This window comes from Hypomesus nipponensis, chromosome 10 (assembly GCF_054491055.1).
Source record: "Hypomesus nipponensis isolate SF chromosome 10, ASM5449105v1, whole genome shotgun sequence".
In the NCBI taxonomy this organism is placed as follows: Eukaryota; Metazoa; Chordata; class Actinopteri; order Osmeriformes; family Osmeridae; genus Hypomesus; species Hypomesus nipponensis.
In genome coordinates, this window is record NC_140370.1 from 1510041 (window position 1) to 1582129 (window position 72089).

Genomic DNA, 72089 nt, shown 5'->3' on the forward strand with positions numbered 1-72089 from the left:
CACCCCCACAGCAGTACGGACAAGCACAGTCCAATCCCCAGCAGTATGGACAAGGCCCACCCCCACAGCAGTATGGACTAGCACAGTCCAACCCCAATCAGTACGGACATGCGCAGTCCAACCCCAATCAGAACGAACAAGCGCAGTCCTACCCCAATCGCATTGACAATCAACAAGCTAATGTGTGCTGGGGATGTAAACAACCAGGACATATCAAAAGAGACTGTCCATCACAGTCTTGGGGGCCAGCAGCAGACTGGCAATAGAGGTGCCCGGAGAAGCCTGAGGGGGAAACAATAATCTCGCCAGTTATCTCACTACAACCACGTGAAGAACCCACCATACCAGTTACAGTGCAAGGACGAGAACATGCCTTCATGGTAGACACAGGAGCGACGTATTCATGCATTGGAAAAAACGGCTTCAATCTCCCCCTCTCCAGTTCATCCATCCGAACTGTAGGCTTTTCTGGGAAAACACAAGTAATACCACTTACGGAGCCACTCACAATGCAAATTGAAGGAAAAACTATTGTAGCGCCTCTACTGTACTCCGCACACACTCCCATCAATCTATTAGGAAGAGACATTCTCTGCATACTAAAAGCCAACATTGTGTGTACTCAATGTGGCCTGCAAATAGAGTTCCATGAAGGTCCCTCAGTAAACCAGATGATGCCAGTGATGGTTGGAAAGGAACTCCAAAATGGTTTAAGTCCATAAATGAATGTAACAGCAAAAGATCACAGCCGGACTCCACCGCTAGCGTACTGGCTACAATTGGCCCCACAAGAATCTTCACTAATCCAATTATGGGAAGAATGGGAACCGTGGGTCCAAGCATTAGTAGGGAAACCAAGAACACAACAGATAACGCTCCACTGCACTCTTCTATATGACGAACATCAAAACTACACAGACTATGCCGACTGCTGGATGGAGCTGATCAATAAAAAACAATACTCCATCATCAGCCAGGATATCTTTGTAGGCCCTGAAGGAGCAGCCGCAGCCATAACACTCCCACCAGAATTACGAGAATGGCATCATGTACAGGACTCTGCCCCCCATGTCCCATTGATGACAAACGAAGGACATCGATCTAGTGAGTTAGGACCAATGATAAAAGCAGCTTTACAAGTGTTAGACTGGAGGCCCACCAATAATAAGTACTTACACATATCACCTGATGCCCGGTTCCATAGAATTTCAGCAAGAAATTACAACGTAGGGACAGCTGAGATGGTGGTTGTGAATGTAAAGACAACATCACATCAATGCCCATTGTCGGAACATGAAGATGTGTTAGGACAGGTGCCCACATCCCTGTGGTCAAAACATAAGACGGATGTGGGTTTTATATAGGCAGCAGACCCCATACACATAAAAGTGAAGAAGGGAGCAAGATTACCATACCAGAGACAGTACTCACTCCGACAACACGCCATAGACGGGATTAGACCCACGATAAGGGGTTTAGTGGATGCGGGAGTCTTAATAGAGACAAAAAGTTCCTGTAATACACCCATCTTTCCAATAAAGAAGCCACATTCTAATGATTATTGGTTAGTACATGATCTGCGGGCTATTAACTCCATTGTGGACGTTCCAAAGGCTATTGTTCCCGATCCACATACACTACTTTCTAACATACCCCCAGGTACCAAATGGTACACTGTCATCGATCTGTGCTCTGCCTTTTTCTCAGTCCCCCTACACGCTGATTCACAGTACCTGTTCGCTTTCACCTTTGAAGGCAAACAAATGACTTATACTCGGTTACCCCAGGGATTCCTGGACAGCCCAGCTGTGTTTAATCGAGTGTTGGCCCAGGACCTGCAGAACCTGCACGTCACTAGTACCGTCTTGCAATATGTAGATGATATCCTTATTTGCAGTAGTTCAAAAGAGCAGTGTGAGAGAGACTCTGTCACGGTGTTAGAACAGCTGGCAGAAGGAGGTCATAAGGTCAGTAAAGATAAGTTGCAGTTCTGTCAGACGACAGTTGATTATCTGGGGAGACGGCTTAGTGGGGATAAGAGGCAGATAGCTCTGTCACAGATAGAAGCCATAGCCAAAGCTCCGAAACCTCAGACGGTAGGGCAAATGCTCACCTTGTTGGGAATGGCGGGATACAGTAGACCATGGATTTGCGACTATGCCCTCAAATCAGCGCCTCTGAGGGCTCTTATTAGGGCTGCGGGGCAGACCAGTAATGCTGCGGCTCTGCAGTGGACCGAAGAGGCGGAGGGCGCTTTCTTGGCCCTAAAAAGTGACATGCAATCCGCCCCCGCCCTTGGCAATCCGGATTACTCGAAACCATTTCACCTATATGTTGCAGAACGGTCTGGATATGCAACTGCTGTGTTGTTGCAGGACACGCCCATTGGGAAACAACCGTTAGCCTATTACAGTACAAAACTGGATAATGTGGAGGCAGGACTTCCACCCTGCTATCAGGGACTGGCAGCTGCTGTCTTTGCTTTCAAGAAGGCATCATCACTAACTATGGGACACCCAGTCACATTATATACGTCCCATCAACTGTATGCCTTACTCACAAGTCCCCGGTTTGTGTTAACACAGGCCAGACGGACTGGCTACGAGGTGATACTGTCTGCCCCAGAGCTTACCATTCAAAGGTGCGGTATAGTAAACCCAGCGACTAAGATGGTATTACCTGTAGATGGGACACCACACGATTGTGTTCATGTAACTGATGTATTCATGCGTGCACGCGACGACTTGCACAATGAGCCCATCGTAGCAGACCTCACGTTGTTTGTGGATGGATCTTGCTTTAGGGATGCTGTAGGTAATCATGCAGGTTACAGTGTGGTGCAGCTTAAGGATGACACCACGTTTGAGATACTCCAATCTGTAAAGGTGGACCAAACATGTTCAGCCCAATTGGCTGAGATCAAGGCTCTTACAGCTGCATGTCAGTTGGCGTCGGGTAAGAGTCTCAATGTTTATCCTGACTCTGCTTATGCATATGGTGTGTGTCACGTGTATGGTAACATATGGAAACAGAGAGGTTTCTGCCGAGCGGATGGAACGACCATCAGCCACGGAAGCTCTATTTCGCACCTATTAGAAGCTATGCACAATCCGACAGCCTTGGCCATTATTAAGTGCCCGGCCCACCAAAAGACGGATACTCTCATTGCCAAGGGTAACAATATGGCCGATGAGGCGGCCAGACAGGCAGCGACACGGACAGGGGCAGTAATGGGACCCGTACAAGTAGCTGAGGACCCTGCCCCACTTACCACGTTGTCTTCCCTAGTGTTAGCACAGGACAGAGTCAGTCCTCAGGAAAAGGACATGTGGGTGAGACGGGGGGCAATACAAACCACTCAAGACGGACCGAACAAAGGTCTCTGAAGGAGCTGTCAGGGACATTTTGTCCTACCTAGTTCGTTGTTACGCTTTGCTATTAGGAATGCGCATGGCGGCGACCATGGCGCAAGGGGGGAGACTATACGGCGTCTTCAGGCTGTATGGTGGTCCCCATATTTAGCAGCCACAGTTGATAGAGTGTTACACGAATGTGAGGTATGTGCACATTATAATGTTAGGAAAACACTTCCTGCCCCCATATCACACATCCCAACACCTGACGGACCATTTCGACATTTGATGATCGATTATGTTGACATGACGCAACGCATAGGAAGGCTGAGATACATCTTGGTAGTAATATGTCGATTCAGCAGATGGGTAGAGGCGGTACCAACTGCAGGTCCAGACTCCCGATCAGTAGCAAAATTTCTGTGTAGAGAGGTCTTTCCGAGATTCGGAATCCCGGATAGCATAAGTTCAGACAATGGACCGCATTTTGTGGCTGAAACATTTAAATTGGCATTGAAAATGCTAGGTATTAGACAAAGGTTTGGCTGTGTTTACCATCCCCAGTCACAAGGGACAGTCGAGAGAGCCAACGGTATCTTGAAAGCTAAGTTAGCAAAGATCATGGCCGATGGTAAGTTAAACTGGGTACAGGCTTTACCGCTGGCACTAATGGCAATGCGCTCAAGTACTAACCGCATGACATTTCTAACACCGCATGAAATGGCAACTGGAAGACCGCTTCCAGTTCCTTATTTGAGAGGACCCATTGCGGGTCCTCCCCTAGAAAAATTGGAAAGGGAGCTGCAAAGCTACCTACTACATTTAACACAAATACATAAGGAAGTGTTCTCACAGGTAAAAGGTGCCACGGAGCAAAGGGAAGCAGAAATCCCAGAGAACCTGCAGAAAGTTGAGCCTGGAGACTGGGTCTACGTGAAGGTATTCAAACGAAAGTGGAACGAGCCCAGACGGGAAGGTCCTTTCAGAGTCCGTCTAACAACCCACACAGCACTAAAAGTCGACGGTAAGAAGTTTTGGTACCACTTAAATCACTGCTGCAGAGCAGAAGATCCAGAACAGACTGAGGCGTTTAGGAGTGAAGCAGCTCGACCGGAGACAACAGGGGCAGGTGTCACCGCCCCGCAGGGACTCCAGGATGGGGATGGACACTCCTCCCCGCAGGGACTCAGACGATCTCACAGACTGGTCCAGCAGAGAGTCACAAACAACAGCAACACTGTCAGCAGCTGCTCGCCAGTTAAGGGAGTACCAAAGCGAGGGTCAACAGGCAGTAAGGAATGTATCAAGGCATGAAATCACCTTGAGACATGAGGAAAGAAACCCAGATTGTGCAGCCATGATAAAACTAGGGATAGGGATGATGCTAATAGGGACAGCCATAGTGTTGGCAGGTAGTTTGATGTGGATACAAGCACGCCCAAAACCCACCTTGTATCCCCAACCTAACTCAACTCAACAGGTTTTACACATCACACATCACCAATACAACCCAACGCCACAACAGGAAGTGCCCCTCAATGAGTCAAAAACATCTATGGATGATATACAGATGGCGAAATGTGCATTAGCTGTAGGAGTTATGGCAGCTTACCTAGGGTATATACCATTAGCAGAGGAAGTTAACTTAACATACACCAACCCACCCAACCGACACGTGATAACAACAACCATCCCCAGTAATGTAATAATCTACAGCTATTCCTCGAACAAAAGGTGCAGGAACAAAGGAATGACAAAAATAACAATAAAATGCTTGAAAACTCAATGTATTGATGTAAACACCAAACGAACAATGAATAACCAAAGAGCCATTAATATGATCAAAATATACTCCTTCACCCGTCGAGTCAGACGTAGCCAGGACATTAAGTCAATAAGAACGGGGCAACTCCAATCTAACATGTTCTACAAATGGCTGAAGTACTCAGCTCGGCAAGTGAGTCAGGAAACCTGTGTAGCATGTTACAATGCAAAAAAGATTCCACAGGTCAGGCCCATCCCAGGCAGCGCACTAGGGTCCTGTACGGACCCAGACCAGTGCTTTGCTTATTGTACTCTGTACATGGCGAATGGTAATTACCAAAGTATGAGTATGGATGAGACGGTTTGTCCGCGCAAACTAGATGAAACGCAAAACGAGGGCGATTATAGTGCGCCACCCCTGGTTCTGATCCCGCCGACTCTCATTTTTCCATTTTGTATAGTAAGGGGGACAGAAATAGAGGATGTGATTAAACGCTACGCTGTAACTGACTCCAAAGGATTAGTGAGTTGTAGACAGGAAGTATTTGGCAGATGGTGCACGACGGTAAACACGGCCACAATAAAGTGCGAACAGCTGGTATTAGACGGTGAATACCTTACCCACAAAATAGAATCCACAAATGCTGAACAATATCGCATACCTAGTTTTGCAGAAGGAACAGTACCATTGGGAGATATATTTTGGTTATGCGAAGGAGATGAAAGTCTTAAAATAAAGTTAGAACCGAAATGGGAGGGTATCTGCACTCCAGTTATGCTAACTGGAAAAGTAACAGTGTTAGTGCCGCAAAGCCAAGTAGGCCTACAAAACAAACAAAAAAGAGACACACAAACTCAGTGGAAGACAGGTGACAGGGTATACATCTCTTATGACCAAATTCCGGTCGGAACGGCCACTGAACATTTGGCCATAAGTAATGACTGGATAATCTCAGGACGTATAGCAGGCTCATTGCCCTTGTACGGTCAGATAATAAATGCTCAATACATAGCACGTAACAGCAGATGGATAAATTACTTATGGTACAACCAACAACGATTCATAAACTACACAATAACTGCCCTAGAAGGAATAAAAGAACAACTACACGCCACCTCGCTGATGGCTCTTCAAAATAGGTTTATCATTGAAACCATACTAGCAGAAAATCAGGGAGTTTGCGATCTCATTGGCGAAGAATGTTGTGCCGTCATTCCCATGCACACCGGGGAAGGGGGGAATCTTACTAAAGCTTTAATAAATCTAAAAGAACTAAGACAGGAGCATGTAATACATTCCAATTGGAAAACGGGAACAAATGCGTTATGGAGCTGGTTAACTAGTTTGACTTGGCCTAAATTACTGAGGGGGATAGCGATGGCATTGGCAACGGTTGTGATAATAGTGGTAGTAGCTGCCTGCTGTATATTGCCATTGGTAGCGCGACTGATAAAAAAGATGGCAGGAGTAATAACAGGACAGTTTCCAGTACAAGTATATCCTAAAGGAGAAGAAAGTGATGAATCACTGTATATGGTTCCCCCTAACAACCAACTCGATTTAGAGATTTACACAGAAATGAAGGACTTAGGGGAGTCACCAAAATTCAAGTATAAATCTAACCTGTATGAGCTAAACCATGAGGAACTTGGCAAATTCTAATCTTGTGTTATGTCACTAGATGAACACGGCAGACGACCCCAACCAGAAGAATGACCAAGGCAACCCAACCCCCCTGCAGACGCCAACTTCATCCATGCCATCCCCAACAAGTCAGAAACCCCCAACTCCAGGTCTAGATTTACGTCAGTTAACATCCCCGGTTTCATCTGTACCAGACACCCCAGAGAGTCCACCCCCATTGACCCCTAGAGATGTAGACATGCGTCCCCCAATCCCTATACCAGTGTGTAGAATTATCGCGGTAGGAGAAGAAAGTCAGGTTCCCAGCGACCCCCGACAAAGGAAGTGGCAGATCCAGCCCATAGACCTGCCCCCTCTCAGGTAGACGAGTTAGAGCTGCTGCAGGATCTTCCACTCGTTGACCTTGGTCCTCTGATCGCACTGGGCCAAGGCGTGGGGTGGCCAATCGATTTCAGTCTATCAGGACCATCATCCAGTGACCACCCACCATCATCCAGAGACCAACCACCATCATCCAGCGGCCAACCACCACCTCCAGGAGACCAGACCAGACAAGGTGGAGCAGAGGGCCCAACGGCGAGGGAATCCACGGACAACGCGGATGAGGGCCCTGATGACGAGACGGATGACGATGCAGACGACGAAATGATGATCACCGGTTCCTGGACCACTGAGGCCATACAACGGATCGGAGACATGTCACTGGCCAAGTTTAGGAGCCTCCAGCAACGTGTGTCCCGAAGGATTAGACAACGTCTCGCTACTGCTAGAAAGCGAGGGCAATCACTTCAGCGGTGGAGACTTCGCCGCCAGGAAGACACTCGCTGACGAGTGTCTGGCAGTTCAGCACCAGAATCGGGTGCTGATTCGCGAGAATGAGGAGCTCAGAGAGACGTTGGACAGATTGCAGCGGGTGTGGGGAACCTCTCAACGCGGTTATCCGCCAAACCCGCCACCACGTGGATAGTACCGACAAAGGGTAATTGGACTCAAGTCACAAGTCACAATTGATTCAGTGTTATGGACACCATACAACCTTACCTCACGATCTACCTCAGTGTTATGGACACCATACAACCTTACCTCACAATCTACCTCAGTGTTATGGATACCATACAACATTACCTCACAGTCAACCTCACTGCATGTCTTCAAACAGATTTTTGTTTCATTGTTTTGTTCAAAGTATTGTGTGTTTTTGTTTTGCTGACCCTGCAGTAATGTTGTGTTGATGTCATTGTTTTGGTTGTTAGCCTAACATACTGCATGGGGACATTTTAAATGTAGCATGACCACGTTGCTCACTAGCCCATCATATAACCACTATTCCTTGGGTCGGAAATAGTAGCAAATCTTCATGTGGCAACGAACACCTATATCGCATATGTCACGACCACTGGCTGGGGTGATATGTATAATCAACATACATTCATACACTATGTATTTTATAATCTTCCTTTCTCACCATTTTTATCTTACACGTACGAGACGGACCAATTTGTATAAGTAATCAGGACCTCAGTGCCAAGCTTACGAAGTGTGGAGGGTGGATGAGCGGGAAAGTACAGTATGACAACTAGCGATGACTCAGTTTGTCTCATATACTTAGGTAGAGGCTGGAACAGATACTCATGTCGCATTATGAGCATAGTTGCCCTGATGACCTGCGCCATGTGCATCATTGGGGCTACGGGGAGTTTCCATCACCCATACCCCTTTTACTTCACTCCGCTGCTATGTGTTGCAATAAGCTGATAGCTTATGCGAGTATTGGGCGATAGGAAGACCACCAGGCCACCAAGGTAAAGCTTCGCACATGATGACATTTATGTACAAGATGAAAATTGACAATGCATAGGTCGGTATTACTGTTTATTACCTCAACTGTGTTTTACAAGCTGACAGCTTTCTTACATTTACCTTTCCATATTATCATTATGTAACTACTACTGTTTTATTGGATAGTTGTAATCTCATTCCATAATTAGTAAAGATGGGACTTTGCATCTTGCAAAGTCCCATTTATTGGATAGTTGTAATCTCATTCCATAATTAGTAAAGATGGGACTTTGCAAGTCCCAAAGGGGGGAATTGATGAAGAAAATTACGTCACCCTGCTGAAAATGATGGAGATGGGTTACATTTATGGAACAATCCGATTGAAAAGTGAATGTCTCAGTTATTCCTTATATTATACTCTAAGTTGTATTATGGGAAATTTGATGCTAAGCTGTGACTGAGTAAAACCAAATAGAAGTGTGAAACGTTGGTTTTAGCAAAGGAGGGTAGGGAAGTACCACTCCATGGAATGCAGAGGCCTAGCCGTAAATTAGAACGTACACATATGGCCAAGCTGCAGGAAAACTACCAACCAAGTCTGAAGCTGTCACCCAGGTCAGGCCTAGGTCTGTGTCTAGGGGTTTCCTATGTTTATAAAGCACGAGCATCCCATACCAACTAGAAAACAGCCTAAGATGTGTGTGCACCCAACACGAGCCTGGACATGGTCAGATTTATGTAAGGACAGAGATGCCAACGTGACCCAGCTTCTGTAATCAGAAACCCTAGTATAGGGGCCAATTGGGTGACAAAGCGTAGAAATGGTCATCAACAGAAAGGTACCAATAATGTGAGGATGCATAATGTATCTGTGACCAACAGTATTGCACCAATAGCAAAAAATGACACAAATAATAGGCAGAAAATACAGTATATAAGAGGATGTTTGGAGAGAACTTGCCAGTCTGCTCTTCGGAGCTTACTCACTAGGATACCTTTTTTACCCTGTGTTGGAATAAACTTTTGCATCAATACTCTGAGTTTCAGTGCATCTGTTTGGACTTAACCTGATTTTTGACTGGTTTGGACTTAGAATAATTTTCAACGTTGGGACTTAGCCTGATTTTTGACTGGTTTGGACTTAGAATAATTTTCAACGTTGGGACTTAGCCTGATTTTTGACGGGTCAACACTTAGAATAATTTTCATCGTTTGGACTTAGTTTATTTTCCACTTGTCAACACTTAGAATCATTTTCAACCTTTGGACTTAGTTTATTTTTGACTTGTACGGACTTAGGATTTTCTTCACTTCGACACTCTGATTTATTTTCACTATACACGGTGATGAAGAAAGTGTTTTGTCCGTCTCTTCATAAACGGAGTGACTAAGTTCAGTTGAGTTCTGGATTTTAATAAGTATTATCAATCTGCAGATTGGGAGAGAAAATCGGACCTCTGACCATAAATGACAACACAACACCAGGCTTAGGTCTCAATCATGTCTCTCTCAGCCCTGAAGGCTGGAGGACCATCTTTTATAGGGCACAAGAATGTAAACATAGATAGTGACAGTCAGGCAGTAATGACGTTACAACAGTCTCAGAGGAAAAGATTCACAGCTCCCAACACATGACCACTCAGCCTAGAGAGGTCATAGTTGGAGCTCTCCTTGTAGCCATAACAAGGAACATTTAGCCAGCACTTTCTCCTGACCCCGAACATCTATTAACCCTGACACATAGACACAATCTACTCTTATTAATAGCAAGCTTACATGAGAACATACTAACTAGTATCCAATGACTAGTTCTATTGATTAGTGAATAATGTAAGCACACAGGAAATCGCAATTTCTTCCACAGTCCCCCCCTTTTGACGTTTAACGTCAACACAACAACTGTTTATCTGGGGCCTGCTATGGTGCCTTACATTTCATAAGTTTTATAACATTTCAAAACCTTAACAATCAAACAATACCGTATCTGTTACTACCCAACGCAGCATACATGATTATAGGATTTAAAAGTATTACGTAGTACCCAATCATAGGTAAAACAAAATCAATGAAGTGAACAGCATAATGACAGTTCATCAATGATTCTAGAAACATAGGCATATTTCTCTGCTGGACATACCCCCTGGTCATGCTCTCGTGAGCTCAACACAGCAGGGTATCGATCAAACACTGTTCATTAAATTCAGAGTATTTCAAACAGTATTAAAGTAATAAAGTAACCACCTTTAATTATTGTTAACTAATCTGTGGTCAAGGACAGATCTATTCACATTGCATACAGCATTGTATATCAGTTGGAACATAGAAAGGAGCCAAATGGCCATCTTTATTACAATGGCAAAGTAGACACTTGGTACTTGAGATTAAATATCAGACATTTCAATCATTCCCAGGGCAATAAAGTAATCATCAGTCTTGCTTGCTTTCGTCTGTGGCTTGATTTGGGCTACCATAATCTTACTGGCAGCCTTCCGAGAGCCCACTGCACAGCACTGTACACAGCAGGCAGTACACATCTTCCAAGCACAAACCACAATCAGCACAACAACGATTAACATGCCCAATCCAGTGATTCCCATTTGAATGATAGTCGAAAAGAAACCCCCCACAGAGGAGGTCAGCCAATCAGCAAAATTCCAAGGTTCAGGTTCCCCCAAATCGGAAATGATCTCTTTAATGTGCGCAGCCATATTTGTGATATTAGCAGATTCATCTGGGATAAAAGTACAACAGTCATGACCTATCACAGCACATGTACCTCCCTGAGCTGACAACAGATAATCCAGTGCCATCCGGTTCTGCAGCACTACTTGTCTCATAGCCTTCATCTCATAAGCAACCGCAGTTAAGGCGTCGGCTGTCTCATTACCAATGGACTCCAACCCTACTGCTAAGCTCCTAATATCTCTAAAGGCAGTGATAATACCATACGCAGGGAGAATGGCAGCGGGGAAAGTGGTTGTGCACTATTGATTCCAAGTGATGTGATCCCAGCTTCTTAGCATCTGCATTAACAATACTTCTCTTGTGGCGGTGCCACCAATGTTTTGGCAAGGGGTGCAGGGGCAACCCATCTACAGGTCTGAGGGCTCCTACAATAAACCCAAGGTAACATGTTCCTGACCAGTTGGCTGGCAGAAAATAATAAGCCCTGTTACCACATACCCACATGGTGCCATTGTTAGCTGCATGAGGAACCCCAAATGGATCTGTTGTAATACTTATCGGTCCACCTTTAACAGGCAAATCAGACAACTTTGTATAAGCATATGTCGACACAGTATGATTACACGTGCTGTTCCCCAATGCCCTCCCTGTCCCGTTATGAGTCACACATAACCACGCCTGTGGAGCATAGGCTAACCACAATGGGGGCGAATAGGTAACTCCTTTAGGAATGTGTCGCTTGTGTACAGTAACATTTTTCACATTCAACCCGATACACTGCCAACTCCAGATCTCACACATATCTGCCTTAGAGAGTGGGACCGCTATCCAAGGATAGGTTCCTGCATGTTGGGGAATCATACCACACACCCAACAAGACCCATTTCCTCTCATTTTCCGTGCAGTCATTTTGGCGGTTCTTAGGAAGGTGTTGGCGAAGTATTCAGTCTTCATGTGTACTCCAAGGTGATGGGTGTCAATGTTCAAATCAGTTTCTTTGGGAGCATGTAATATTGACTCTGGTAGTGGCTCATGTCTGCGATATCTGTGGACTCGTGCGTCCGTTATCAGTAAATGTCTGTCAGGTGTGTGCGTCAGTTTATCTGTGGATATCATCTCTCGTCGTAGCTCAGGCAGCGGGCTCGGTTTCCTTGAAACAACCGAGGTCCTCTGCCTCAGTATCCTCTCGTTCCCGTTCTGGGTGCTGTCACCTGCTTCATGTAGAGGCCGGAGGAAGACTGAAAGTGTCTTCCCCTCTCCAGGCTCCTCTCTCTGGTTTCCTGTCTGGGTGCTCTCATCTGCTTCATGAATCACACATGGGGGAGAGAGGCATGGTAGCAACAGCAGCCCCTCTCTGGCTTTCACCACATGTGACTCACCTTTTGACGTCTTCAACACCTCCGGGTGGGTGCTCTTTGGGACCTCCGTCTCGGCGCCCCTGGATTGGAGTGCTGGACGGCAGGGTCCTGGTTCTGGCTCAAATCGGTCCGCTGGACTGGAACCTGCTCCCGAATCAGCCGCTGCGACCGGGTCTCCATCCCCCTTGGTGTACTCCCGAAGGAGCAGCCCAGTGGGGATGAGACAAATGGCAAGTTGGAGCAGGCACCATTTGGAGGTGCACCTGCTCCTCCACCGGCCCCTTGCTCTCCGTTGGGACCCTCCAACGTGTTGTTCGGTGGAGGGGCCGTTTTGCAGTGTGTCGCATGGATCCATGTCGGACGACCCTCCACTTTCACCGCTGTGTGAGTCACCAAGAGAACCAAGTATGGACCGGTCCATCTCGGTGAGAGGGCAGTCCTCCGTTTGTGCACTTTCACATACACGTAGTCTCCCGGTTGATAGGGATGACATGGCTCCCCAGCAGGTTCAGGCAGGGCAGCTTTCACCTGTGAATGCACAACCCTGGCTGCTCTAGTTAGGGCGTAACAAAAGTTTAACATTGTATCATCCATCTGGTGGATATTCATCTGTTTCAATGATAGTGGGGGAGAGACAGGCAATCTCATGGGTCTCCCTAAAACTATCTCGTGTGGAGAAAGTCCATTCCTCCTTTGGGGAGTGGACCTCATGGCCATAAGAGCTAGTGGGAGTGCATCAGGCCATTTTAGGCCAGTCTCTTCACATATCTTGGCTAGTTTGTTTTTCAAAGTTCCATTTTGCCTCTCCACTGCCCCCGCAGACTGTGGGTGGTAGGGACAGTGGAAATGCTGGTTGATCTGGAGCGCTTTACAAAGTTCCTGAACAATCTGACCTGTGAAATGGGAACCTCTATCACTGGACAGTCTTGTGGGGATCCCATATCTACAGATCACATCTCTCATGAGAATCTTGGCTACCGTGGTAGCATCCGCTTTCCGACATGGGTAGGCTTCTACCCATTTCGAAAACATGTCAACAATTACAAGTACATACTCAAAATTACAACACTTGTTCATCTGAATAAAATCAATTTGTAAATGCATAAAAGGACCACTTGGAGGTGGGTGGGCTGCGTCTCTTCTCTTTGGTCCCTTTCCGGGATTATGCTGCTGGCAGGTATGACACTGAGCACAATGTTGCTCAGCCTTTGTGGAAAAACCAGGTGCAAACCAATCAGTATTTACTATTGAGACCATACCCCCCTTGCTCGTATGGGCACAGCCGTGCGCCATGCGAGCCAACCAAGGGAACAATGCACGTGGCGCCACCACGCGGCCGTCGGGGTGGCTCCACACTGCTGAAGTAGGATCTTTCACACAGCCTACGGATAACCAACCATCCCTCTCAGTGTTATCAGCAGCGGCTTGAAGGTCCGCCACATCATGAAAAGAGGGAGTGTGTGTTTCCGGTTGCTGAGACACAGAAAAAATAGAGACCTGGGACACATCAGAGGATTTGGCCGCAGCCTTTGCTGCTAAATCAGCTTTAGCATTTCCTCTTGAAACATCATCTGTATTGTTAGTATGAGCCTCACACTTAACAATAGCTAGCTTTCTCGGTAGTAGTATTGCAGATAACAAATTATCAATCATCTTTCCATTCTTGATTGCTCCACCTGAGGAGTTAATGAAACCCCTTTCTCGCCATATGGCACCAAAATCGTGAGTAACTCCAAATCCATATCTTGAGTCGGTGTAAATATTTACGATCCTTCCTTCTGATAAACAACATGCCCTTGTCAGAGCAAACAACTCGGCTTGCTGTGCAGTGCATTGTGGAGACAGTTTACCAGATTCGAATGTCTCACTGTCCGTGCAGACCGCATATCCAGAGTTTAGAGAGCCATCCCATGCTCGGGACGAAGATCCATCTACGTACAACACAAGTTCAGCATTTTCCATAGGTTTGTCAAACAAATCAGGTCTGGGTGTTAGCACTTTATCGACAACCATCTCACAGTCATGTGGTTCACCATCATCAGGGGTGGGCAACAATGAAGCTGGATTTAACGGGGAGCATCTATGGATTGTAATGTTACTTTGAGTCAACAAAATCAGTTCATACTTTGTAGCTCTGGTGGCTGACAGGTGTTGAGTTTTGGTGCGTAACAGAAGAGCACTTACTGCGTGAGGAACCATCACTGCCAAGGGCGACCCCAGCACTATATCTGAAGTTGCTTCCACACATGTTGCCGCAGCACAGACTGCTCGTAAGCACGGGGGAAAACCTGCTGCCACAGTATCTAAAGACGAACTCACATAGGCGATAGGCCTCCTAAGATTACCATGCTGCTGGGTCAGTACACCCTGGGCAAACCCTTTGGCCTCGTGGCAGTACAGTGTGAATGGCTTGGTGTAGTCCGGCAGACCGAGGGCTGGCGCCTGGGCCAAGGCCTGTTTGAGAGATACAAATGATTTATCAGCTTCAGTGTTCCACAACAAATGAGTATCAACCTGGCCCTTCATTAAATCAAGGAGAGGTCTAGCCAACAAAGCATAATCAAGGATCCATTGACGACAATACCCCGCTGAACCTAGAAAAGACTTTAGTTGTTTTGCTGTTCTAGGCTTCGGTATCAACCGGATGGCCTCCACTCTATCAGGAGTCAATAGCCGCTCTGTACCTTTGAGTGTATGGCCCAGATACTTGACCTCCTCGGACCATAACTGCAGTTTTGCCTTTGAGGCCTTGTGGCCCTTCTCAGCCAGTGCCTGTAGCACAGCAATAGTGTCCTGTTGGCAGGAGGCAAGGTTCTTAGAACATATCAAAAGGTCATCAATATACTGCACCAGAGTAGAGCCGGCTGCTAAGGTGACATCCTGGAGGTCCTCTCGTAAGGCTTGACTAAACAACGTAGGTGATTCGGTGTACCCCTGTGGCAGAACTGCAAACTTATACTGGACCTGGCGAAACGTGAATGCAAACAGATACTGGCTCTCTTCTGCAATGGGAACAGAGAAAAAGGCACAACATAAGTCAATTACTGAGTAATGAGTTGTGTCAACTGGAATGCAGCTGAGTATTGTAACAGGGTTAGGCACGACAGGATGTGTTGGGATAACACATGCGTTGACTGCTCGCAAATCCATAATAAACCTCCAAGTGTTTTTACTGGCCTTCTTCAAAGGGTAAATTGGGGTATTACATTTGCTCTTACAACATACAATGATTCCTTGTGCTAACAATGATGCAATTACTGGCTCAATTCCCTTTTCTGCGTCCTTACTGATAGGATACTGTGGTTTGTTCGGCAAAGGTTTTCTGGGATCTACAGTGATAACTACTGGGATAGCGTTCTTAATGCGTCCTACATCATTTGCATGCTCAGCCCATAACTGCTCGGGCACTGCTGCTAATAAGGCTGCATCCGTGGTGGAACGCTCTGAACAATCTCTGCAGTCCACCAATGGATCTGTGTGGGAATACAGAATGTGATAGGCCAAGTGTTCCTTTTCCTGAGGAATAGATAAGAACACTCCATCAGTAGTGCATTTAATGTCACAATTCAGTTTGCACAACAAATCCCTTCCCAAAAGATTTACTTCACACCCCGTAGTTAAAAGAAACGCATGCTCATCACTCAATGGACCAATATCAACTCTTAACGGCTTGCTAACCACTGTTTGAACAGGAATCCCAGATACCCCCACTGCATTGACTGTGTGTCTTGATTTTGGAAAATTTGGATAGTTTTGTGCTGCAATAACAGATCTAGTTGCTCCTGTGTCTATCAGAAAAAGGAAGGTCTCTGCCTTCCACCTTCAACGTAATCATAGGTTCATTATCACTAGACACAGTTACTACCGGCATACATGTTGATGTTTCGAGTCCTAGGCCTCCCTATTGTTGTTGCTGTCTCTGACCTTGCGGCGGCTCGAACGGCTCAGTATCAGGCCAAGTCAACTGTCTCTGTTGGGGGTGGTGATTCTGGGGCTGTGAAAACCCATTGTACTCAAGGCGATACTGTTGGTTAGGAGGGGACTGGATCCCATACGAATGCTGGGTCTTTTTACCAAACTGCGCATACATCTCAGGGCACTGGTGGGCCCAGTGACCTTTCTTCCCGCAGCATCGACAAACATCCTTGCCCATTTCATCTGTCTGTCTCCCCCCCTTCGAGTTTCTCCCTTTTCCTTTACCTTTACCTTTACCCTTGAATCCTTTTTCCTGTTGTTCTAAAGAGCTTATTTGCAAAGCCATTAGTTTCTCAACTTTCTTTCCTGCATTTGCCTGCATTAATGTAAAATTATGCTTTGCATAATCCATAATCATATCAACTGTTTTGTTCTCCCAATGCAGAACTTGTTTCTTAACTTCTACCTGGAGTTCAGGGAGCAAACCACACATGAACACATGACAAAGTGGCACAGGGGAAGCGGCCGCAGTAAACCCAGAGTGTTTGTCAAATATCTTAGTAAGCCTTTCTAGGTAGTCTGTAGGTTCCTCGTCTTTCCTCTGTTTACAATCATACACTTTATTCCAGTCCAGAACACCAACTCCCATTTTTGGTATTACAGCTATCAAACGGCGTTTAAGTGCTTCATATGGTGCATTTTCAAGTTCAGCGTTTGGTGCAGGCCAAACTAGTTCTGCGTTATCCTCATCAGGAATCAATGCTTTCAGTTTTCTCAACACTCCAGGCTGGAGTGCTACCTCTAACAATTGATTCAAATCTAGAAAAGTAGGTCTGTGTGCATTGATAGTTATTTGCAGCTCTCTAATACATTTTGCTGGGTCTTCTCTTATGTCAGGGAAACCCTTACCTAACTCCCTCAGCTCAGTCACTGACCACGGGCGATAAAGGTACACAGGCTGTAATGCATCAGGACCTGGATAAGCTCGCATAGGGTACATGGGCACTGGAGGGTCTAACTGGTCAGTGTTACATGTCTTGCGTGTTTGATATGTATGGGGCTCTCTTTCTTTGCTTGAGTTACGTGAACCCCGAGCTGATTGAAAACCCCGACCTCTAGAGATTGCCCTCTCTATTTCTCGCCGTGGGTCGCTGCTCAACTGTCTCAATTTCGTCAGCAGGGCTAGTTCATCTTTAGTTAGGCCTACCGGATCAATCACATCTGTGGTGCTTGTAGCACCAAGTAACCCTTCGACCTTTTCTGGTAGTTTCTGTGCTGGCTGCTCCTGACCCGATGCTTCACCTAACAATGCATTTTCCCTGTCTCTGGCTCTCCTTTGCATAGCCACAGTCATAGCAACAACATCATCTTCATCTTCGGTAAATAAGCTACAAATCTTAGGTAGTGGTTTTCCTAGGGAATTTGCGCTACCTTCAGCCTTTTTCACGACTACTGACTTCTCACAATTTGTTTTCGCACTAGTCTGTTCACGCAACTCCATGTTAGCATGTTCAAGCAATGTCTCGAGTTCCCTCACTCTCCGAAATTGTTCAGTCTGATCACGTTTTAACAATGACTCCCGCATCTTCTGTTTCTCAAAGTGCTCTAGCTCGATTCTAGCAGTCTCTTGTTTGTCTCGCTCGAAACGTTCCAACTCTTTCCTAGCTTCTCTATCAGAATCAGTTTTAGCTTGTTCGGACCGTATTTTCTCAAGATAGCCAACTCCACGTCGTCTCGTAGCTTCAGTTAACCATATCATAAACATTGGCCAGTTGACAAAATGTTTAGTCATCCGACTTGTTTCCTTGTCTTGCAAAACCACTTTTAAGCTCTCCAATACTTTTACGTCAAATGTTCCCTCCAACGGAAAACAATGTGTCGGGTCATGATTAGTCCATGCATGCCATTTCTCAACGCTTGACACTGCTTGAATTCCATGTAAATCAAACATATACCGCGCTGGACTATTCTCAGGTAACAACGTCTCTATTGCTTTCGTATTGGACGCTAGATTACCCATACTGAATTACAATGTAGGCTATCTGTAACGAATCTCATAACGGTATGAAACCAACTTAATTGATTTACTGCAGCAATAATCAGACAGCACTTTAGAACAGTCACACAAACTCTTAAGAATAAACTACAAGAAGTGTGGTGGTGGTGAACTACAAATATGGCCTTTTCAAGCCAAAGTATCCTCGCCTTCCGGCGCTCGATCATGGGACGCGCATACAAAGACCCGACTCTTTGGGAACGCGCATACACTCATTTCCAAAACTCCGTTACCTCATGAGTAACAAAATAACCACAATTTTGTGCTTTAAAAAACCGAGTTAAATCATATAGGCTAACTGCCAGTCTATATTTCCCTTAGTGTTTGATTGTGTCCCTCGCTGATCATTAAGTGCCAAGATTGTCAGTTAACCTCCTAACTGTCCCTTTTACATTGACAAAGTATCCCTAACTTGTTTAAAACCCACTTTACCATTAAAAGTCGGTCTCTCGCATAAAGCCTTTGACCCTAACACATTATGACCGCCCACCTACTGTGCTTGGTCTAAAGGAAGAAAAACCCAAACAACACTTAATACAGTTACAATTCAAACGAAATAAAATCCCAATAAGATCTCTGTTCAAAAGAGAAAATTTTTAACATGCATTGAAAATAACATTTCCTTGTTTGGTTCACCCCTGGTCTGTATCTGTAAAACCATAACTCTCTGTTAACAGATCCTTTACCTCAGATCAAGAGTATATGGTCCGTATTCTCTGTTAACAGATCCTTTGCCTCAGATCAAGAATACAGATATGTTACATACTTTTTCAATACTTCCCGCGACCAGGGTTCTTGTACGCTATCAGAGTTTGCCAACTCTGACCAAGACAAAGTAAAAATAGCAAGTCAAACAATGACCCAAATTTACTAAACCAAACTCTACCTAAACTAAAACCTTCTATTATCTTCCTCCTGTTGAGGCCTAGCAGACTCTGCTCTGCTAAGACCAGGCTCCCAACTGAACGTCACAATAAAAAAGGGTTCTTAAATTGTTTACGTTACCAGTATCGCAGAGGGACAGCAGGCGCACCAAGCACAAAGCAGTCCGTGAATGGGGTTTTTTAGAAAAAAAGGATCCCCTTACCTTTTTGGTTTTGCGCGTCACGGGTTCTGCTTCATACTGGTGCCGCCGTGGGTCTCTCCTGGATCTGGTTCTGCAATCCTGCTGCTCGACAACGCCAATTGATGAAGAAAGCGTTTTGTCCGTCTCTTCATAAACGGAGTGACTAAGTTCAGTTGAGTTCTGGATTTCAATAAGTATTATCAATCTGCAGATTGGGAGAGAAAATCGGACCTCTGACCATAAATGACAACACAACACCAGGCTTAGGTCTCAATCATGTCTCTCTCAGCCCTGAAGGCTGGAGGACCATCTTTTATAGGGCACAAGAATGTAAACATAGATAGTGACAGTCAGGCAGTAATGACGTTACAACAGTCTCAGAGGAAAAGATTCACAGCTCCCAACACATGACCACTCAGCCTAGAGAGTTCATAGTTGGAGCTCTCCTTGTAGCCATAACAAGGAACATTTAGCCAGCACTTTCTCCTGACCCCGAACATCTATTAACCCTGACACATAGACACAATCTACTCTTATTAATAGCAAGCTTACATGAGAACATACTAACTAGTATCCAATGACTAGTTCTATTGATTAGTGAATAATGTAAGCACACAGGAAATCGCAATTTCTTCCACAACGGGAACTTGCAAAAATCATTTACGACACCTACATGACAGTGTCCCACATGTTGCCTTTTCCAAAGAAGACAATTAGATGCTGTGCCCAACAATCTCCCCTAATGTTCCCAGTAGGGCATGCTTTCCCAAATTGAGTCTATCACTGTCCAAACCCCTCTGGATCTGTGGAGGCAGACTATGTTAATTGGAAATACTTGTGATATAATAATGATAGTCATGCTGTGCAATTTAAAATGACTGTTCTGCCAAACAAAGTGTGCAGTTTGGGTCACCTTCTGATCTAAAAAGTCAGTGCTGGATCTGTGCAATACAAGTAATTTCAGTGAATCCCTGTTTTAGTCATGGTTATCTTTCCCTTTTATCTTAAAGCTCAGCATTTAGCCTATCAGTTAATAAATGCGTGTGGCAAAGTTATTTTGAAGTAATTTATTGATTTTGTTCAAGATGTGAAGACAAAAACATTATTAGCCCACATCAAGTGCAATTGACCATGACTTTCTTCAGTGTTTTGAATTTTATCCTACAATTTTCAATTGCTCCCACGTTCTTTTTTGGGCTATTATTTTCAATCTCCTGTTGAGAATATTGGCCATAGGCTAGCCTGTCAGAACGGTTTCAGACAGCTCATCAAATTACGCAAATTATCAGTAGGCCTAGATGCATATATATATGTTAAGTAGGTCTACAATATACGCATTTTAACGGTCTTAATGGTTTGAAAAGTTGTCTCCCTTGCCATGTTAATTGCGGCAACATTGCCCTTTTGGGGGACAACTCCCAAAAAACAAAAAATCAATTTACGCTGCTGAAACAACACCTCTCTGCTGCTTAACGCTTTGCTTTTTGCGACATAACTCCTCTTTTCGACGATCGCCTGATCTGAGGCCTGTTCCATAAAGCGAGTTTACCGAATAAGCCAGACTTATGTCAGTTAGTCTGACTCATTTCTTGTTCATTTGGTTCCATAAAGCTAGCTCAACGTAGTTCGAACTTGGTTACTATGGCAACTTAGGCTACGAAACTAGTCTGGTCAGGGTCAGACTAACTCTCGGGCTTAGCATGACTTGGTGCTTAACCAGACATTCCTGTAACACTGACCCAACGGGAAAACGATGATTTACCACGTATATTCTAATTTTCTTATTCTCATCAGTTCAACATTGATAGAAAATCAACGTAAATAGCCTACATAGGCTACAACATTTAGCCTAATGCATTAAACAATGATGAACAATGCTTTGATAGGCTATGCACCGTAGCCGTTAAACGTATGGATGTAAGTTTGTGATTTCAAATGTTTAGGCATCAGGCATAGGCCTACATCTCAATCTAAATTATCCGAGTATATTTATCATAGCAATATAATTGTTAACAGTAGCCTACAATTGCAAAACGAACCTAAATCCGCCCTCCATTTCCCCGACACAAAACCCATGTTAAAAAGTTAGCACTAGGCTACTGGATAATGTTTTAATTAATAGTAGGCTATTTATTTTAAACAATGTCAAAAAAGTCCATTTAGATTAGTTTAGAGGGTATTTTTTAATCAACAAAGGTCTACTTTCACGACGTCAATGGCGTGTCATTTTACTTTGATTGAAGCCGTGGATGAGGGAGCTGTCATTGTACACGATTTAAAGGGGACGTTCTTTCTGGAAGAAGTCATGTGGCCGTGTGCATTGCATTTGCCGTGGTGGATTGTATGATCCATGTTTTACCTCTCAGGCTGTGAAAAAATAGGGTGCACGCGCAATTAGCTTGACTACGTAAATCTGACTTGAATTAGTAGGACTGCGTGAGCTGAAATTGGTCTTTATGGAACCGCTTAAGCCCCGCTTGAATAATTAAACTTATTCAAGTCTGGTTTAGGACTTTAAGTCTAGCTTTTTTGAGCAGCCTTTATGGAATAGGCCCCTGGGCTGCAGACTCTAAGCTTATTGAGGTCTAGCTTGAATTAGCGTTGCCAGTTAATGGAATGGAACGTTAGTGGAACGGCTTGAAGCTTAAGTCTAAGTTGACGTTTACCCAAGTGAGACTTACTCGTTAGCGCAACTTGGGTTAGCAACGTTGATGGAATGCCGTGCCGACAAAAAGTTATCAAAAGTTTATCGATGAGACAAATCGTTCACGAGTAACGTGCAAATGATTTTGACAAAGAGGACGCCAAAGCGGACGTGAGGCCTTGACTCTGTCTCACAGTTGCTGTCTGGCAATATAATCATAATGGTAACGATAATGTTTCATTGTCAGGGGATTTATATTTATACTTAGGACTAAGAGTCTATGGCAGCCCACAGAACAGATTGGTGCGAAGTTTTGAAATTGTTCACACTGATTTGGAAGGGTCTCCTGATAATCGTCAGCAAAGTTTCATGTCAATCCCTGAAGCTCTATAGCACTACCAAGCTTGACGAGACGCACACACATCCTTTCTGGAAATGGTGTGCTGACCAAGCCCCACCCTCACCCTCATTTCGCTTCCAATCGCAGCTCGCCGTTACGGATATACATAATTTTTCGGCGGCCATTGTTGTTTTCAACTGGAATCACCTGAAAGCCGTGTCTGAGGCAGCCACGTTTGGTAAGTCCTATTTTTACAAATTTTAAGCTAGAATCAATGATTGGGTTCGTAAAAGTACACTACTCGCTTTTAGCTAGCTTTTTCCCTCTGTGTAATTACAGTACTAAATCATGTAGGTTAGCATCTCGGCGAATTCATCAAAAAGCTAGAGGAGGGCAGCTTTTAGGGGAACAAGCGATTCTCCACAGACCTGTCGGCTCAGAATTTTGATTTGGGTCGAGAAAGTCTTTGTAATAAGCCTATGCGCCAGGGAGACCGCATAGGCTCAGGCGGCAGCCATGTTTTGGTCGCGTCATGTTCACAAGTTCACCATTTCATAGTTCGATTGACACAAAAAATTTCGAGGAGGGCAGCCTTTTAGATGTGGAAATTGTGCTTTTAGCCAGATGCTCCGATTATTTTTGTGATTTGTGGAAAACTTGCAAGTGGAGTGAGACTGCGTCCCGGGGGTACATTGTTTTGGCTTAGCCTCAATGACAGACTCGGCTCGCTCACTCACTGGCTAAACGATATCGTAATTCACTAAATTCTAGTCCTAAAACGTCAGGGAGGGCTGCTTTTTGTAGACAAGTGTCTACTGAAGATAGCCAGTATATAGGATCCTTCAAAACAAGCCTATTTCATTTGTCATTTTCCTGAGAAAGCGAACTACGTTAGCCAGGCTAGTTTCACTCGGTCAGCCTATAGGTCTCTGACGGACAGAATCACTGTTTACAGGCAAAGGTCGAGCTGATCTTTGGTCAGACGTGTATATTGACCAGTTCGGAGCTAAATACTCTTGCAAGAGCCTGGAATCGAGCCAAATGTTTGGAGTGACTTTGCATGGCCGGGTCTCCATCAGTTCAACACATTTGGATTCAAGTTCAAGTAATGCCACTGCATTTCACAGTCAAAACTGTAGTTTATGTCAAGTGTAGATGTAAAAAGGTTCATTTTTCACAACTGACATGGATCCTTTCTTCACTTTTACAGGTCTGGAGGGTCATGCAGATGCCTGCTCAACAAAAAATACAGAGTGTAACAGAGATGCCCCGCAGCCTTCACCCCCACCAGTTTGGAGCGAACAGATCCACAGGAGACGCAGTGGCGGCAGCACTCCATGCCGCTCTGTCACACCTGAAGCAGCAGGGGAGCTATGTGCGAATGCTCTTTGTGGATTACAGCTCTGCATTCAACACCATCCTCCCACACAAGCTAGTGATTAAGCTGGGGGACCTCGGGCTCCCTTATACCACATGCAGGTGGATCAGCGGCTTCCTCTCTGGCCGCAGACAGTCAGAGTGGGCCATCACACATCCACAGCTCTTAGCCTCAGCACTGGCTCCCCCCGGGGCTGTGTGCTCAGTCCCCTGCTCTACTTCCTCTACACACACGACTGCACCCCTGTCCATCACAGTAACACCATTGTAAAGTTTGCAGATGACACCACAGTGGCGGGGTTTAACTCTGGGGGGGATGAGCCCACCTACAGAGAAGAAGTGGAGCGGCTGTCGAATTGGAGCACGGCCAACAACCTTCTCCTTAACACTGCAAAGACAAAATAACTCTTAATAGACTACAGGAGAAAGAAGACCGAGATCACACCATTGACTATCAGCCGGATCAGTGTGGAGAGGGTGGCAGACTTTTGCTTCCTTTGATACTTTGTGCTAAGGTTATTAGCACAAAGTATCAAAACACAAGGCTACAGTTTTCTCAGAAACTTTCAAGAAAGTCACTAAATTATATATATTTACTACAACAGCTTGATTGATGGAAAGATTAACATTTCTTGTTTAGAACAGACAATAAGTCAGTCTTTTCAAAGGTATGCAATTTACTTAAATGTTTAGTTTAATTGGGTGTGCTTTGCCTTCGGCAAGGGCACAACCATTGTTATCTCACATATATATTATTATTATTCTTTTTGCCCCCCTAAAACTTTGTTAGTATTTGGACTACATAGACAACCTAGGTGTCAAACGTTTCGTCTTGGTAGCGATTGAGTTGCTTGTATTGGGATTTACGTTCCGTTGCGCGGTTTAAGTAGAAATTAAGTTTTTGTGGCGAAAGGTGAAGCTAACGGTGGCTAACTTGCTAGCCACAGTCACTGATGCCACTAACGTCACGAAAACTCGCGTGACTATCTCAAGCAGAACATTAGTTTTGCAGCTCGTTAACCCCTGGGAGATAACTGCTTTACTGCAAGGCGGCTGCAGAAACGCCACACAATTGTAATGTGTAATGTACAATATAAGCTAATATTATTAAGGAAGTACATCTACTTTCAGAAACAGTAGTCTACTATTTCACTGAAGCAATAGCATCATGACATTAGCCTCTGTTGCCCGGGCAACACATACTAAAGCGGTCTATGATGCATCTGTTTTCAATCGTTAAAATTAACATTCCTCACAAATACATTTTCGTTGTAGGATTTATTATGACATTAGATTACAAGTAAACGATTTGTGGGTGAAATTATCATTCGCTGTGGTTTCAAACCAGTTTAGCTCACCACAACACTGTAGCCTAGTCTAGTAGCTAACAAAAACATCTCCACAGCTGTTTACAGCACAAGTGACTACTAACCTGAACTCCATTGCCACAGCCTAAACTTTGTCAATCTGTTTATGAAAATAATTCATTTCAGCCTAGACCGTATGACGGAAGTAACGTTAAATCGAATTCAACCAACGCAATTGCTACCGAGACAGTCTAGTAGTAGTAGTAGCCTACAATTTACAGGGGCACCTCCACACAGCAGGGCTATATCGCATTTTGCCTTGTTACTGACAATGATTGCTACCACTGACATGTTTATGAATGAGTGGTTTTCCCCTACATAAATGTCAAGCTTATTTACATTTACATTTATTCATTTAGCAGACGCTTTTATCCAAAGCGACTTCCAAGAGAGCTTTACAAAAGAGCATAGGTCACTGATCATAACAACGAGATTGTTCCAAACATTGCAAGTAGCCAAAACATGAAGCATACATTGTGAAAAAGCTAAACAAGTGCCAAAAGGGAAGACCCATAAGAGCATGCAGTTATACAAGTTACAAATTTAAACAACATGAACAACAAAAGTGCAGGACTGTACCTGTAGAAGAACAATCAACAGTAAAATATTTCACAGCGAGTACAAGACTTAGCTTCGTTATATCTAACCTAAAAGAGCAATGAGTCACTTAATAAGAGTCATTGTGATCCTGGAGGAAACTAACTAACAAGTCCAGCCAAGCATTCTTAAGTGCCGTTGTACTCCCGGAACAAGTGCGTCTTGAGCCTTTTCTTGAAGGTGGGGAGACAGTCAGTGTCCCTGATGGAGGTGGGGAGCTGGTTCCACCATTGGGGAGCCAGGCAGGAGAAGAGCTTGTGTTGGGACCGGGCAGTCTTGAGCGGTGGGACCACCAGGCGGTTGTCTGAAGAAGACCGTAGGTGACAGGTGGGGGTGTAAGGTTGCAGGAGAGACTTGATGTAGACGGGTGCAGTCCCGTTCACTGCTCGGAAGGTCAGTACCAGGGTCTTGAATCTGATACGGGCGTTGATGGGTAGCCAGTGGAGGGAGATGAGGAGCGGGGTAACATGGGAGCGTCTGGGTAGATTGTAGACCAGGCGGGCCGCTGCATTCTGAATCCTCTGAAGAGGGCGGGTTGCACATGCTGGGAGACCAGCAAGCAGCGAGTTGCAGTAGTCCAACTTGGAGAGGACCAGTGCTTGGACTAGCAGCTGGGTGGAGTGCTCAGACAGGTATCTCCTGATCTTTCGGATGTTGTAGAGGGTGAATCTACAAGACCGGGAGACTGCGGCGATGTGGGCCGTGAAGGAGAGCTCGTCATCCATTGTAACCCCAAGGTTCCTGGCAGAGGATGAGGGGGTCACCGTCGCAGATCCCAGGGTGATTGACAGGTCGTGGGAGATGGAGGGTTTAGCCTGGATGATGAGAAGTTCTGTTTTGGCGAGGTTCAGCTGGAGGTGGTGCTCGGTCATCCAGGCGGAGATGTCTGCGAGGCAGGCCTCAATCCTAGCAGAGATCCCCGGATCGGTCGGGGGGAACGACAGGTACAGCTGGGTGTCGTCAGCGTAGCAGTGGTAGGAGAAGCCATGGGAGGTGATGATTGGTCCAAGTGAGGTGGTGTACAGAGAGAAGAGGAGGGGTCCAAGGACGGAGCCCTGTGGGACACCGGTGGAGAGCTGGCGGGGGTCTGACAGTTTGCCTCCCCAGGAGACCTGGTAGGATCTTCCCGAGAGGTAGGATGAGATCCACTGGAGTGCAGTGCCAGTGATGCCCATCTCTCCAAGTCTGTAGAGCAGGATCTGGTGGTTAACCGTGTCAAACGCTGCAGAAAGGTCCAGCAGAATGATGACGGATGACCTCGAAGCCGCTCTGGCAGACTGGAGGGCAGTGGTGACTGAAAGGAGGGCAGTCTCTGTGGAGTGGCCGGTCTTGAAGCCCGATTGGTTGGGGTCAAGCAGGTTGTTCTGAGAGAGAAAGTTAGACAGTTGGTTAGATACAGCACGTTCAGCAGGGTTGATGCCTTTGCCTTTGTTTCCATGGTATTCATGGAATTGCTAGTTTCTGCTCCACCATTGTGTAATAAAAAATATAATTTAGGACAGCAATTTCACATTACACACATTTAGTAAATTTTCTTAAACTCAACCAATTGTTGTAATTTTACCATACTGTTCATATTGAACAGACATCAGTGTTTGGGAAGATAACTGTATATTTCCACTTTTAATTTGTATTTCTATCGTACATTTGGTCTTTAATTTCAATTGGAAGTGTTATTAAAAGGTCTTAAAAAGTCTTAAATGTAACTTGTTTAAACCTGTAGACACCCTGTGAAGCCCCCACCCCCCACTCCAGAGACAGTTGGTGACAGAGAGGTGCAGACATTAAGTTAAACACAGTTATGCCTTAAGTGTAGAGTAAAAAATAGGGTAACACTTTATTTGAAGGGGTGTGAATAAGAGTGACATAACACTGTCATGGCACTGTCATAACCATGACATGACATATGAAAGGATCTTTATGAATGTTTATGAATGTTGCCATTAGGTGTCATTCGGTGAATTATGTCATTTCTTATGCAAGGTTGACATTGTTTGTGATGTCTTTGTTATGACAACTTGACATAAGCTGAGACAACATCACCCAGCAATGTGTTTGTCATGACATCTTGACATTAGCTGAGACAAAATCACCTGGCAATGTCTTTGTCATGACAACTTGACATTAACTGACACAAAATAACCTCTCAAACATATCATAGAAGGCCTGATTATCAAACTGATGAAACAAAAGTTCTTTACGTCTTCAGTAACTTCTCAAAATGTAAAAACAGCACTGGAACTCAGCAGGGTTGATGCAAAGTGTTTTATTTGTTCTCAGGTAACAAAGATTGCCAATAGAACGTGAGCGTGATCCCGGGATCAGACTGAAGTTTTCTCCGGACAATTTACCTTATATAGTCTTCTCCCCATTGTATGTTAATATGGTACAATATTTATTGGTTTCATAGACATTAAGTAATCTTACAAAGCGGTCTCAGGGGATTTAAAACAGGTACTTTCCTACATAGACACTTCTTCCAATTAGGCTCTTTCTGACCTTGAACAGCCAGCTGCATTCGGCTTCTGGGCGTAAGGCCACAAATATGTCTCATAAGTTACAGCTTTGCGTCCTGGTCCTTTATGAAAGCATACACATGCTCCTCTCCCCCACTCATCCTTTAATTATTCAAACCTTATATTTTGGGCTCCATGTCTCCTACCATTGTTTAGTATAACAATAATCAGTCAACAGCTTTGCATCTGGTTTCCAATAATATAGCATGTACTACAAAGGTGATTACAAGTTTCATTGAATCCACAATCATGAACCATATTCATAATTACAACAGTATGGTGTTTTTTTTCCACAACAAAACTTGAAGAAAATATTTAGCTTTATTTGAGAGGTTGTCTTGCTGTTGCCTCTTCAGTGCACCCGTTGTCACTTTCATTTGCACCAAAACAGGTGATATTGATTCATAATTGCTTATGCTTCATAACTGGACTGATTGATATCCCTGAAGTTTAAATGACAGTGTAATATTGTGGTGATTATGTGTCCCATACATTTTCAGAGCAGTATATTTAGCTTTATGTGTTAGCATTAAATACTACTGTCATATGTGGTTGGTTTTGACGATGGCTGTGATAATGAGATCATTATAATTGTGTCATGAATATTTTCCTTGAACTCAACGACAGTGGTAACCTTTTCACTTGTCATAAATATATCATTAAGTGTTATTACACTATCAAATGCTTCTATAACTATGTCATAAACATTTTCTTTGACCTCAACAGTGATACAATTTGGACTTGTCATAAAGATGCCATTAAGTGCTATAAAACTGTCAAATGCTTGTATAACAGTGTCATTAACCTGTTCCTTGACCTCAATTACAGTGGTAACATTTTCACTTGTCATAAAGATATTATTAAGTGTTATTACACTGTTTAGATAATTTCTCAAGTAATGCACAGAGTCGTCGGATTCAAAGAAAGAACAATAGTTTTATTCTTGCCAGCAAGGAGACAAAGTCTGATCGCAATACAAAGTTTGTCTGCTACCATGTTGCGCTAGCTAGCTATTTAAGCAGAACCGCTCTTTACAGTCATTGGTAAAGACAAAGGCATGCAAATGTTCCATGGCTCTTCTTCATTGGCTCCTTGCATAGACCTGGCGCGGGCATGTGTGCGTGCGTGTTTACGACGTCAACCCTGATTGAAACACAACAACAGAATCTCTTGTCCTGGGGTCGTAAAAGCTCCTTCACATAGGTGTCAACAAATGGACACCAGACCTGGCGTCTCCACCTACAGCTCTAGTCACACAGTATCTCCTTAAAACAACCAAAACCCCGAACATCCTCCAGTTCTAACAAATGCTCACCCTTCCCCCAGGGTGATAAGAAAGCCTAGAGGTTAACTTAGGAGGCTCTGTTATCTGCTGACAAAGAATGCTAAACTTCTGTATTGTTCAGTATAAAATATCACATTCTTAATTTATCTGACATACACTGTCAAAAATATACAAGTTAACTTCTTACTCAAACAAAGGGTTCCAACATATTCTCTGCAAGTACATTTTGTACAACAAAAGAATCCAGACATAACATAGAAGATAGTGTGATGAAATGATGTTGTGTGGGCAATACTGTGACATGACCCTTGTAGGGGGGAGGGATCTAAGGGAAGAGCTGGGGGTGTTAATTAATAAGCTACACCTGGTATGGGATAATGAGCGCGTGAATAGGGATAAAAGAGCGATGACAGCGACAGGTGAGTGTTCTGGGAAGCGGCGCTAGATGGCTCACGTCAAGCTGCACTCAGGGAGACAGGGTGGGTGCCGTTCGCACGCTGTTTAGAGCTGCCGGCGGTGAAGATAGGCTAGTGGGGTGACTGATAGCTAAGGCGGGGAAAATAGGACTGCATTGACTGCTTCTCAGCAAGAGGTTTCCCGCTGACGTCACTCACGGGAACCTAGGAGCGCTGGATCGGTGGCTGTGGTCTCTCCCCTTACCGGCCAGTGCCCAAGCTCAGATCCCGGGGGAGGGTCTTGTCATTTGGGTGAGTTAAGTTTTTAACCTTTACCACGATGTGTGTGCTTGTGTGCGTGTGTGTGTTTTTAACCGAACGGTAGTACCAGTTTATGATCCGGGGTGGGAGGGTGAACGAGGGACGGTGGCTTCGGGTGTATCCCGGCGGGCGTCTTGTGTGCCTATTGCAGTGCAGTGTCGTGAGTGTGTGCGGTGCACTACGGGGGTGGTTGTGTGGAACCTTATTTGCTGCGGTGGTTTGCAGTGTTGTGTGACTTGAGAGTTCAACTGGGCCTTGGGGGTAGTCGCTTTGTTGGGTGGCATATAGAAGTTTGCTGGAGCCTTTAGTAGTCTCACCTTATCCAGCATAACTGTTAGTAGCCACATTAATGTAACTATTTGTGAACCCATAATAAAGACCTTTTCCAAAGTATGTGGTGCAGCTTCGTTTTGTAGGCATTCTCCTTCCTAAAATTATCTGGCTACATTCTAGGTTTATTACAATAGTTAACTAATGGGTAACTTTAGGGCAGAGGTCTTCAACCCTGGTCCTCAGGGACCCCCTGCCCTACATGTTTTAGATGTTTCCCTGCTCCAACACACCTGATTCAAATGAATGGTCGTTAACAGTCTTCTGCATAACTAGATAACAACCCATTGATTTGAATCAGGTGTGTTGGAGCAGGGAAACATCTAAAACGTGCAGGACAGGGGGTCCCTGAGGACCAGGGTTGAAGACCTCTGCTTTAGGGTAAGAAACCATGTGATTAGCAGAAAGTCCTTGTTGTTTTTCAGCTCCCAGTTGGCCTCCTCCAGGTATTTAACGCAGTCCTCAAGGTGTTCAATCTTTTGTCGATCTATATTGGTTTGTTGTAATCCTCCCACCATGTGTGCGTTTGGTGAAACGAGTTTCCATCTAGCTAGCAAGAGTTGTACAAAGTAAAGAACACAAGCACCATGTAATGTCAGCTCCATTAGTAAACTCACAGTTCCTCAGGTAACTTTGGCTAATCTAGCTAGCTGTATAAAATAGGCTCGCTAGAAGAAGAACAAATTATGCTAGCGCTACTAGTACTAACGTTAGTCTGTTACCTGATGATAAGGCCTACGGAGTTAGCTTGCGAGCTAACGCAACAAGAACGATCTATGTCAATGGTACAGTAAATTCCCGAAGAGAATCCAATTATTATGTTTATTTATATTTGTAGTTATAGTTTATTTTATATGTTTATGTTTATTATATTTATTTATTGTCTGAACAGTCTGCTCTGTCGTTGGTCAAGTAAAGAGCGACAAGGGAAAGTCAAATGACGTACTTTCCTGTCTAACGGATAACAAATTTTTTGGCGCGACATTCAAGGAAATCCAGATCAGAAACGGGTTTTTGTATTAGAAACTAGGCAATTACTGTTGCAATGGCAGGAGTATTCCGATCACTTAAAAAACATATTAGGCATTCTGATACTAAAAGTAACAAAAGAAGAATAGTTAGATGGATGCAGAAATTGGGCATACTGAAGAGCAGGATGAGCTAAATGTAAGCATGCATTTGGTGAAATTCGGTTGATGGGTTGCAGTGGTAAATTAAGCATGAACTCTATTTACGTTTACTTGCTAGATTTAAGGGTACTGTACCTATTGTAATCATAAGTATTATTATTTGTATTAATGCTGCCCTAAACTACTTGTGTAACTCAAAAGGCCCTTCGGTAAGAATTGCTAGAACTTATTATAGAGCCTGAAAGTTTGAAATTGGCACTAGGCTAGGTAGGCCTACTAAAACATGTGGACAATAACGACAATATGTTCTAATCTAGCTAATATTATATTTCCTATTTGTATATAGGTGCGTTGGAGTTGGCCAAACTAAAACAACAAACCAAGATGGATCGACAAAAGATTGAACACCTTGAGGACTGTGTTTGCTAAATACCTGGAGGAGGCCAACAGGGAGCTGAAAAACAACAAGGACTTTCTGTTAATCACATGGTTTCTTACCCTAAAGTTGCCCGTTACTTAACTATCTTCTATGTTATGTCTGGATTTTTTTTTTTTTTTTTACAAAATGTACCTGCAGAGAATAAGTTGGAACCCTGTGTTTGAGTAAGAAGTTAACGTGTATATTTTAGACAGTGTAATAACACTTAGTGATATCTTTATGACAAGTGAAAATGTTACCACTGTAATTGAGATTTAAGAAAATATTCATGACACTGTTATACAAGCATTTGACAGTAAAATAACACTTAATAATATCTTTATGACAAGTGAAAATGTTACTACTGTACTTGGGGTCAAGGAAAATATTAATGACACTGTTATACAAGCATTTCACAGTGTAATAACACTTATTGATATCTTTATGACAAGTGAAAATGTTACCACTCTACTTGAGGTCAAGGAAAATCATGACACAATTATAATGGTCTCATGACAGCCATTGTCAAAACCAACCACATATGACAGTAGTATTTAATGCTAACACATAAAGCTAAATACACTGCTCTGAAAATGTATGGAACACATAATCACCACAATATCACACTGTCATTTAAACTTCAGGGATATCAATCAGTCCAGTTAGGAAGCATAAGCAATTATGAATCAATATCACCTGTTTTGATGCAAATGAAAGTGACAACAGGTGCACTAGAGAGGCAACAGCAAGACAACCTTGCGTAAAGCTAAATATTTTCTTCAAGTTTGATAATCAGGCCTTCTATGATATGTTTATGAGAGGTTATTTTGTTTCAGTAAAGTCAAGTTGTCATGACAAAGACATTGCCAGGTGATTTTGTCTCAGCTAATGTCAAGTTGCCATGACAAAGACATTGCTAGTTGATGTTGTCTCAGCTAATGTCAAGTTGTCATAAGAAAGACATCACAAACAATGTCAACCTTGCATAAAAAATGACATAATTCACCGAATGACACCTAATGACAACATTCATAAAGATCCTTTCATATGTCAAGTCATGGTTATGACAGTGCCATGACAGTGTCACGTCACTTTTATTCACACCCCTTCAAATAAAGTGTTTAACCCTAACCCAAAACAGTATCTTCACTTGAATCTGATTAAGGTGTAAGTTTAATGTGTTTCCCGAATGCAACTGACATGTGTTCATGTACTTGTGTTTTGATAACTGTGAGGAATTCTATGTTTGAACTAACCTTTGGGTCTTTAAGATCACACCTTGTGTGATGGTGGGAGTGTAATTGCAGTCACAAGTTTTATATTGTTTCTCCACTATGTGGCATCTTGAGCAATCATACATGTGGCATGTCACTTCCTGTTAAGCGTATAAATTGATTGATGTCCGCATGGTTAAGTTAGCTAAGGTTGAGCTAATTGGAGAAGACAGTACAAGCTGTAAATCCATCCACTCTTAGTCTACAAGCAGGCAAAAGTGGTATGTGTATTTTGTTTGGTTATTATTTTAGTGTTTATGAACATATGATTGATTGCTGTATGTCTTTTATTCATTTCTGCATAGTTCTACAGTGTTTTGGTGTATATCTTTGTCGGCGCAATAAAGAACATCAGTGTAAAGAACCTGGGGTCTCATTTATAAAACTGTGCGTAGGAGTCTTACTAAAAGTGCACACAAAAATTCAGATTTATAAAACCGTGCGTACGCACACCTGTACGCAATGTTCCCTTTATAAATCACAGATTACCCACAAGTGTGCGTAAATGAATCAGCATTGTACCCCGCCCTGAACACGCCCATTTTTAACCATAAATAGTCAATGCAAATCACCTCATGAATGCTAATCTAGAATCTCATCATGACCCTGGCATACGATTGTTCTTTACGGTGAATCATAGCGCATGACAACTTCTCAGACACTGTTAGCCTATTGGTGGAGCCCGAAAATTCCGAAAATGTGGTGGCCGGTAGATCACCAATTAAAAAAAAACTGTGCGAGTGGCGTCAACTGTGGCAGTGATACTGCGAGTCGAGATACAATTTGAAAACAAAAGCGTTTTGTTATGAACAGTAAGTCTGGACTGAACGAGGACGTAGAGTGTAGCGATTGCACGGGAGCTTGACGACTGTATTTCCAGTTTTTGACATATGAGGATATTTGCACAGTATTAAATAAATATATTTAGTTATACACTGTGTTCTGCAGTTATCTAAAGGTAGGATATGTGATGTTATCCTGTATTCCATTCAGTCTGGGAATCTCCCCCTCCTGAACTCCCGTAGTGGACAATCTGATGGTGAGGAAGAGCTGAATAAAAAAAATTGAGTTGGATTGTACAAGGTGTTTATGGAACAAGAATCACTCAGTACAAGCGCAAATAACACTGCTGGATGTAATCTTCATGATAATCATGAAATTGAATGAAAAAAACGTGTGTGAGGAAAACAAAATATATAAATATTACGAGTAATGTTCTTCCCACATTCAATTTCTGCAGTCTGACTACAGTACAGTCATCTGCGTCGCCAATTCCAACTGTTTTAAAAATGTGCGTAGGCCTACGGGAGGGTCAGAGTTTGCGTGGAGGACCGCACATTCTCCCGTCAAGTTTGTTTTTTATAAATCACAACCTTTGCGTGGAAAGTGGCGTACGCACATTTTCAGCCCTGTTTTGTGCGTACGCAAGCTTTATAAATGAGACCCCAGGACCTTGGATGTGTGACTAAGGGCGGCATAAGATGTGCAAGTGAAATCTTTTATTTTCCCTTCATCTCTTAGGTGGAGGATTGTAATCCATGGAGGAATCGATGGGTTCAGCCGACTGGTGGTTTTTCTGAAGGCTTCTAACAACAACAGAAGTGACATTGTAATGGACCTGTTTTCGGAAGCAGTCGCCCAGTTTGGTGTCCCATCCAGAGTCAGATGTGATTAAGGAGGGGAAAACAATGCAATTTGTGTCTTTATGGATGTCTTCCGAGGATCAACCCGAGGGATTGCTTTAAGAGGGATGAGCACTCATAATCAACGCATTGAAAGACTGCGGGGTGATGTCTGGAGAGGCGTGACAAAAAAAAACGCAAGGTCCTACGTAGTGTGGTCAGGTCTGCTGAGTTTATCATCGGCAGGAAGCTCCCAGCCCCACAGGACACCTACCACACACGATGCCTCAGAAAAGACGACGAGGTAGTCCCAAACACTGCAAGCAGCCAAAACATGAAGCATACATTGTGAAAAACTAAACAAGTGCCAAAGGGAAGACCCATAAGAGCATGCAGTTATACAAGTTACAAATTAAAACGACATGAACCCCAAAAAGTGCAACATGAACCCCAAAAAGTGCGTGACTGTACCTGTAAAAGAACAATCAACAGTAAAATATTTCACAGCGAGTACAAGAGTTCAAGAGTTAACTTCGTTATAACTAACCTACAAGAGCAACAAGTCTCTCAATAAGAGTCATTGTGATCCTGGAGGAAACTAACATCAGGTCCAATCAAGCAACATTCCTAAGTGCCGTTGTACTCCCGGAACAAGTGCGTATTGAGCCTTTTCTTGAAGGTAGGGAGACAGTCAGTGTCCCTGATGGAAGTGGGGAGCTGGTTCCACCATTGGGAGGCCAGGCAGGAGAAGAGCTTGTGTTGGGACCAGGCGATCTTGAGCGGTGGGACCACCAGGCGGTTGTCTGAAGAAGACTGTAGGTGATGGGTGGGGGTGTAAGGCTGCAGGAGAGACTTGATGTAGTCGGGTGCAGTCCCGTTTACTGCTCGGAAGGTCAGTACCAGGGTCTTGAACCTGATACGGGCATTGATGGGTTGATGGGTAGAGAGAGATGAGGAGCGGGGTAACATGGGAGCGTCTGGGTAGATTGTAGGCGGGCCGCTGCGTTCTGAATCCTCTGAAGAGGGCGGGTTACACATGCTGGGAGACCAGCGAGTTGCAGTAGTCCAACTTGGAGAGACCAGTGCTTGGACTAGCAGCTGGATGGAGTGCTCAGACAGGTATCTCCTGGGGCCTCATGTATAAAGGATTGCGCAGCTGTCATACCAGAAGATGGCATACGGCCAAAACTCGTACCCACGCACATAAATATTCACATGTATAAAACCGGTCGTACGCCAGGTCCTGCGCACCTTTCCTTTATAAATCAACATGAGATTGACCGCACGTGAACGAGCCACTGACCCCGCCTTGCCTCCTCCCATAAATGTATATGCAGATGGACTGTAAATGCACTCCAGAGGTCATTTCTTTGTCTGAATTACCGTATTTCTTCGAATAAACGCCGCCCTCAAATAAACGCCTCACCAAAAAGGAACGTTAAACTCCGCTGCATTTATTCGAAGAAATACGGTGACTGTGAGATCAAGGTTCTGACAACCGAGTGTGGAGGCGAGAAAATGTGTCCTGTTTGGCTGCCTGTCATCAGGTATTAGCGACAAAAGAAAGTCGGCGGAGTGGTAGACTGTCACTATTTGCACCCTTTCTTGTTTTTAACCTGTATCACTTTGAGATTTAGCTAAATGTAAAGGGCATTACAAATTAAATCATTATTATTATAGGGCCATAAATGCCATGGGTTCAGTGAACTGGACCATGGCAGAAATTAAGAAGAAATGGTCCAATGTAAAACTTTAAATGAAGAAACGAGTGGTGGCGCATCGTAACAGCATGGCAGCTATAGGGTTAGCATTTCCTGAGTGATTTTGTCGTTTGTTTGACACCCTCAAGTTTAACAGAAGTTATTAAGTGGTGGTGGATTAAACAGAAGGCTTTATAACATTTCCTGTTTTGGGTTTTGGCATTTTGATGTGATCCTCCACATTAATGATCAATCTTTTATTTTTATGTTTTTTGAATAGTCAACGTCATCAACGTAGAAGTGGAAAGTTTATTCTGTAATATTTGGTGAGTTTCGGCACTTTTCAGTTCGAATTTGTCACGTTACAGAGCCAGACAAGACTTTACGGACGGTCCGCGCATTCTCACGTCTGCTCAAAAGTTTCCGTGACGGCCCGCACATTCTCACGTCAAGTAAATCTTTATACATCACAAAGTCTATGGGGGGTGATAAGTGCCCTCACACACCAGAACAATACACAACCGTTGCTTCGCCTGACAATCACGGACGCCACTACGTCAAGCGTCTGTAATGATGAACACCGCTACGCCAAGCATCTGCAATGATGGACGCCACTACACCAAGCGTCTGACATTTTGTGGATAGCTAGGAAGATAAGCAGCTTGCTCACCAGAGACCGGAAGGGAACCGGAAGTGACCATGTGAGGGGATCCTTCGATTAAAGTCACGTTTCTTAACATCTGTTGTAATTTTGTCAATTAAAAGTTGTAACTATCCAAGAAGTTTCACCCATTGGTTTTAATTTGTAACTATAGTTTTAAAAACTTCAGCAAACTGTGCAACTGGCTGGCTAGGCAGGCTACTGTAGCTGTCATTGTTTTTTGCCTTTCCTCACACTCACAGCCCAGTCCCAGTTGTCAGTATGCCTGTGTTATCGATATGTTGAGTAAGAATATGATAGTTTGGAGAAAAGTACAAATGTGTATCGATATCCTTCAATTACACTAAATTGTTAGTTTACTTGCTGTGCCAACTAGCACTAAATCCCATATTTGTATGTCACTTTGTATAAAAGTGTCTGCTAATCTCAATGAATACAATATCTAAGAGTCTTATGACTCATGAATTTTCCATTCAAATATGACCATTTTATGAATGTACATCTATACATATATACCTCCTGGGGACCCAGACCAGATCAAGACCCATCTAACATGGCACACAATACCCAAATATTCGAATTTATGTAATTCTTCAATAGTGAATCAAACCACTATAACCACTCTTGACTTGATTTTTTATTCAACTAATGATGCCTACACAAGTAATTGTACGCCTATAAATGTCTATAATAGTCTGATTTTAACCTTTTTATATTTAGCTGAGACATCTTTAACCTCTCCCTCAGCCTGTCTGTACTCCCCACCTGCTTTAAGAGGACCACCACGTCCATGTGCCCCAAAACACCAAGGTCAACTGCATGAACGACTATTGCCCAATAGCACTGACCTCTGTCATCATGAAGTGCTTCAAGTGGCTAGTCAAAACATTCATTTGCTCATCGCTGCTTCCCACCCTGGACCCTATGCAGTTTGCATACCAGTACAACAGGTCTACAGACAATGCCATCACCCTGACTATGCCCACCGTTTTCTCCCACCTGGACAAAGGAATACGTATGTGAAGATGCTGTTCTTTGACTACAGCTCAGCAGTCAACACCATAATCCTCTCCAGACTCAGCTCGTAGCTTGTGGACCTTGGACGAAGCACCTCAATATGCAGTGGATCTTCAACTTCCTGACGGGGAGGACACAGGTGGTGAGAATAGGTGACCGCACCTCATCCACACTGATCACCAACACAGGCACCCCCCAGGGCTGTGTGCTCAGCCCTCTCCTGCTCTCCTTGCAAAGCACAGTTCCAACCTCCTTGTTAAGTTTGCTGCCGACACAACCGTTGTGGGCCTCATCTCTGATAGTGACGAATCAGCCTACAAAGAGGAGGTTGATACCCTGACATCATGATGTCAGGACAATAACCTCTCAAGGTCAGCAAGACTAAGGAGATTATTGTGGACTATAGGAGGCGGCAGGAGGAGGAGCATGCAGCTTCAGGTCAGCTGCAAGCAGGTCAGCTGCGTCAGGTTCCTTGGGGTGAACCTCAGCAATGATCTCACCTGGTCTGATGCACAATAGAGAGCACACTGACTGGTTGCATTACAGTGTGGTATGGGAGATGCACAGACAGGGGCCGCAAGGTCCTACGTGGTGTGGTCAGGTCTGCTGAGTTCATCATCAGCAGGTAGCTTCCAGCCTTACAGAACACCTACCACACATGATGCTTCAGGAAAGCTGACTGTTACCACCCATCCTTCAGTCTTTTTTCCCCTGTTGCCTTCTGGCGGGCAATATTTAAGCATTCTGTCTTGCACACGTAGACTGGAGAAAAGTTTCTTTCCAAGGGCCATCAGGCTTCTGAATGGACACTGATACATTCTCACTGGCCACTTTACACACTGTCACTTTCAGCTACTTGTACTAGCAGCAATATTGCACTAATTGTTACCCCACTTGCCTTTAGGTTGGTATAGGTTTATATGGTTAGTATAGGTTAATATGTGTTTAACAGGTTTAGTATACTGTATTGTATATTATTTTGTATATTTAGGAGTTTTTATTTTCTTATCATAGATATAATGTTCAGAGTACTTATGTTATGCCAGGTTGCTTTGCGTTGTCTTGTCATAAGAATTTCAGTGTCCAGTCTGACCTTGTGTTGTTCTGTGCATCTGACAATAAAAGACTTGAACTGGAACTCAGCTAACAATCAGACTAATGGTAGAACAATGGTGGTGAAAACCAATCTTCCTGTGGACACAAAACTTAAAATACAAGAAATGGTATTTCATTTTAAAACCAGCACATACAACTCATATTCACCTCTTCTTTGTCAGGGACACATAAAAAGGCTCTCTCTTGATAGTGACTTAGGACCAGTGGCGGATCTAAGGGGTGGCAGGTGCCACCCCAATAAAAAATACTGCCACCCCAATTTTTTATTATTATTTTTTAATGCATTTAGCAGATACTTTTATCAAAAGTGACTTCCAAGAGAGAGCTTTACAAAAGTGCATTGGTCTCTGATCATAACAACGAGATAGCCCCAAACATTGCAGGTAGCCAAAACATGAAGCAGACATTGTGAAAAAACAGTCCCAAAGAGAAAAACCCTCAGAGCATGTAGTGCAAACAAGTTACAATTAAACAACATGAACCTCAGTTTTCCCCATGGAAAAATATAATTTTTACATTACAGAACATTTCAATAAATAATATTAATGTTACTGTTTAATTTAAACTACAATGTTCTAGCATAATCATTTACCATAGGGAGTAGTGTACCCTCCTACTTTGGGTTTGATTCGCCTCCAGGAGGCGACCCAACAACTTCCTTCTGCCACCCCATTGCCACCCCGAATGAACATCTCTAGATCTGCCCCTGCTTAGGACTCCAACAAATACTATTGTCCAAATATTGAAAGCAAGCACAAGGACAAGCAACTTTAAATGCAAAAACATTGTTTATTATCAAAATAGTAGGATAATCAATACATTATGACTATGTAACAAAATCAATACAGACACAAACACTACCTTCAGAGCACACAATAACAATGGTATTTTAAATGCAACTAAACCTAGCACACCTAACCTGAGCAAGTATAGGAGGCTTATCAAACCCAGTGATCGGTTTAGCTTCTCCTTTTGTAAACCCATTCGCATACTAAAATAGCGACGCCGGCTATATGAAGAAACAATTGCCAAGCAATATAACAAATGTAATGAATGCAAACTTTACAAGCACCAAATACACTGTATTGTGGTCACCTAGACTATTCTAGGTTGTGGTTCAGTGAAAGCACAGCTTCTTCAGTTGGCTATAATTGTTAAATATTACTTGAGAAAGCATATGTTCACAGATGTCAATAGGACATTACAATTACCTGAATGCCTTGTAGTGATCGGGAGGTTATGCCTGTTCTGATGATGGCATAAACCATGTTAGATTGTTGGCTCTGTGCTTTGTTTGGTTCTCTTCTCCCTGTCTGTTTCTGTGTCTTTGTTTCTGTTGCCGGATGGCAGGCAGGTAGAGTGATTGCTGATAGGGTACACCTGTAATCTGTGCCTCGGTTCTTAAGCAGTGCCCTAATATGCTGGGTCTCTCTATTACTAGCAGGAACATCATCACTGTTTGCTTTTTAGTTTGTAATGATTCTCTACACAATCTACACTTGCACTGATCCCACATCCACTCCCTACACTACTAATTTACATGACCCCTAATTTACATCCAACTGTTTCTTTGTATGCCCTTTTTATTGAATAAATACACTGTTATCCTTATTTTCTGTGCCTTGTAACTGCCTGAAGTGCCTACGTATCTATCTATTCTTCCTTCATATATGAACCCGGTTATGACAGCTTTAAACAAGCACTGGTTGGCTACACACCTCATGCCGGGCTTATACAGATGTGTGTATTGGCACTTTGAAAGGTTTGAATGATTATATCCACATATCAATGTAAAATTATTAAATGTAAAAATGTGAATAGCCTACAAACAATTAGCATACTACAGGCTAGAGGCGATTCTAGGTTTTAAAACATGCTCAAAATGAATACTGGATCTTAAAATGTATAATTAATCATTAGAGTACAACAAACCATGATAGAACATACAACTCTGACATCACTTTAACATGTTCTAAAAACCTTTAATCGTTTGTGTACATTAGTTTGAAAATGTAATTTTTTCACCCCCTGCACCTGTTGTAAAATCCTCTATGCTACAGACTCTGCACAGTTGGCTACTCTTACACTATAGCTCTCAATAAAGAAATTTTGAAATTTCGTCGCCGCCAGTCTCTCGTTAGCAGTCCCATTCACTTCCATTCAAAAAATCCACACGGTCTGGCGGCGATGTATGGTTAGGCTGCTCCTTCTCCTGGTATATGGGGGGTGATAAGTGCCCTCACACACACAAACAGCATGCACTGTATACTAGCTTTGCCCACACGGTGCGTGTCGTCTCAGCCTTTTTAGCATTGGTTCCCAATGGAAGTGATGGCGGCGACGTGGCGACGTAGTACGTGAGGGAACTTCGATAGCGGCGACGTTACCTTTGAAAACATTGCATTAGTGCGTGTGACGTCTAGCCCGTCTGCAATATGATGGACGCCGCTACGCCAAGCGTCTGCAAGAATGGACTTCGCTACGCCAAGCGTCTGCTATGATGGACGCCACTACGCCAAGCGTCTGCAACGATGGACGCCGCTACGCCAAGCGTCTGCCATTATGTGGTAAGTTAGCTATAACCGGTCTCAGGTTGGCAACTGTAGGCTAGCTAGCTATCAATCGGAAATAAAAATTGAAAGTAGCCTAAAAGATTAACTGGCTATTGCAGCTAGGTAGTGTTGGGCTGTATTGGCAGACCTTAATTAGACTCCGAAATTTGTGTTGTATGTAAATATAGTTTTAAGCACGTTTTCATGTCATGTTTCATATGTATTAGTTAATTTCGTATTTTATGCATCACATTCTAGTTATTTCCCAACATGTGGCAACAGTATAGTCTAGTTGTATTGAGTTTGTTTGATGTGTTTGCTAACTTGGTGGTTCTTAAAGTTACTAATGAATGTAGCCTATAGCTAATGGAGTTTTAATTGATAAATGTGCCTCCTGACTACACTTTTTTGCTTAGCTCTAGTGTAGAAGTGCAAGACAGCAAATTAAACATATTCAGACCATCAGTGAAGGTTTTCATTTTTTGTGTGGACGCTACACTAACACACAATGTTAGAACATAATACCAAAGTTTATTTGTCACTAGCCTATTGATATTGCTTTAAAGTTTAAACATGTCAATCAAGTGAATCACCAAGTACAAGTTCAATATAAATTCAACGTATTTATTATAGATCTATAAAGTGCACGTGTCTGATACACTCAAGTTGAGCATCTCAGAAGACTGGACCATGAATACAGGAATCAGGGCAGTTAAATAATATCACAATATGGGGAGTTTCTCTCACAACAAACGTCAGGGAGTGATGGCGACAACGTTATCCACAAGTAGGTGCGACGACATAGCAACTTAGCTCCAAAATGACGAATGGCAAAAACGTTATAACTATAAATTTACTTTATTTAATGTACTTAAAAGTATGGCGACGACGTTATCCACAAGTACGTAATCCATAAATAGGTCTGACGACGTAGCAACGTATTCAGAAGTAGATGTCAAACGACAGTCTCCTTAGGCAGGTTATCCATGTCCCTTTCCGCTCGCCGTACACGTCACAAGCACTAATGCAATGTTTACAAAGGTAACGTCGCCGCTATCAAAGTTCCCTCACGTACTACGTCGCCGCCATCACTCCTGCACCGTGTGGGCAAAGCTAGTATACAGTGCATGCTGTTTGTGTGTGTGAGGGCACTTGTCACCCCCCATACTGGGACACCTAAATGATATGATTGAGTAACCAGGTATAGGTTCTTATAACATTAATTACAGGGAAAAGTCTAATTGAGTATGGCCTCGTGGTAAGAGCGCAGCCCCTCACTCAGACATAGGTAGATCGCATCCGCGCAGCCTGTTTTAGTGGAAGTATATGCTAAATGAATACATTATTATATGATAATGAAAGCTAGCAGTTAAGGTTTTGGAACATGCTTTGGTAACTGGGAAAGGGATGGCCATTTTTGAAGGCTGTTAAAACTAGAGAAAGATGTAGGCTATGTGCTTGTGTACACCTACTATCTCATATCTGTATCTATCTCTGTCTATCTAGCTCTGGCAATCTATCTGTATCTCTGGCTCTGTCAATGAATGTATTCTATAGCGTCTGTAAATAGGCCTGTCTCCTCCCTATAACCTATGAATATGAGTGATTTATATGAGTTGCTCGTGTGACGTCCAAAGCGGTACTGGCAATTTACCGTCTCAGCATCTCATTTTGCTGTCCTGCACCTGGGGAACGTATTTGGTGACTGATCTCGTACCACCAGCAAGCGAATTGTCACACTACCTCGGGCGGACTTGACCCTTGTGGTTCGAATTACCTCCTACTGACAACCAGATCAGAAAAAGCTTTACTTGTAAAATTGTCATAATGTCGGTCCCCCCCCCCAAAATACCCAGCCTGACGCACGAGTTTGTTCACACGTGTGGTGGCCGCCTTTGGCGAGGCTTCCGGCAGGCAGTGGGCATAACAGGCCGTGCATACCCTGACGCCAACTGCGTCAGGCGCCACGTTTGTTGCTGAGGAGCACCATGAGTTCACGTGTGGGCGATCACACCCACCTATCACTCCACCGCTGAGTAGCTGTGTGTGGGTGTTCTGTTTCCAAGAGGCCTACAGATGGGCTCTCTGGATGCCACTGCTGACAGTGATGATTAAAAAGATGAGGCACAAGATGATGAAAAGGTGGACCAAGAATCAGAACCATGGAAATGGGATAGTGCTTCCAGGACAAACATCTTTTACTCTGGATTATCAACCACATGCCAGATACTGCATGTCTGTGGGTCATGCCCTCACCAGCCCTGTACATTTCAGTACATCTACACAACATGTTTTACATCTTGTGTGTTTCATAACATATTGTCAAGCCAGGAAATAGGATAGGTTACAAAACAAGCCTATAATGTAGATTGTACCTGACACATTCTCCTCTTCATCCAGTATATCTAAATATGCCTTTTAAGAACCTTGTGTCTTTGTATTATTGCATCTACCTAGAGCTTTGCACTAAAGGATCAGTTTGGGACCTCAGTTCTCTCATTTTTGCTCAGTTACCCTGTTCCAGACAGCGATTCAGTATTTTGAAATTGTTTGGGTAGGAGCACTTACTGGGGCCGGTTCGTCGTAAGGATTGAAGCTAAGTTAATCATTTGTCCCTTTAGCCCGTTAACATTAGCGAGCTAACTTAGAACCGCAAATATCGGTTCGTCGACGGCTGATCCGCATCCAAATCATGTGGTTAATTTCAATCAGGCTAAACTTATCAGGGCAAGTGCACGAGCACGTCCTATTTCAAAAGGCAGGAAAGGTCGATCACCAAAACTGTGATTTTTCTAACGGTATAATGGCGGAAAAGACGAAAGAGAGAGCGGTGATATTCTCGCCATCTGAGCAAATTATTATAATCGTAGTCTCTACAAAGACAATAAGCATATTATCTTTGCTCCGCTGCCAGAGCAAGACGGGCATCTTGGCAAAAAAATTGCAGCTAAACTAAATGCGTATTTTGGTAAAATGTATAGGCTCATCTTTAGTGCCTTATTACCCCAATCAATCAGATAACATCAATTCAGAATAAGGATAAAAACAAGGCCAAAGAGTATCTAATTGATACGAATTCATAGACACTTTTGAGGATATATGTAGGGTGATATCAGGTAAAATGGCCCACTTTTTGGTAAATCCTTGGGACAACAATACAATACCATATATGCCTTTTCCATGTGTTTTTATGATTACTTATGACAGTTTTTGATATTTTTTTGTTGAAATTATGTAATAAAATAGCAGTTTCAGGTAAAATGGGCCAGTGAAACTGCAAAGGGAAATGGTAATTTATCATCAATTTTATTTTTAAAACACAGTTGCTTATACAGCCACATAACATTTAAACAAACATATTCATATGTGCCATAATAAAAAAAATGATCCTGAAGCCCAGACTCGTCACAGTTCCATATATATGTGACGGTGTGCCCTCAATACCCAGCTCAACCAAAAGGCTCTCATACTGGTTAAACCTCTGGCTAATCACCTGTGTCCAGAAGCCTGTGCTGCAGACAGGACCTCTGGCTTGAACATCCCAAGCTCTGGGTTGTGCTTTAGAAAGTTCTTAAACCAGTAATATCCGGCCCTCCCTGCTGTCTTGAAGAAACCAGATATGTTGTTCTTGGCTGCAAAATCAAAGGCCACTTGCTGGACATCATGTTTTGTGAAGGGAAACCCCCTCTGCGACAATGTGTTGAGGGTGGCAGCAAGCTCCCTTTCCGCCTCCTGTGGAAAGTAGGGCTTCCGCTCTGACACATGTTCACTGCCAGTCACCTTTCCACTGATGCATTTTTGCAGTGTGGATCGCGGCACACCCCATGCTCTTGATAAGAGGTGCACACTCACTGTAATTCCTTTCTTCTCTCCCTCCATGTATTCATCTAAGCCCCCCTTCATCCTCTCCTCTTTCCACAGATTGTAATTGTTTGGCCTTCCTTTCCATCCCTGTTTTATCTTTGTATCCTCCTCTCTTTCTCTCCCTCTCCTCTCGCTTCCTTCTCGTTCGCCATACCCACTGTACATAAAGTATCTACCACCATTGTTACTGTTGGGGGGATCATGGTGTGACACACACACCCTCACACTCCAACACATGTGTATGTGTGCATTTTAGCTGAAACCATGTTGCCCATTTTACCTCAGTGGGTTAAGGTAAATTAGGCCACCAAGAAAAACATCACTTTTTCAAAAAATATGTTCATATACCAAACTAACAACATTATTTCTGATTGATGCCATCAAGACAGATATTATGCATAGTTTTTTTATGTGCATGTTTGTTTTTATAGATTTATCATCCTTATAATAGTTTAGTTAGATTTGGTATGCCAGGCTACTTACCATGCAGCTTTCTGGTGCAGTCTTGTTTGAATTATTGGCCCATCCACCATAGCAACCAAAAAGCAATCAAATCCCCTGTTACTTGTCAGGGCTGGGACCCTCAAACCTTAAATGGCCCACTTTACCTGATAGCCCATTTTACCTGATATCACACTATATATGTGTATATGCATGTAGGCCTATGTGTAAATCCCTCTTAGATTTCATTGACTGGGACATGGCCAGGGAATATGATTAATTGATTCATCAGCTGGTTAAGCGCCAAGTACACTTTTCTTACGGCAACGCATGCTGTGGCTTTGCCAATGTTTTCTGCATAGCTAATACTGTATAAAAATGTACCTGACGTGAAAAACCTCTAGGCTATGCAGAGTCTGAAGCACAGTAAAAGTTTCAAGTAGCTTTGTTGTCAATTTTTTCACATGTCAAGATATAAAAAGGAATCTATATGAAATGTTCCACTCTCCCACAGTGAAACATAAAAAGCACAGGCACAACAGATAAGACATTTCTTTAGACATTGCGTTACATATTCACATACAGCAGCATAAGCTCAAAGCACAAAACTTTGTGTGACATTTGCAATGTAGCCTACGGCCAGAGAATGTCTTGCAAATAATCCTTGTCGGCTGAATCGATATCGCTCAAACAAGAACTCATCCGTGTGAAATAAAGGATCTTGGCGATCGCGAAGAACTCTATTGGTATGGAAAGCTAATTGAACTATATCTCCTTGGTCAGCTGGGTCTCTCAAAAAGGGAGCTGCCAATTATTTTCCGGTGGTGTGGCAAGCTTATCCAGCTACACTTACGTTAGCCTGCTCTCGAGCAGGTTAGTGCTAATTGATGTTACTATGGTGATTTATCTAAACTTGCTTCCACGAACCAAAAAGAGGGGCGTGTTTTATCTTAGCCTGAAAATTAGCTCGCTAAACTGTTTAGCGAGCTACGACGAATACCCCCCAGGACTAAAACTGTTTGTTTGAGGTGCTCTTTGGATAGGGATACATATTAACTAACTGAGGAGCTAGATTTGACTGAGACTGGCGTACGTTAAAATTAAAAGATAATAATACATATAGATTTTTTTGTAACCATTGCGTTTGTTTGCATTTACTTTGATCTTTGATGAAATATCGTGGGCCAAAACAATTGTTTGTATGCACTAAGTTGCTCTTTAGTCAGCTTTGAAGAATATTGTGGGTCAAAACAACATCATCTGTTGGAGTGTGTTCATGTCTACACCCTCTTAGGCCACCACCCCATGTCCAGGTGGAAAATTCTTATTTGTGCAATACCACTAGAAAAGGGCCAGGTGTTACTTGACTTGTTTGGTTCCCTGACAAAGACTTGATGCCAAAGCGTGTTGGAGAATGTTTAAAGTGTGTTGGAGTTTCCTTGTATTTCCATTCTGTACTGTAATTTGAACCTTCACTGGATAATTGCTGTTTATCCCAATTACAGTGAAATGGAATGGGCTTGTCTGTGCTATAATGTACTTGATGGGAAGAGATATGTGTCCGTTTTTCATTTACATGCATTCCAGTCAACTTAAGAGACAAAAGATAACATCCATCCACCTAGCAGTGAGAGAAACCAAAGTGCTGAGGTAAGGAATAAATTATGAGAAAGATTGAGAAAAAGCAGGGATGGAAGGAGAGAAGAAGAGAGAGAGAGGGGGGACTCGAGGATATATTGATGAGCAGGTCCATCCAAACAGAGTAGGTGAGTCTTTGATGTCTCATATGTGGGGGATCCCTCCTTACAGAGATGGAGGAGGTCGTGGAAAGAAGGGATGAGTCATTTCCGATTGGTCATTCCTAGTAGATGGAAGGTGATCCGCTGGTGGAATATATTCTAGGGCTGTGAAAATGAAACGCTTGATTCTTTCTGTTCTCTCCCCCACGCTTAAGCACTTTACTAGTTTTTCCATAACTCACAACTCACAATGTTGAAAAAGGAGGGCTACTCTTAAAAAGAAAGTCTGGATAAGTGGATAGGCCATATAAAGTGGGATAAGATGGCCACCACTGATCCTATAATCAATCACTTCACTCATTCGCTGGTCTCTCCTGATTGAAATAATAGCAAAATAGGCATTCCTTTGTAGTGTGTCATGAGTTAAAGTGGAAAACCAAGATTGTATTTTTTTGCATTGTGTAGCAGAATGATGTTCTGGTCTTGATAGATCTAGATAGATAGATAGACAGATAGCTAGATTTAGATTTTATTGTCATTGAACAGTACAGCTAAGTGCACATAAGAACTAAATGTTGTTTCTACTGGCTCCTAAGTAGTGCTAACTAAAAATAAACAAACAGTACTTCTGTGCGGAGTGAATACAAATATAGGGAGACCATATAGAAACCATATAAAATATAAATATTGCACATAGTAAATATGGGTATCGCACATATTAAAGAGACGGCATATAAATACAAATACATAAGTCCCTTGCAAACAGAATGCCAATATTTTTGACAATTTGCTAGTTTTTGCACTGGACAATAGGCTACATGAGTGTGTTATTGGCATTCACCCTTCACTCTTTTTTATTACAGCTCCATCAATCAAATGTCTCCAGTCATGTCATAATATTATTTCGCTCTGCTTTCACTCACCAACACATTTCACTTAATTAATCTGTAATCTGTAAACCTAAACTCTGTGCCACCTGCTTCTCTTTCTGTCACTGTCTTTCTTGCTGACAAAGTATTGCAATGCTCTTCAAGGCCTATAGATGGCCACATACCCAAGGTAGTTCTATTCCAAAATCACAACGTGAATACAACCTTATATTTTACTGAACTTCTAGGTGTGCAAGGATCCTTCTATAATATGTATTTATTGGCTTGATACACAGCCTATGTCTTTCAGACTGTCTGCATCGAATCATCATTGCCCCCACTGATGATAAAAAAAAAAAATTATGACAACAAATTAGAAATTATCTACTTATACTCTACACTAGTTTTGTTCTCACACTTATGGAATTCCATGAGTTCTAACAACTTCATGGAGAAGGTTGAGACGGAAGTTTAATCCGTTTGATGTGCAATCATTTAAAACGTATGTGTACAAAATTATTCTTATGGTAATGATGCCCTTATTATATCAATGCCAATATGAGACCAACCTTGTGTTAAGTGTGACATCTTTACTAATTTAGCTTGCTTGTTGATCCCTACATGGCATCATTGGTAAAGGTAGTAGGTATAGGTATCGACAGCTTATTGGGTCAGTCATGCAAGTCAAATGTGGAAATATCCTACTCAACTTGCCAGGATTTTTGTACTGCACAATGTGTTTCAGAAGTGACCTTCCTAATGTGACCAGACTCAACACAGCTCAACACCAGCTGAGCTGTTGAGTCTGAGTGTATGGGTAGACTGCAGGAGACTGGGAGGGAGGTGACTGTGGGCCAAGTTTTAAAGCATACTAGAATTCACGTTTTTATAGGATTTTGTACATATTTGTAAAATGATGTACTGCCCCAGACAGCAACATGTGTTTGGGCCAGATTTGGACCAGGTCTTCATTAGCATTTGGCGCAGATCTACTAAACGGACCTGGACCGGGCTCATCCTTTACAACGGTCCGATACCGGAACAGGTTAGAATTACGGATCAGAGATAGATTTGGGCTAGATCCGCGACTCATATCAGGGGCTCATCTGGCCCTGGTCTGTGATTCATACTTGGGCTATCAGACAATTAAGGGCCAAACAAATACCCATAAGAGCATGTAGTTAAGCGAGTTACAATTTAAACAACATGAATCTCTAAGTGCAAGTGTACCTGTAGAAAAAGCAGCAGCAGTAAAATAAAAATAAGATTAACTGAAAAAATATATTTTTTTCCGCAAATACAACAGTTTAAATCTGTTGCCACTGAGCAACAAGTCTCTAAGCAAGAGTCATTGTGAGCCTTGAGGAAACTAGCATTGGGTTCAGCAAACCATTCCTAAGTACCGTTGTACTCCCGGAACAAGTTCATCTTGAGCCTTCTCTTGAAGGTGGAGAGACAGTCTTTCTCTGGAGGTGGGGAGTTGATTCCACCACTGGGGGGCCAGGCAGGAGAAGAGCTTGTGTTGGGACTGGGCGGTCTTGTGTGGTGGGACCACCAGGCGGTTGTCTGAAGAAGACCGTAGCTGACGTGTAGGGGTGTAAGGCTGCAGGAGAGACTTGATGTAGTCGGGTGCAGTCCCGTTCACTGCTCGGAAGGTCAGTACCAGGGTCTTGAATCTGATACGGGCGTTGATGGGTAGCTAGTGGAGAGAGATGAGGAGCGGGGCAACATGGGAGCGTCTGGTTAGATTGTAGACCAGGCGGGCTGCTGTGTTCTGAATCCTCTGAAGAGGGTGGGTTGCACATGCTGGGAGACCAGCGAGTTACAGTAGTCCAACTTGGAGAGGACCAGTGCTTGGACTAGCAGCTGGGTGGAGTGCTCAGACGGGTATCTCCTGATCTTCTGGATGTTGTAGAGGTTGAATCTACACGACCGGGGGACTACAGCAATGTGGGCCGTGAGGGAGAGCTCGTCATCCATGGTAACCCCAAAGTTCCTGGCAGAGGATGAAGGGGTCACCGTCGCAGATCCCAGGGTGATTGACAGATCCTCAGAGATGGAGGGTTTAGCCGGGATGATGAGAAGTTCTGTTTTGGCAAGGTTCAGCTGGAGGTGGTGCTCGGTCATCCAGGCGGAGATGTCTGTGAGGCAGACCTCAATCCTATCTGAGATCCCCGGATCAGTCGGGGGGAACGACAGGTACAGCTGTGTGTCATCAGCGCAGCAGTGGTAGGAGAAGCCATGGGAGGTGATGATTGGTCCAAGTGAGGTGGTGTACAGAGAGAAGAGGAGGGGTTCAAGAACGGAGCCCTGTGGGACGCCAGTGTAGAGCTGGCGAGGGCCTAACAGTCTGCCTCCCCAGGAGACCTGGTAGGATCTTCCCGACAGGTAGGATGAGATCCACTGGAGTGCAATGCCAGTGATGCCCATCTCAGAAAGTCTGGAGAGCAGGATGGGCAGTAACAGAGAGTGGTGTGGATGTGTATTTAATACACTGTCCCACCACCCCGCCCGGTTGAGCGGGGTGAGTGAGTGAAGGAGTGGTTAGAGCAGCTGGAGTTGCAGTGTTCTCTGGGCGGATCCATGTCTCTGTCAGCGCAAAGGCATGAAGAGAAGCATGAGATGCAAACGCCGGGATGAAGTCTGCCTTGTTCACAGCAGACTGCCAGTTCTCACGTGGCGGTGATCACCCTAACAGTCGATCTCTAGCTAGTTACTTAACGGCCTCGATAGCTGCTGTCTCTCGGCTCAACTGAGACACAAGATTTTGCAAAAAACAGAATACTAGAAGTAAAAAGTCACTTACTTAGTCAGGAGACAGTCACGATGCACACTCAGTAAAAACACTATTCGCTCAGTTTGTTATACAACTTAAAACTCACCTTTTCTGACAACGTCAAAGCAGTTGTTTATCAACATAGAATAAAACAACCGTACCGTCTCTTAAGCGCAAGAAAATGCATGCTCAGGTGGCGGTCGCGTGCAGCACCGCAGAGTAAACTGAGAGTCCCCCTTGTGACTTCCACTCTCGTTGCCCATAGGCTTTCGAATGGAAGTGAATAAGGTTTCGCAATCCGGAAGCATTAAGTACACCGGCACATAACCCCCCCCCCCGAAACGCTCTTGTGACGCGCGACATGCACCCATCTCTAACATAAATGACCATTTCACAGTCTCTCGCTCGAAATACAAAATCCCCGATTTCCGGGAGATTGTATAGCATTTGCGGGCGTCAGGGAGCCGCTATTGAAATGCGGGAGCCTCCCGGACCTTCCGGGAGATTTGGGATGTCTGAAATATACCTTCAACCTAAGTTTTAGTGTTGATAATTTAGTTGTGTTTTTAATAATGTTTTTCGTGTAGTTGGCTAGTTTAGAGTAATTTAGCGCACTCCTGTGAAGGTGGGCCACCTGAAGGACAGAGTTAGAGGTAAATATGTTTTTATACAAACTTTAGCTCTACTATGTATTTGTATGTTAATCCAACGTGAAATAGCCATATCAAATTTAAGTATATTAATTTCTAGCCACTTTGAGTTGGCAATGGTTTTCTAAGTCGGCTAAATTGAGACGTCGTACAGTATCGTCTTTTTGTACAGTAGCTAGCTAACAATGTTCTCGATAGCACTAGCTAGCTCTAAATTGGATGCCTACACACTAGTGGTGTCATCTCTTTAAGGATACAGAAAATACAAAACAGCTGAAGCTACTTTTGGACAGGCGAAGACTACAGCTCCAGCTCCAGCTAGTTAAGTAGTGTTAACTCTACTGTAAAGTAGAAAGCTACTTTTGGACAGTTAGACTAGAGCTACAATGAACCAACGTTTTGCAGGAAAAGTAGCTAGCTATCATAATCAGGGTTGCAAGGTCTGTGTGACAAAACCAGCCCAATGGCCAATCAAAACCAGCACAAAACCAGCCCAATGGCCAATAAAACTAGCCCAAAAACCAGCCCAATATCAGAACTCAATATGCCCATGCCAACCATATACACTAATTTTAAAGTCAAACAGCATTGCTATCATTGCCAAATCTATTGTAATATCTACAAAGTAACACCAACTGTTTAGTATGCCAGCATTAAAACCAGTTTTCAGGAGATTTGCTCAGGAGACTGTGAGCATTAGGCACGTGTGCACATGCACAGTGTCTGTGTGTGTGTGTGTGTATGGGGGCGTGCCCCATGTCCATGTGTGTATGTGCTGATCTGGAGTCAGTTTGGTAGGATTTGGGCATAAATAAATTATTTCGATTAAAATATAGATTTTTATTGAAAGATAATAAAGACATTTGCATGCAAAATAAGTCTACCCGAACCAGCGGACAAAAAATTCAACCCGCGGCAACACTTCAAAAGTAGCCCAATTCAGCGGGAAAACTGCGGACCTGGTAACACTGCTCTCGATGCACAGCAGCGCTAAATTGGACAGCTGCTCCTCTACCATGCTTGATTGCAAGAAACTAGTTATCAATTTCAGTCGGCTGAAAGTCCTCTCTGCCACTGCTAATCGGAATTGTCAAGTAGCCTAAATGCGATAGAGAATGGAAAGGTTGGGGAAAGCACGGTCCATGTCGTTGTCAATGAGAAATGGTAGGATGATGTGTGTGTTTAGTTAATGTTTTTCCATGTTCACCTCAAGGTACATAGTAGCCTACAAAATGTAACAAATTTGTCAACCACATCATCGGCCCTAGAGTAGACAGATCCTCCGAATAGAAAAGCGAGCCGAAGCAAGCAAGCGCTCTAACTTTCCAAGCAGCATCGCGGTGGCAAAAATGTTTCGGGAAATGTAGGCCTATATATATTTAGTACAATTGTCTACAATCAACGTTTTGTTGCCAAAGAAAAATTATGAAGAAAAAATATATACATTGGGGGCCCCCTCAGGTGAGGGGTCCGGGGTTTTCGGCGCCCCCACCCCCCCTCCGCTACTGGTTTCCCCCCACAATCAGAATTTTTTTTTGAGTGTCTTATATTTGCACTTGCCTGGCTGCCAGCTGTTTTCCTGGGCCCCAATGGGTTCTCCTCCACCAGACCAGAGTTGACACCTGTCTAATATGGCACCTGTATGGCATTTTGTGATGCAAAAGTTTTAAGTCATGCTTTTGCTTCAAAACATAGCCTTTAGGGTTGCCATGGCTTATACAATTATTGTAACTGTTATAAACAGTCATTTATCACTTTACCATCATTTCCCAGGGGCACAGTGCTAGGCCGTGTGACGGTGGTAGGATAATCTGTACAGAAATGAAAGTGGAATGTAGTTTATGTACATAGTGTTAGCATATTGATATTAAAAGGAATAAACTTAATCCAAAAACACATGTCATGTACAACTTGGAAGAATTTGTGACATGATACTCTTATAGACTTAAAGTATACTTACCCCAGGTCCAGCATTGGGCTACGATCCCAACCAGTCCTTCTCCACGACATTATACATCCTGTTGTCATGACAAGAGATAACCCAGCTAACAAAATGACGTCCCCTGAACGTCCCTGAAAGTTATGGGGACGTTGCAAGGGAACGTCCCCATCAGTGTTGGGTAACGTTACTTTTTAAATTAACTAATTACAGTTACTAGTTACATTCCTTGTAAAGTAACTAGTTACGTTACTTGCTTTAGAGAGTAAGGCGTTAAGTTACTTTTGCGTTACATTAAGAAAAGTCATTTATTTCTAAGACAATTCACCTTGGTCACTCTAATGCCCAGAAGGCACATTTAATGGGTTAACCTCACCAATAGCACATATTGTATTGAATATTCAGTGTCACTCGCATATAACATGATCAATCCTCATTATACAGCATGACGGATCAAGGTAATATACCACTATAATGAAAAGCAATATTTGCATGAAGTTCTTCAATCAAGAAATTCGTTAATCAATAAATAATGTTGTAAAATGTCAGGCACAAGTATTAGTTAGCTAGCTCTACAAGGGCTAGGTTTGAATCTAGGAGCAAAATGAAGCTGAGCTAGGTATATGGTAGCAAAATGGTGTTCACTTATGTAATGAACTAGAATATTTTACTTACTGCAATATAATCCTAAACCGAAAGCACTGAAAGATTCAGCAACACATCACACAAGCTTGAGTTCAATACATAATTTAATGTGACATTACGTAGGCCTGTATTTGCAAGTTTTAACCCCCTACTGCATGCCTTATGAAATAATGGATAAAAAAATTATTTGGTCAGACTTTTGTACTTATTATGGTGCACAATAAGCCTTTGAACACTAAATGTAATTTATTTTGTGGGGGTGAGGTACATTTGAGTATGTTACTTTGAGGTAACAGTAGTAAATAAGGTAAGTAGTAAATGGGAAAAATACATTTTTGAAGATTCAAATTTATGTCAATGTTTTTATCACATTTAATGAAAGTACTTCAAAGTAACAAAGGAAAAAAACTTTTAAAAAGTAATTTTCATTTACATTTTTACATTAGGAATTCACACAGTGGCTCTAAAAGAGATTGGCATTTCAATTTCATTGTATTTAAAAAAAACTGAACAGTAATGATTTTTGTATCATTAGGTCAACAGCTTCACTGTGTGTGGAAGTCAAAAAAGCAGTTTCTCAGGAGTGAAACAGAGGAAAACGTCACACTTCATGCACTTGACCTTGATTATGCACTTGCATCCAGGGAATTTGCACCTTCCTCTTCTGTCATTGTAGACAGGCCAGTGGTCAGTGTTGTCCAGCCGGACAGGCACTGGTGGTACTGGTGCCATACGGCCTCTTTTTCGCTTTACATCTAGACTTGCCTCAACACTCAGAGATGGCCTTCCCCTCTTACTGAATACCTTCTCTTGATTGCAGAGGCAGTTTGTCACATCCATTGTGAAGGCCAGTAAGCTGAGTTGTTCCTTCTTTGGGACACCGCACCCAGTACAATCCCTTCTGTAAAGCAGCCAAGATTCCACCATTGTGACATCCATCATATGAAAGAACAGTCGGTGGTACCACTTCTTTGATCGTACTTTTGTGCGATACAGTGCTATTAGGGAGTCGAGGAGGTCTACTCCACCCGTGTTTTTGTTGTAAATGGATACAACATTGGGACACACAACTTCCACCATTTCTTTGGCCTTCTTGTCCCACCTTTGGACCATATTGGTTGGGTTGGAAGCAGCATATGTGCTTAACAAGGTCACTGAACGATTGTCATGCCATTTCACTGCTCTCAGATACACACCATCATGTTTAGTATCTCTCTCTTCAAAGGTTCCATTTCCTTTTTTCTTCATCATTTTGTCCTCTGTAAAGGTACAACCTGGCAACCGATTGGATCTTACTGATCCAACGCTATGAATTTTCATTTTCTCAAGTTGGATTTGCAGGTCGACGCTACAGAACCAATTATCAAAGAACATTTTGAAGGATTGGTTACTGGGAATGATGGAAGACAGTTGCAGTACTATATTGCCACTGGCACCGATGTCTGGCTTCCCTTCAACTGGAGAGATGGTGCCTGTGTACACAAAGTTGTATATGATCCCTTTACAGTCAGCGAGTACAAATACCCTGTATCCCCAGCGTTTTGTTTTTTGCGGGTTGTACTGTTTCAGCTTGCTTTTGCCTTTGAAAGGGACCATTTGCTCATCAATGCATAGCATCTCATCCATTGGGACAGCATTGAAGCTTTCCTGAAGAGATGTCAGAAGAGGCCGGATTTTGAACAGCCTATCATTCCCAGGTTGACCTCTTGGAATCTGGTCATTGTTGTTGTACAGATGCAGGTATCGCTTGATGGTCTCCCAGTGATTCACTCCCATTGTATTTGCAATGCAATCCACTCTTGCAGCAGTGCTCCAGTACATACGGGTCTTTGGTAGGCCAAAAACCGACATGTATTGTGAGATGCCTATGAATTGCTCAATCTCCCTGTAAGTAACATTTAGTGGCTTATTTGTCACACTGACTTGCATTAGTTAGTTACACAGTTGCTCTGTGTAACTATGTTTTCAACAGCAACTGGTTTCAAGAGGTTTCTGAAGTACTCAACAGGTTGTTTGACCTCTCTAGCTTCAGGGAGACTCATTTTCCATTGGGGTACAGGAGGAATGCTTTTTCTACCAATTTGCCATGTCAGGTTCTTCGCTTTTGCAAATGCAGGTTGGTTAATGACAGGTGGATCATCTTCATTTTCATCTTCAGTTGCAACTTGATCTGGATATATAAATATATTAATTATAATAGTTATTCAAATGCATATGAAAATCAGATTTGATTTATAATGTAAAAATATGAAAAACAAAAACAAATCATAGAACGTTCTACACTGCATACATTCTTCAAGCAGCTTATACCTGACGCTGGATCATCTGACTCAGTATCACTGTGTCCCTCAATGACCGCTCTCTCCACCTCATTCTCCTCATCGCTAGTGTCTATCTCATCCTCACTGATGTCAGGTGGTAAAGCCACCACAGTCTCCACTGTCTGACTTCTCACTCTCCCTTTACCATAGAACATTGATGTGTTCATTCTCTAAACACAGAAAAAGGAACATTTTATTAAATTGGGTATATGGAAATGAACACAGATACACCTGTGTACATGAATGTGTGGGTTCATGCACGCAAGCACATCCACTGAAAGCTAAAAAAGTTACAGCCCTAAACAGCTAACATGGATGTGTTTCTTACATTATCGGGACACTACCAATAGCTAAATCAATAAACTAAGTATAAAATATTGTTATTTATCATGTTAATCTCCAACAAGTTATGTAGTGGTAGTTAGTAAAATAATTATTGATTTACTGACATCTGTGTCACTATTTTGTCAATTTACTCAAATATTTGATGGAAATATAAAAACATGATACAAATCAAATCAGAACTTTTGCTACTTTTCGTTTGCTTCAAGCCACTGCACATCTTGGAGCTGCACATCTTGGATTTTTTGCGGCTCTGGCTCCAGTTGGCGTTTCTTTGTCTGTTGATTTTTGGACATCTCTGACCATAGTTGACAACCAACATGTCATGTGTAAGGTTAGATGATCAGTCAAATACGCAAAGGTGCGCTGTAATACAGGTGGGATTACGCATTCCTGGTTTTTGTTGCGCATACCATGTTGCATGATCTTGTCAACTAGGCTATGGGTACAGTACTGTACAGCACTTCAGTAACATTCGCTCGGTTATGGTCACTACATATTTACTGTGGTGCTAGCGAGTGACTGCCAAGCAGCATTTCAATGTTGAATGTCAATCGTGTGCCGGGTAAACTAGACTATTGTAGCTACACTAGTACAGTGTGCAGCTAGCACAGAACTAGGTTGCGTACTGTATCTAGCTAAAGTGACAAGACTGAATTTAACACACCAGGGACACAGACAACCTCGGCAACCCTGCGCCAGGTAAACATTTTTTGTTCACGTCTCTAATTCACGCTCCTCATTTACATAAAGTTGAGAATCCAACTTTCGACACCCCGCTCGCCTTCACACAATACCCTATGCGAGCGTCGACGCCCCGCTCGCCTTCCCACAATGCCCTACACCAGCGTCAACGCCCGGTTTCATAAAAAAATTGATTGGAAGCCGACGCTCCGCTGTAGTGGACACGCACCGTAACAGTAGCTTGTTTCAAAGGGGGTTCCTTGTTTCAAAGGGTGTTCTTAGTGAATTATGCAATATGAGTATGTTAAATGCTTGTAATATCACTAGAAGGGAAAACTGACACACCTGCAACTGAAGCAAGCAAGCACACCCTACAATTTCCCCAGAAATTGTACCCTCTCTAGTTTTCATTTATATAGCACACACAACAGTATCATTTAGCCATTTGAAATCTATTGTAATATCTTGACTAGACAGAAAGGAACAATCGTCCAGGCATAAGATGAAGTTCCCGAATTTACGTTTATTAACCACACGGTACACAGGCACAATAAGCCAAACAGCTGTTTAACCCTAGCCCACGTTAAATAAAAGAAAGGTAGCCCACAAAACAATAACAACCGTCTCTTGTGAAACCCAGACGTAACAGCAAGAACAGACGCTAAACCCGGTCTTAACTTTGAATGCTCCAACCCCCCTCCACACCCCTTCTCCAACCACCAGGATGCCCAGCATCCAAACATTCTGGGCATTCCCGTGATTAGCAGACAGCAGGTTGATTGGCATGTCGAACTCCACGAAGAATACTGGTAAACAACCAACTAACAGCCAAACATAACACACGTCTTTCGGTGTGGGTCGCTACACTATTTTTGTACTTTTAACTGCTAAGATTCCTTGATGAGATGCCTTATCAATTTATTAACGTTACAAAAGAATAACGCTGCAGTCAGATAGCTACCCTGTTTGTTATTGTATAATGCCTGTTTGAAATACGTAGTCTATTTCAGAGTAGGGCTAGCCATGATCTAGTAGTTGATTGAAGATAATAATGGGAATATGTTCAAGATTGAGATTGAACTCAAATGTGGGTAATTGGATGTGTAAGCCTACATGTTATTTTTGCTTAGTGTTCACTTCAAACATTAAAAGAAAGGGTGAGATAGCAGACTTCTTCAAAAAGCTGAGCAAACAGGATCCGGTGGAAATAAACCCCAGTCCTTGCACCACCCCAAGACCCCAGAGCAGCATACTAGTCAGTCAGTCACATGCCAAGTTTAGCCTGTGTTTGTAGGCCACACATGTAAGCCTACACAAAAGTTTGTTTCTCAGATTAAGCCTCACTTTAAAATGATGGTTGTTGATTCATGAGTGTTCTTGTTTTGATGGGTGTGCCATTTTTTGGTGTGAGTATACACTAAAAGTTATGTTTTAATGTAAAAGAAGGATCTAACCTGGTTAGACCCAGATTATACAGTGTATTCATGAAAACAGTGACCAAAGTCTCTCCAGTTTGTGAGTAGCCTACAAGACAGTGTGTGTAAGAAAAAAATGAGTTGCAATTTAGATGTAGAGAAACAGTCTATTCCTAGTAAATGGATTTGATTAAAGTAACCCTAGTGGACCATACTAGGCCGAACTGCAGAACTCAGGCTTAGGTGAATTTTAATTTCAATTTCTCATCAGCAATCATATGAATAATTTACACCACTTAGATGCCAGGCTAATGTTAAACAAACATTTTCAGTCTTGGTCTGTGGACCCCCTGAAGTAGCCCTGGCCACCCCTTGACCACTCCATATATGATCTGGTTCCGCCATTGATTTCAAAAGCCTGAATTAATTTGATTATATTTTAATTGTCGACCCCTCCTCCTCCCCCTACTCCTGTTCCCCCCCTCCTCCTATTCCTCCCCCTATTCCTCATCCTCCCCCATCTTCCTCGTCCTCCTCCAGTTTGTCCGGAATCAACACCTGCACCTGCAACATGAATTAGCTACAGTTAGACAGCAGATCAAATGCAAAGAAGATTAAGTGGAAGTGTATTTTATCGATATAATGCTCGTGGAGTTATTTTTATGACTGTGACAAGTGAAACGGTAAGCTTCTGACCTTCAGTATCCAGATATTTACAATCATCTAAACAACTTTTGAGGGGCCGTCTAGGACATAACTATTGAGACACTCTCACACTCACTACTGAGACATTCTCAACAATACTTTTACCTCCCGAATAAAAGAACCCCCCGGAATAAAAGTACCCCCCGGACAAATCCTCAATCTAATAAAAGTATACCCCCGGAAAATTGACAAATCACTTGCAAACTGTGTCCATATGCTATCAAAATGTGTACCTACCAGTGTAAGTGTGCAACTTTTACTGTCATTTGCAATCAGGAATAGAAATGGACAGCAAATATACCATTGCTAGGACAAAACTTCAACGTAGTTTGGAAATACATAATCATTGTAGAAAATTTCAAAAAAAGAGGCTGTTACAAATACATCCTCAAAAACCAACAGTCAGCATGACTGCAACATGCCATGCAGGGGTGGTTTTACACGGGGCCTACAGGGGCCAGGGCCCCTCTAGAAGTGCCCCCCCCCCTGAGCTGACTGAAAATGAAACAAATTGAACAAGTTATAAGAACATTTATTTATTTCATTGGACTTATTTTCTAATGCCACATTTATTTATAGTTTGAGACTTTTACACACCACATTTATTTACACATTTTTCAATGCCACATTTATTTCCACACTAAATTTATTTCTGTGCTGTATTTATTTCCAATCTCACATGCAAACGAGAGGGGCGCCGTTATCTTCAGACCAACGCAGCTGCACACAAGATCGAAGGCAGAGATAGGGACACCTAGATTCGGTAGATGATGGATGACATTAGTCGTGTCAGAGATCGCATGCTGGCCATATAGATCAAATTGATCAGCATGGTTTGTCAGGATATATTATTTTGGCACCAGTGTTGGGTAAGTTACTTCAAAAATAATTTATTACTAATTACTTCATCAATATTGTAGTTAAATTACTTTTGTATTTACTGTCTGAAAAGTAATTTAATTACTCATTAAGTAATGTAATGCATTACTTCTTACAATCCCTAAAAACCTTGACTGGATAGACAACAGAAAGAAAGTCTTTCAATAATTAAATACAAGTCAAACTTGGAACAGTTTAGCCTTTTAGCTTTTTAAAACAGCCTACTAATATTTAACATTTTAGTAACACCTGTAATCTTCTTTCATCTTTAGTTACCAAACAATATGTGCATAACACAAAAGCTTAACTTTAAGTTAAACATGACATCACAGGATTCTACAGTACGCAGCAGTAGCATCTCGTCCTGCAATCTAGTTTGCAATATTTTTCTTTTCTGCACTGGCGATGTAAAATAAAGTTTTGCTTGCTTAAGAGGTGTTGCTGAGGTGTTATTTGTCAATGCCAAAGTAAATTCCTAGTCTGTGCAAACTTTCATGATGAACATGGATCACTCAAAACTGTTCGTCGATGCTGCCTTGTGAGGTGCTTCAGTAGGTTACTTGTGCTAGACGCAGCCGCATATCGTTTTTTCTCCCCAGGACATGGCTTATACTTTACATTAATGTTCTTGTTAACCTGTGACAAAAAGGTAAAGTACTTGGAATATTTCATTTGGTGAAACAGAAAGAGGTTCTTGCTGCAGCCGAGTTAGAAATCTTCCACTTTAAACAGCTAGAGCCCGCGCTTATGCAGCAAAAACTTGCGTCTCCCGTGCAACTGCACTGCAACTAACGATTTTAAAGAGGCAGCGTTCACTTTTACCCTAAAACGATACATTTAGATTTTAATTCAATATTGATTTATACAAAACTGTTTGACTAATTTACAGTATGTAACAAGTACATTACAAGTAACCAATCCTAACCCTAAAAATGAACAGTAATCCCTTACTTTACTTTTTCAGTGGATAAGTAATTTAATTACAGTAACGCGTTGGGCAGGTAAGTGCTCTACAGAACATTGAAGTCTTAAATAGTTTGAGACTTATCGAGCACTGTTCGTGTGCAAAATGTACAGGTAGTGGGGGCTGATTTGTGCCAGGTAATGTTAGCTAGCTAACAACTGTCGCTACGCCTAACAAAGCAAGATAATCACTGCCACCGCTACATCGCTCTGCTATTATGTGGATAGAGCTAGCTAAGTCGATAAGGCACGTAGCTATAACTTCAGCGCTACGTTGCAGCTATCAAAGACCAAGTCCCCACACATAGGCTACTAGGTCACCGCCATCACTCTCATTGGGAACTAGGGCTGCCACTAACGACTATTTCTTTCGATTAATCTGTAGACTATTTTATCGATTAGTCGACTAATCTAAACGATTCATTTTCCTCTTTTTTTTTTCTTTTTCTTTTACAATTTTATTATTATTATTTTTAAACAAAACTGTAGGTTTAAACTATCAACTCCAACCTTAATTAAAATATTTAGATAAGGTACATAACATAGCCCAACATTCACGAACACACACCCCTTTTTAAACCAAAAATTCCAAGGTGCTGGTTCTGGGCTAGTGCTTATGCCAGTTGGGTAATGATTAGATAGCGATACTCGCCAATTATCTAAGAACCAGGTAGTCTACATTTACCACACTCTAGAGCCGGAGTAGGGCTAACGTCTTTAAATCACTTCATACGCCTCCATTGTCCTAGCAAAGCATCATGGTTACGGTTAACAATTTAGCTAAATAGCAAGAGCTAACCTATAGAGCCATCTTATCGACCAACGTAGAATAAACCCCGATTCTAACCTACCTAAACATGTATTCAATGAAGACTCTAAGGTAGCAGGCAGACAACTTTATAGCTTTAATAATGCGTGTATTTAGCAGCTACAATGACAACATAGATTAAAAAGGCTATCCCTTATAAACATGAATAGACAACACCAGACAACGGTGGTTTTGCCTTTTTTGCGCCTGTATGTTTTCTTTTCAGGTGCTTGTGCATAGCGCAAGTGCTGCTGTGGTAAGCCATTGAAACTTTGCACAGTGTACAAACCACCTTATTGTTTGGTTATAGCGTTAAGTCGAAGTATTCCCATACTTTTGAAGCCTCGGGTATTTGAGGACTCGGGTTTCGGAACCAAGTCGGACTCTGCATCTGCCATGATATTTGAGCGTTGACTGGAGCCGACCAATGACTTGAGCCAACAACGACTGACGTCATGCAAGCACCAATTACGATGTCATATTGTAGAAGAACACTTGTTATAATGAATTGAAGCGTTTTTTTGTATTTTTTATAATAAAACATTTGTTTTAAAAGATGCGTCGATTTAAAATATTGATGTCGACGCATTTTCAGCCAACGTCGACGAATCGTGGCAGCCCTATTGCGAACCAATGATAAAAAGGCAAAGACGACACAGACGTTGTGGGCAAAGCTTGTATACATTGTATGCTTTTCGGCAGTGCGATGCCACTGTCACCCCACATACAGGTAGCTCTACAGCTATCCCCTTAGCACAGGTGCTGGACACCCGCGGTGTTATCGCCCTGGTTTCCAGACTACCTGGTTTCCGTATGGGAGCTGCGCGTTCACCTAACAGCAGCGCGTTCACCTAACAGCAGCAGCTGCCGTTGGCCTCTATCACCAGATTTGTCACAAATTCACACAACATTCAACATTATTGGCGAATTTCAAGATGCATCTCATATTTGCTCTTGTAGGCTAAGAAAATAAAACAGTTGCAAGCTGGCATGAAGTGGGATTCGATCGACGAGAGCAAAACACATGATTTTTGGTCCGTTGAAGCTATTCAGGCTCATGGATGAAAGGAGCACGTAGTCACACATTTATTGGCATTCAAGCAACATTTTGTATGGCCTGGGGTCATCAAAAACAGCTGGGGCCTCATGTAAAAACGTTGCGTACGCACTAAAAGCTTGCATACGCTGGTTTGTACGCACACTTTGTGATGTTTGACCTGTCGTCCCCCCGACCGATCCGGGGATCTCAGCTAGGATTGAGGCCTGCCTCGCAGAGATCTCTGCCTGGATGACCGAGCACCACCTCCAGCTGAACCTTGCCAAAACGTAACTTCTCATCATCCCGGCTAAACCCTCCATCTCCCACGACCTCTCAATCACCCTGGGATCTGCGACGGTGACCCCCTCATCCTCTGCCAGGAACTTTGGAGTTACCATGGATGACGAGCTCTCCCTCACGGCCCACATTGCTGCGGTCTCCCGGTCGTGTAGATTCACCCTCTACAACATCTGAAAGATCAGGAGATACCTGTCTGAGCACTCCACCCAGCTGCGTGAGAATGTGCGGACCGTCCGTAAAGTCTTGTCTGGCTCTGTAACATGGCAAATTGTAACTGAAAAGTGCCGAAACTCACCAAACATTACAAAATAAAGTTTCCACTAATACGTTTATGACGTTGACTATTCAAAAAATAATAATACGTGTGATCATTAATGTGGATGATCACATCAAAAAGTTGGCAGCCCTGTCTAAAGGAAGATTCTTGTTGTGGTTTTCTACACTTGCCATCTTGCACACAAACACGGTGCTCGATAAGTCTCAAACCATTTAAGACTTAGCAGTTACCCGCCCAAGCAAGGCCATAATCATAATACATATTGGGGGGACACATCCCCCAAAATATTCAAATCTGGTCAAAATGTTCCCGCCAATAAATTGATAAAAAAAAAACGCTATGCTACGACAGGCAACCACGCACGCTGTCCGAAATTAGGATATCATAAAAATAAAAAAATGTCCCCCCCAATGTTGACTCCATGGCTACGGCCTTGCGCCCAAGTACCTCTAGAAAATCGACAATGTGACCCAAAATAATATATCCTGACAAGCCATGCTGATCAATTTGATCTATAAGGCCAGCATGCGATCTCTGACACAACAAGTTTTCCATCATCTACTGAATCTAGGTGTCCCTATATCTGCCTTCGATCTTGTGTGCAGCTGCGTTGGTCTGAAGATACCCATGCCCCTCTCGTTTGCATGTGAGATCGGAAATAAATACAGCACAGAAATAAATGTGGCGTTGAAATATATGTGGATATAAATGTGGCGTGTAAAAGTCTCAAAAAATAAATAAATGTGGCATTAGGAAATAAAAGTCCCATGAAATAAATAATGTATTTACAAATACGTCATTTTAAAATAAATCAATGTATTTATTGATGTTGGTAAATGGATTCACCTATGTAATTTATATTTACATATTTATTGGCATCTTTTTTTAATTTCAGAATTTGTCATAGCCATATTTATTTGTATGTATTTATTTATTTAATTTTGACTTACTCGGCGTTCCATACTTAATGTCTTGTTGCAAGAGATGAAGGTAACCAAAACAATTTCATCTCGTAAAGTGATTTTTTGCACGTAACCATGTTACTGTTATTCCTCATTCCGATAAGAAAATCTAGTTTGTAAATGTCTGGTCTCGCTACTTTGAAATATCTTATCAAACTCAGTAAAGTAGTCAACAGTATCAGCCTGTGTTAAGTAGGGAGGGATAGTTACGTAAGTAAGAAGAAGAAAAATAACGTTGTTTTTCATCTGCCAGACAGTCATCATGAAACGAGGAAGGGACGTTGCCGCCTTTTTTGCCCCAGCTAATAAAAAAAGAGAAACCTATTGTGAGAGAGCTGGGGCGCTGGAAGAGGGAGAGCCAGAGGAGTTGATGGAGGTTGGAGAGAAGGCAGGTGATGGAAGTGAGGGCACTGACAGAGAGGGACATTCTAGAGGGGAAGAAGAGGGAGTGGAGTAAGAAAACATGCAGGGACAGAGAGGAACAGCCAGAGGGACAGTAAGTGGATCCATGGGGATCAAGTACACCATCAGGTTTGTGATGTAGAAAAGGTGTTCTTGTACATGCCATTTGCAAATCAGCGTCATTACAATTCATAGTAGTGTGTCCATAAAATGTAGCCTGGCTCTGCCCTCCTACGTACATCCGCTCAATTTGGATTTTGTTTCTGTACTAGGTCTGGCCGTTTGGTACGTAAGTCAGGTTTTTCAGGTTGATTTTCTACCAGCAAATCAGCGAACAGAGGAAGTGGCTGAGAACGATGACGTTCATGTTGTGCGCTAGTTTGTGTTGTAGTTTCGTAATGGCGGCGGAGAAAGATGCGAGCGAAGCCACTCGGTCGATTGTGGGAACACTGCCGAATATCTATAAACTAAAGCCGGAGCAAGAACAAGTTCCGTTGAGTTTTGTTGGTGGCCATGATGTTGTGGCCCTCCTCCCCACGGGGTTCGGGAACAGTTTGATTTTCCAGTTACGGCAGCTAGCTCTGTTACAGTAGTGGTGAAAGAATTGGCTAAGGCGAACGCTAGCGATTGGTTATGGCAGATCAGAGTGGCTCTGGGCAGATCCAATAGTTTGAAACTTCAACAGAGTACCCGCCTACAAGGAAGTCAACGCTTGTCAATGGAGCGAGGCCAGACTCTCTAATGTAGGAGAGTCTGGTTAGGACCAAGCTACATAAAATGGTGCTTTCTGCCATAACGTTTTGCGTCATTGATATGTGATTCTTACGTTTAAAAAATAAACAAATTCTTGGACTACATTTTATAATACATGCAAACTTAAGTAAGTAAGTTATTAAGTAAATAACTGTTGTTAATAGTTGTTAAAAGTTTACTGTGCATCTTTCCACAGATATCAACAAGTCCAAGAACGATGTAGTAGTACAGCCCAAGTTGAATATGTTCCCAACCACTTTGATGGGGGACAGGAGACTGAGCTTTAGGCTAAACTGGTATGACCTTCATCCATGGCTTGAATATTCTGTTAGGATGGACTCCACTTATTGTTATGCATGCAGACATTTTAGCACCCCAAATGTCCCAGACATTGTTTTTGTCTCAAAACCTGGCTTTAGGAACTGGAAAAAGCAACTGAGGGATATGCAGGAATTTCACTACATGAAAAATCTGATCTGCACAAGTATGCAATGATAGCATGGAGGGATTATCAAAGGTATGTTACAACTGATGCAACACTGGCAGATATCCTTAACAAAGAACACACTAAACAAGTACAAGAAAATCGGGCATTTATTAAAACAATTGGGGAAGTGCTGTTACTTACAGCTACACAAAACCTAGCGCAAAAAGAGGACATGATGAATCTGAAGTCCAATGACAAAGGGAACTTCAGGGAAATTCTTAGCGCAGTTGCTAACCATGGGTTAGAAAAGATTAACCTCCATTCACAATGCAAAATACACAAGCAACATCTTCCAGACTGAGGTTTTGGGTTGTTTGGCAGAAATGCTTCGGTCTGAAATCATAGAGGAAGTGAAAAACAGGGAGGTATTCAGCATCATGGCAGATGAAACGAAGGATGTAAAAATAAAATAAAAATAAAGATTTATTTCATTCTCAGGTACTATTACAATGGGGCTATCAAGGAGAGTTTTCTCAATTTTTAATCTGAAGAGGCTAGATGCAGCTAGCCTGACCTTGTCACACTCATAATTCTAGTCAGAATATGAGTCTGAAAACTCTCCATTGGGCTGTGACTATGGGGCGTGTTTCAACCGAACTCGTAAAACAAATGACTCTACGCTCAATTGGATAGACCTACAACCAATAAGAGCAACGTAATATGTTGTTTGTTGAAAACAAATTTAACCCAAGGGCTCTTTTGTGACGTTGTTGATTACATTACTGTTGATCATCTGTCTATCATCGTATAAAGCCCGCCCTGGCAATTTCATTGGTCCGCCCAGATCCTGGTTTTATATAGTTGTTCCCAATACGAGACCCTCCAGACCCAACTTCCCGGCCAAGTTTTTTTATGTGGTCAGGGAGAAGTTGGGCTGGCAGCCAGGCTAAGATGCAGCAGGCCTTACTGGAAAAATAGTGCATTTACTGGAGCGCTTCGGTTTAGACTACAAAAATAACGGTAAGCATTCAGGGGTTCAGGCAAGGATCATGTATGGCCGTACAAGAGAGCTCCAACGATTAAGCGACACATAAAGGCCACGCCATTTCAAAGCTAGCTCTACGTAACATTACAGACACTGCCTGCCCTTAAACGATTACTTCAAGAGATGGCTCAAGAACATCTGTGGTAGAAATTTTGGTCGTATGCATAGACGTATGTGTATGAAATCTATAATCTTCTATGTTCATTGGTAAGAGACAGGAAGGGAAGATAAGGTGCTGATGTGAGGTGCTGATGGCTCTGTGGGCAGCTTGCCCTGGGGGATGGGTGAAGCATCTTACATGGCCTTCTGTCCTCTGGTCAGTGTAAGGGGTCAATGAGGCAGTTGCTCTGAACTTTGGCTCGAGAAGGACTGTGTCCTGTTTCATTGTTTGTGTTAATGAAAAGTATTGTTTGAAGATGACCACACAAAGGACAGTTGACCATTTGGCTTGCCAACTCCTAGGGTTTTATTATCTACTGCCCTGGTGAGAGATGCCACATCAAAGAACTGTGAGACAATTGGTATGGAGATGTATTGTTTCAAATTGTCACTAAGTTGAGTTAGCCAATCAGAGTTTGCTACATTGATTGATTGACCTTATAGAATGCCATTTGATCTAAAGTTTATATAAGGCAGTGCATGTGTGATAGTTCTCTATCACTCTTGCAAACGATTTGTGACCAGCACACCCTTCGTAATGACTGATCACAAAGTGCTTTGTTTACTCTTAAGTTTGTACAAGCTAAATAAATGAAATTGAAACCGCCATTTTGACTATGTTCAAATCTACACAGTCCCGCTACAATTTTATTCTACACATCATGGTGAGAAAAGTGTTGAGGCCCGAGGTCTTTTGGCTCAGATTGACTTTGAATTTGTTGTACATCTTGTTACGCTGCGTAAATAGTTTGAGGAGACAAAACTGCTGTCTGACATGCAACAGTTACCAACTGTAGATCTGTCAAGTGCTTTTGACTTGATAAATACTTTAGTCCAGACATTGAAATACTACAGGCAGGAGTCTTTCTTTGATAACTTGTGGGATGAAGCACTTTGAGCAATGTGATGCTGCAACACAGTCAGTGGCAAAACGTCCAAAAAAGCTCAGCTCTAGACTCAGTGGCTACAGCACACTAAGCACTGTTGGTCGGAGGGAGGTGGGACGTGATAGATATGTTTCGCACTTAATTTTTCTTTCCCGTCATTGACAGCATGCTCAATGAGTTGAATAGGCGTTTCTCCAATACCAACTGTGAGCTCATGAGAAGCATACAGTCTCTCAGCCCCCAGACTGATGCCTTTCTAAAGGACAGCACTGTATTTTCATTTGGCCGTTTGTATAATGCAAACATTGAGGATTTACGGCATCAGCTCAATCAATTTCAGAGCATTTTGGATTGAAAAATACACACGTGAAATCCAGAAGCCATGTAGTACAGTTGAGCTGATCCATTTCATTGAGCCATACAGAGAAGTTTTCTTTGAACTCTAGACTGTGCAAGATTGCCGTTACACTTCCAGTAAGTTCTGCCTCTTGCGAACGCAGTGTCTCCACTTTGAAACTAATAAAAACCTTCCTGCGCTCCACCACTACTGATGAGAGACAGTGATCTTGGTGCCCTGAGTATAGAATCCAGAAGGGCCAAGGCCCTCTATCTTAATGTATTTGTGGACCGTTTTAACAGACAGCACAACCGCCTTGTCAGATTAAAGAAACTGTAAACTTGAATATCTGGCTCTGTTGTTGTTCTAGCTCGGCAAAGCAAGCTAAATGTAAGCCTATAGGCTACATATGTTACTATTATAATGATGAGTGTTGCTTATTGCATGGATTGCATGGATTGGCACCACTGTACCTCTCCGGTCTCCTTGCACCCTATTGCCCCGCAAGGACTCTAAGATCTCAAGATGCCGGCTATCTGGTAATACCCAAAATTAAGAAAAAAACTGCTGGAGGTAGGGCGTTCTCATATAGAGCACCTCTTCTCTGGAACAAATTACCTGTCTCAATTAGGGAGGCTGATACTGTTTCGACATTTAAAACTAAATTAAAAACGTTCTTGTTTAGTCAATCCTATGATTGTTAAAGGTAAGTATGTGTGTACTTTCTATGTAAACCTGGGGTGTGCGTTTGCCTATGTGTGTATCACATGTAACTTTTAAATTGTAATTTTAGCTTATGTTCACACTGCCCATTTAAATGTTACAAATAAAGTAAACCTGTTATTGTATATTGTTACTGTAATAGTTCCGTTGCTGTATATTTTTATTGTTATAGTTTACTAGTTGGAGACAACGGGGGGCTGGTTGTTTTCATCCTTATTCGTATAAATATAACCTATTTTAGAGTTGTTTCCCCCGGAACAGATTTCATGTTCCAACCAAGGGGGGCTGTCGCTGTCTTGGTGTGTGGGGCTGCATCAAATACCCTCTTAGCTTTGTTAAATTGCTGCACTAGTCCACACTTGACCGGTGGGGATCTCATTCTATTACGACTGAAACTGTTAGCTGCTCCTGGCATTCTCTAATCCCTGTTCTCCTCTCTGTTCCCCCCACACATCCCCTGTGGTGTGGGGGGTCTGAGCTGTCAGGACCTGCCTGGTCGTCGGTCTACCAACGCTGGACCAGGTCGTCAACCGGAAACCAGCCTCCATGACGGCCAACAGCGAGTTTCCAGGTCCCTTCCAACGTCTATAAAGCCGAACAATGGATTTTTGGTGTTTCAAAACCCATTGACATTGTATGACTATGTTTAGCTTGTGTTCTGCTCCTCTCTCTTACCAACCGTCTCTGGAGGAGGGGATCCCTCTCTGAATTGCTCCTCCCAAGGTTTCTTCCATTTTTTCTCCTGTTGGGAGTTTTTCTGGGAGTTTTTCCTTGTCTTCCTTGAGGGTTTAGGTTGGTTGAGGGGCAGTTCTATGGGCGTATGTGAAGCCCTCTGTGACATGCTTGCGTGCAAAAAGGGCTATACAAATAAATTTGATTTGATTTATTATTAGTTTATTGTTAATACCATTGTTGTGGTGTTACCGTTAACTGCATGGGCGTATCTAGCCCTATTTTGGGGGGGCTGGAGCCACCCCTGGTTAACTGACAAAGTTCTAACAGTATAACAACCATAACAATATTGTGGTTTATCAGACATCTATAATGACGCTGTAACATGCCACGCGAGCACATTTGCAGGCAACGGTTTTTGACGTAAGCAAATAAAGTGCTAGCAAACTTCATTGAAACTATGTTGAATCAACATTCCGCTGTGAACGCTAATTTCATTGAACCAACGTCAGACTCTGATGTTGATTCATCATCAGTTTGCACCCTTATTTCATATTGAAACAACGTTGAAATCACAACGCAAAGTCAATTTGATATTAATGGTATTTCCACCAATATTACTATTGATTACAACGTTGTAATCATAACTTAACTATAGATCAACATGACTTCAATAGTATTTCAATCAATTTTAAACCACAGAAAACGTTACTTAGGCCTAATAATAGGTAAAAATGTCCTGCTTACAGCCAGGATAATGTTATGAAGGCTATCCTACACATT

The 72089-nt window shown here is 42.8% G+C and overlaps 1 protein-coding gene across 1 annotated transcript; it reads right to left on the minus strand.

Annotated features, from left to right (window-relative positions):
• Window positions 1-10036: 10036 nt before the first annotated feature.
• LOC146270795 (uncharacterized) lies at window positions 10037-16205 on the minus strand. The gene has a single exon (XM_084706580.1). It carries the CDS (start codon window positions 13075-13077, stop codon window positions 11467-11469), a length of 1611 nt encoding a protein of 536 aa, XP_084562706.1. The 5' UTR covers window positions 13078-16205; the 3' UTR covers window positions 10037-11466.
• Between the last annotated feature and the right edge of the window lie 55884 nt (window positions 16206-72089).

Excerpts from the sequence above, each read along its gene's own strand:
- LOC146270795 (XM_084706580.1), bottom strand. The coding sequence starts at position 13,077 with ATGTCATCCCTATCAACCGGGAGACTACGTGTATGTGAAAGTGCACAA.